The sequence below is a fragment of the Dipodomys spectabilis genome, unplaced genomic scaffold, assembly GCF_019054845.1.
Source record: "Dipodomys spectabilis isolate Male_0828 unplaced genomic scaffold, ASM1905484v1 ptg000259l, whole genome shotgun sequence".
Lineage (NCBI taxonomy): Eukaryota > Metazoa > Chordata > Mammalia > Rodentia > Heteromyidae > Dipodomys > Dipodomys spectabilis.
This window is the reverse complement of record NW_024870936.1, coordinates 1,251,760-1,323,848: the sequence shown is the minus strand read 5'-3', so window position 1 is coordinate 1,323,848 and position 72,089 is coordinate 1,251,760.

Below are 72,089 nucleotides of genomic sequence, written 5' to 3'. Positions count from 1 at the left end.
ATTTACCCAAAGCACAAAGAAAATGTATACAGAATTGAACTCACTGTTGGAAGAGTTTCCCACATACCACTGCAAGTATTTTGTCATTTGTCCCAATTGACAGAATAGCTTTCTAGTACATTTTATCTGCTGTCCATGACCTTTTCTATCCCCCTTATCACCACAGCCAGGCATGGCCTGGCTTCTTTGCCGCTCCCTGTGAATTTAACAGTTCCCTGTATACACAGTAGGCTCTCTTGTTCAGGCCCCTGTCACTCTGTGTTTTCCCCCCAACAGCACACGTATGCACGATGCTTCAGATTGTAGGCTTAAAAAGAAACATATTTAGGATTCATAAATATACAATATATCAAAAATATTGACATTTTAATAAAGTTTAAAAAATAAATATAATTAACAATCAGAACAAAAAGAGAAATGAAGATTTTTCCAGGAAGGGGGAATGGAACCTCTAAATCTAGATTGGCCTCTAAGTTGCCTTCAGGCAGAAATTCTGCCTCTGAGTCCTCGAAGGGATTTACTTCCTCATTAAAGACAGGGTTTTCTTCCTGAGTCCAGGGAGGGACAGATTCTAATTTCTTAATTGGAAATTGGATCCCCTGCAGGAGGATAGATTGGTCTGGGTATTCTGTGAGGAAAGATTCTCTTTCCTCAACTGAATCTAGATTTTGGACCTCTCTTATTGGTTTTCCTGAACATAGACTGGGGTCATTTTCCTTTAGCACACATTTACCCTGCACAGCAAGTCGAGTCTTTTTGACTGGTTTGGCGCCGATCTAGGTGGATTGTGAATATCAATGGGAGACATTCTGGATCATCTTCTTCCTTGGTTGTATGTGCAGGTGCACCTGCATCACATGTGGTGTTCAGAACCAGTGAGATGTCCACAAGACTCAAAACTTGCTGGGGCCTTTCTACAAATTAAAAAAAAGCCCTCTATGTTCACATGCTTTGTGGAGATTAGTGATGGCTTCCTATGTCTATCAGTCACCATAGATGACATCACTGATGGGTTCTTTATCTGGAGTTCTGCAGGAGTTGTTCTACAGTGATGCAAACCTGAGCATGGAAATAGTTTCAGGAGTCTTAGAACTATAGAAGTTAAGGTGTGACTAAACTTTCATGAAGATTTAATTGGGGAAGCTGTAGAACTTGAGTTTGGACTGAACACTGATGAGAAGGTAGGGTGTTTCTAATGAGCGATTACTTCCAAGTTCTTTTAAAAGGAGAACAGATATTACCTGGCAAAGAATAACAATAAAAGGACATTTTTTCAAGCTGGGGCGTACATAGCGTTCTTGGCCAATCAGGCACAGACCTAGAGACCCAGATTCCATCCGTACTCACCAGCTCTGAGGCATCTAAATAAGGACTTCTTCCTCTTTTTCTTGGTCTCAAGGATCATGCTTTCCTTCAGCTGCTTCAGAAGAATATGTGAGCAGAAGAGCAAGTCTGAAGAGGGCATGTTGAGCTTGACATACTGCGTAAGTTCTTTCATGGTGTCATGGTACTTGTTCTCATAGAAATCATCATGGTGGAAGTCCATCCACATAGGAAAGATAGAAAAAACCATGCTGTGGGCAGACAAGGAAAATGAGAGCCCGCCCTCCACATCCTGAGCCTATAGCGTTTTTCTGGCTGGACATGCATCTTGGGAGGTGGGAAGAGACTCCTGCAAGCAGGATGCTCCTCACAATTTCCCAAATACAATACTCTAAAATTCTCCCCATGATAGGGTAGAAATTTGTTTCCCCACTGAAACTGACTTGTTATACACAGACCTCCTTGTCATCCATGAGAGCCCAAAACAACAACCGCATCCACAATGTGTAATCTGCTATCCACTGAAGTGCTAAGCCTCAACCCCCTGGTGAAAATCACAACTAGTATGCAAAGAAGAATGTTGACTTTGAATCAAAAAGCTCAAAGATACCAATTTTTCAAGGCCAGAATTTCTCTTTGTCCCAACATACACTTTCTTCTTCATCTTGCTCATCTTCCTCTCAGTTACGGTAGAAGGATCTGTACCAATGGGAGGAGAGAATGAGAATAACTCTGTGCTTCTCCTTTTTCTGAACTAACAGGACACACATGGGACTGGTTAAATCCCACAGAGTAATGTAAACATGACAGACAAAAACTCGAGATATGTCTACACAATTTCAAGGAAATTCTGTGAGGATGTTAATATGCATCTATTCAAATAAATGCACAATGGCTCATGCCTCTAATCCTACTAAACAGGAGTGAGAGATCTGAGGATCATAGTTTGAAACAGTCTAATTTGTAAAATTCTAAAGATACTTCAATTAACTGGCCAAAGGCCAGACCTGGACGTGGGGCTCAAATGGCAGAGTGTTACGAACAGGACAGCACTCAGGCCCCAAATTCAAGCTCAAGTTGCATTCTTTCTTCTCTCTATATTCCTTCAAAGGCCTCCAAGTGGACCTTGGGTGCCACTGGCTCATTCCTTTAATCCTAGTCTCTCAGCAAGCAAACTGCTAAGGCTCCACTAGCTTCTGAGGCAAATGAAATGTTCTGGCAGACCAGTCCTAAGGAGTTAGCCAGGGAGTGAACTTCTTTGTCTCAAGACAAGCTCCTGTGATCAGACCCCAGTGAAACAGTCTCAGAGAGGTACCAAATATTCCAAAAATCTGCCAGGGTGTCTCATCAGCCCTGTTTGACAGAAGAACACTCACTTTTTAAACAATATCCAGCAACTGCTCCATTGTCTCCTACTCTATAATGGTGAAGGATGTTTCCAACATAGAAAAGATCACCTTTCTGGTAAGCAGGGACCCGGTCCCTTACCAGCATTTCCAACAACCCTGAGTCCAAGCTCCCTATATTATAAGGCACATTCAGGGTTTGGGCTGACTCACTGTCACACTGAGGTGGTAAAAACAATGGATTTTTGAACCATGGAATTAGGAGTATACTTCAAAATGAGTAATAGAGTGGATTGAAAAGTACACAGTAAATATTTTCTCAGTATACACATATAAAAGCACACAAGAAGAAGGTTGTACTGTGGGCTGTCATAGTAATACCTGGCCTAAGTTGCCTTGTGATTTCCTTGGTTTCTTCTTATAAAAAGGCCTGAGAATATGGATTCATGTTTTGGCACTGATCCAATGTCTGCAGCATTGAGTGAGGCACTCACACCTATCATGTCTAAGACCTGAGTCTCTTGAACTTTGAAAACAACACAGGAACATCTTTCTTGTTCCTGAGCTACAGGCCACTTGAGCTGGCATGAGCTGACTGTCAGTTACAGTCGCCTGGCTCTCAGAGTTCCATATTCTATTCCATTGTGAGGTAGAGTGTCATCTCTCAGCGCCCAATGATCTAAGCTGCTTGCTCAAATAAGACCATCCCAAAGACATATTGGAGATTGAAATCTCCCCTCCCACATCACTCTATACACATGTGAACATTGTCAAATCCCAACATCCTTAGCTAGGCCTGAGAATCAGCATGCTCTCAACCTCAAGGAACACTTACTAGGTCAGATCCATGCCTTATTTGTCACTATTTCTCTCATCCTGCAGAAATCATTTTGCCTCTCAGGGCCCTCTCAGCCGGCCATGTACTTCTTGCATCTATTTTTGACATCTACATCCTAGGACTTTGTTAGTTTTTTGTTTCCTAATCTTGTTTACCCTTGAAGCCACAATGTGCTGTCATCTGGAAAAAAGGTAAGTACTTAAAGGTGGGAAAATCATACAAGTACTGAAAAATAAACCTTACACATATTGTCAGACATTTTTAGAGATGTACATTCTTGTAAGATAAGAAAGTATTTTTGATACTTTTGTCATATTTTATGACAGAGGGGAGGGAGAGGGGGGAGAGATGCTACATTGTCTTCTGATAATTCAATGATTATTATAGAAAAATACTATAGTGGAAGGAATGTAAGCTTTAAATATAAAAACTGTGCTCCTGTTTTTTTTTTTATAAGCTAGTTGTTTATAAAGAATTCCTCACTAAAGTCTTGTCATCTTTGTCCCATGAACTATTCTCCTCCTTCAAAATAATCAGGAAAAAAACCTTCACAAATGAGTGGGTTGTTGCCCAATCTCTGCATAAGAATTTAAGATACAACATTGCCAGCGAATCTGTGTGTGTACATGTGTGTTGGTGTGTGTGTGTATGTGTGTGAGGGTATGTTGTACGTATCTATGTTTTAGGTATTGAAGTCAGGGGCTATATGACAAGCCTGAGTATCTTTCTGGTGACTGTAGTGATTTACCAATTGTGCCACAGTTCCACTGCAAGATTTCTGTAGTGAACTGGAGAGGAGAGACTCATAAAATTTCATGTTCAGGCTGTCAGAACTAAATCTCAGGTCTCAAACTCCTGATTAGTTAGAGTTATACTTATCAGCATCCATAACCTGGTGATAAAACAGTGTTTCTGGAGGCAGTGGGGTTGCAAGTTTCAATCTAGCTTCACAACATTCTATATCATAAAACAGCAACAGTAGAACCCTATATAAAATAAAATAAGATGTAATTAGAATATTATTTAATGATATTTTCTGTTAGCATTAATTTCAGGAAACCTTGATCTTAATGATTTAGCATCACAAATCCAATAAAATGAGGTAATTTCTGTAGACTCTACAAATTTTTAATTCCATCATATAATAATTTCAAATCATTATAATAAACAGGAAAACATGCATACTTATAATGTAAAAAGATGTAAAAAGATGAAGATGGCAGATTATAAAATGGGAAATTCTACAGTGAAGGAAAATTATTGTCATGGTGAATATATGATGGTATTGTCATGGTGAATATATGATAATATTCTTCAGAGGAGCAATAGATAAATATATATTTACTACACATAGTCTAACTTGTCTCTATCCCTATCAATTTCCAATATTCTGCACATTGTCAGTGTATTCATGTTTATGTAATATTCCAAAATAGCTAGCAGAGTCAGGAGGCTACCAAAATACATTAGCTTGAATGTTTTAGGAGATAAACCTGCTAATTATATTGACTACTTTAGATATTTAATATGTAATGTGTTATCATTGTACTCTCTAAGAATATACATAAGCTATTCAAAGTGAAATGGAATATAACATGGTTTTGCCAGTAAAGCTAGGTATTTGGGACATCAGTTCCAGACCAGTGTAGAGTTACCTGCAATGCTCCCCAACCCCTGGCTATGCGTGATGGAATACTTCTATCATCCCAGGCCCATGGGGAGCTGAGAACAGGAGGATTTCAATTCCTTGCCATTCTAGGAAAGATCGTCCACATGGCTCCATCTCAACCAAAGAAAGTTCAACACTGGCTAGCACTTATTACCCCCACCTAGGTGAAAATAAAAATAAGAGCATTGTAGTATAAGAAACAAAAATATTAAAAGATGGCAATACAAACCATCATGAACAACACTTACCGAGTGTTTGTTTCTCATAACTATAATCCTAACTATAGCTAGGATTATATATGTGAGCCAGAGGCACCAAGCAGTTCATTTTTAAAATGACTATTTGAAGCCAGGTGCTAGTCTCTCATGCCTGTAATCCCAGATAGTCATGAGGCTGATTTCTAAGGATCACAGTTCAAAGCCAGCCCAGGAAGAAAAGCCTCCATAAGACTCTTATCTCCAATTAACAACTCAAAAAACAGAAGTGACTCTGTGGCTCAATTGGTAGAATTCTAACTAACTTGAGCACAGAGTCTCAGGGACAGTGCCCAGGCCTTGAGACCAAGCCCCACAACTGTCAAAAAAAATAAATAAATATTTTAAAGTCTGAATTTCTTGTAAATTAAAATGACAGCTGTGGTATACAATTCTAAAGACTACTACAGATTTCATTGTATTTGTAGTTAGAAAAAGTAGCAGCAGTTGAATAAAGGACATTTTTTCATTAACTAGGGCAGATTGGTCTCTAATTCGAGGAAATTGCTGGACTCATACATAATATTTTTTGGTGGCTTTTTGTTTTGTTTTTAGAACAGGATGAGAAACCTTATTTCTAACAATGGCCATTTGGATGTGTCTAACATCATTCACAGGCCATGCAAAATTAACAGTAAAGACAGGACACAGTCAACTTGCAATAAATTTACTTGTCTTTGTGCCATGTTCCAAATGATTTGTTTAGCTTATATGTCCCTATGACCTATAGTTTCCTATTCCTGCCTTCCTCAAAATACAAGCATGTTCCACCAATTCAGATTTGAACCAGGCAATATGTAGTATTAGTGCCAAAAGTTGAGGAAAATTGTAACACAACCAGGGAAGAATGAAACCAACACGTTAGTAGCTGGACACAGGGGACTCAGGCCTGTAATCCTAGCTACTCAGGAGGCTAATGATCACAGTTCAAAGACAGCAGGAGTGAGAAAATCTGTAACTCTTTTCTCCAATTAACCACCAAATAGCCTTAAAGGGAGCTGGGACTCCAGATGTAGAGTAGCCTTGATTACAAAAACTCAGGTGCAGCAACCAATCCTGAGTTGAAGCTGATGGTTAGGTACAAAAACAAAAACAAACAGCAACAAAACAAACAGAAGCTGGGAGAAAAGTCAGGAAAGGATGGCATTGTCTACAAGGCAAATGTACGCATTACATGAATTGTGATATGGTAAACACACTCTACACACCTTAGTAACAATTACATTTAAAAAAGAATCTGAGAAATCCCAAAGCCATGGACCTTATGATGTGCATCTGCTTTCTAGTATTTCAAAGTCCCATCATCTGACCTGGTAGCACACAGGTTGTAGCCCAGGGTGAATAGAAAAAATGACGGCAGAGATCTTTTCAGATTATGCCACCAAATCTTTGATTACTTTAAGCTAAAACAAAATAAAGCAAAGCAAACAAAATATACTTTAAGGTTAATTAGGCTGTTATTAAAAATTCAGATGTTGGTAGTCTTTGTGGAGGGGAGGGGAAAAAACAAATTATGTAAATAGCGATACAGTTGGATCCATAGCAACAATGAGATGTACGACACATTATGTCAAAAAACGAACTTTACACCTTTGGAGGAGGAAGTGGGAGATGGGAAGGGATGAAAAGGGGAAAAAAAGGAGGAGGCACCAATGCTTAATAAGAGATGTACTTCTTATCTTGCAAATGCAATTGCAACTTCTCTGCACATTATTTTCAAAATTAAAAAATTGAAAAAAAATACTCCAGCCAGAATTATATTGTTAAATGATGAGCTAGTACATATGTTTTGTAGATACTGATCTCACATATGTCAGAAGAATATCCATTGATTCATAACTAGAAACTCTGAAGTGTAAGGTATATTAATTCGGTAAGTTTTATTAGGTAACCAATGAAGAGAACACCACATGGTATTCAGTCAGGTAAAGTAGTTTATTTACTGAACTGCTGCCCATGCCATATGTGGTGGAGAGGCATGTGAAAAAAAGGGGATTGACCCATCCTCGGGCCAGGACATATCTAGGCCAAGGACCGGATGACATATGGCCTGGTGGGGGAAAATTCTGGCCACACTGGATGTGACCTCAGGGTCTGGGAATCTCCTCTGGTCAAATGGAAAGTGTGACCAGAGGCTGACCAAGTTGTAACTTAGCAGGAGGGGGAGGTGTCTGCTTCCAGGCATGCCAGATACCTGGGTAACACATAAAGGATGGAAACTTAGCCAAGAAGATCGTAAGTGTCTGCATTGGGTCTGCATGGCTTGGGCAGAACTAATACCAAATACAGGTAACACCTCTGCCATGTAACTCTTGACTCCAAACCATTCATTCTTAATCATTATCTTACTTTTCTTTTCTTTTTTCTTTCTTTCTCTCTCTTTCTTTCTCTCTTTCTTTCTTTGTCTCTTTCTTTCTTTCTTTCTCTCTTTCTTTCTTTCTTTCTTTCTTTCTTTCTTCCTTCCTTCCTTCCTTCCTTTCCTTCCATCCTTCTTTCTTCTTTCCTACCTTCCTATCTTCCTTCCTTCCTTCCTTCCTTCCTTCCTTCCTTCCTTCCTTCCTTCCTTCCTTCCTTCCTTCCTTCCTTCCTTCCTTCCTTCCTTCCTCCTTCCTTCCTTCCTTCCTTCCTTCCTTCCTCCTTCCTTCCTTCCTTCCTTTCTTTCTCTTCTCTCTCCCTCTATCTATCTCTCCTCTCTTTCACTCACCCTCTCTCTCTCTCTCTTACCTCAGTATTCTCAACTCTCAAAAAATGGACAATTGGTGAGTTGAACTCACAGGTTGTGAAGAACAGCTCAATTGGCAAATGTGAAATTTAATTTACTGTTACCTTATACCTCTACTACAGGTCACTGGAATCAAATAATGAGCACTCAGCAGCATGGCATCTCAAACCATTTGGAGGAGGAAAGCAAGCACATTCACTGCATTCTGGAGGTCCACCCTGGGAAGGTGGGGGAGACTCCTCCCTCCTCTTGGCTAAATCTCAGCCCGGTTTCTGCATCAGGAGAGGTGACTGCCTCCAAGTGAGCCAGTTACCTAAGTGACACAGGTAATGGGCAGAGACTTAGCCTCTTGTGGTATTGAGACTAATGGCATGATTCAACATGATCCACTAGATTGTTGAGATTGAGACTTCCTAAATTTTTGGTTAGGCTATGTTCAAATTGTAATCTATTTATTTCTGAATGCTAACCATGATTATAGATGTGACCCAGCACATCAGACCATTCAAAGATCTTTACCATGCATGGAAGACATTAAGTTTATTTTCCCAAATGACATACAAGTTGACAGACAGCAATATAAGTCCTGAATTCTGGTCGAGGTGTTTTTTAATGTGAAGCAAAATTTACTTAGCAAATTATCTGACTACTGTGATTGTACTTTCAAACTTACCCTATATTTTAATATCAAATCACTTATATTAGCCAATGATTCACTCAAATTACCTGTAATCATTAATTCCTGTCATATCTTCTAGAGGTAGGCAGAACTGGAGCACACACTATTAACTAAAGTGGTAGAAATTTGAGAAGATCACAGTTCTGAATCAGCCTAGGAAGGAAAGTATCACCCATTTCAACCTACTAGGTAGGTATATTGGAATGAAATCATGGTCCCTGCTTTTGGGGCTGGGTGCAAAAATTGCTACTCTATGAGTAAAGTAACTTAAACAAGAAAGGATTGGTGGAGTGACTCCAGTGGTGGAATACCTGTCTGGCAAACACTACATCAAAACTGAAATCAATATCCTAAAGATAAAATAAGAAAAGGAAAGAAAGAACAACTCATACTGAACATGTGTTCAATGTAAAGATTTACACTAACTTATTGTAGTTATAATGCCATCATTTATTTCTAGGGCAAACACATTTTGTGTCAAGCCTAAATGAAAAAAATAACACACGATGTACAAAGCTTTGGTAAAACACAGGTCTGGCTTACAATTGCGAACACTTAAGTTTGCATGTGCAGTGGTGTTGCAGGGTTGTTAAGGTTTATGGAAATCCATCCCTTTGATGAACTTGACATGATGAAATTACCTAACCATGCAGTTCCCTGGACAGATATTGCTGATATATATATATATATATATATATATATATATATATATATATATATATATATATATATATGCATATAAATATGTATATGTATATATATTTTCACACTTGTATGTATTTATATATTAAGTGACATGTAAATAAAATAAAATTTACAATGAATAAATTTAGTGAACAGATACCTTTCCTAGATAATTATTTAATGAATAATTTCATGTCTTATAGTCTCCAATGCTATATCACAGTTAAATGGCTGCTGATCCCCTTCAGCTTTTTTATGATATTTTTTTCAGATGAAAAAGCCTGCCAATAAATATACTTGTATGACATTCTTTTTTTTATGAAAAGAAAAGAAGCTGTGTAATATGGCTCTTTATGTTTCATCAACATTTTTTTTTATAGTTTCAAGTACATATTGCCTTATACTTAGATTTCACTCATCTTCCAATAATACCTATGGGAAGGAGAAAATGAAGGATCATTCTGTTACTTTGGGAGCTTCTGTTATTAATGACTGCAATAAATATTATGAAAATGAAACTCTGAAATTTGGAGAGATGACTTGAAAGTTTCCTTTCTACACACTCATGGTACTCCCTCAACTAAATCATAGAACTTAAAATAAGTAACATTTTAGCTGGGAACCAGTTGTTCATGCCGGTAATCCTAGCTATGCAAGAGCTGAGATCTGAAGATGTTAGTTCAAAGTTAGCCCTTGCAGGAAGTCTGTCACATTCTTTCCTCCAATTAAACACCAGAAAACTGGAAGAGGCACTGTGGCTCAATATTTGGAAAGCTAGTGTTTGGACATGTTGTTGGAGTGACAATTGCTGCAGTTGGTTCAAGTGTAAGTAAAAGGGTACAGTTTTAGCACAATGATAGAAAACTTTCCGGGATCTGGTAGATTTTCCCACTGTCATCAATTTCCCTTTTTTCTGAGAACTAAAATGTCATTCAGTTATCAGATATTGAGTCTATAACATGTCTAAATAATAGAGAATAGGACCAGGTCTACATTGAGCACTCACAGTAGACAGGTTTCTGGACATTCTCAGGAAGAGCCTTCTGCAATTGTGGGATTGAGAGGGCTGCATAATTTACAAAACAGCCATCATAGATGGAAAGTATTCTGCTAATTTGACCCAGGAGATATTGGATGTTTTATCGGCATTGTATTGATTTTTATGAATCTGTTAATCAGATTCTTTATACTATATGATGTTACTAAATTGTGAAATGCATGTTTATTGCATTTCCTTTGTATAACATATAGTATGTTTTGAAATTTGGTATAAATCATTCAAGTTTATATTTTTTCCAATATGGATTACTCCTAGTTCTCAATAGTGGGGAAATGCTTTGTAACTTTGTAACTTGAAGTCATATGTTGCCATGTGTCATATCCTATTTTCCTTGTACAGAGTTGGTAATAAATTATATGTAATTTATTTTTTATTTTTATTTATTGTCAATTGCAGAGTTTGAACTTGGGTCCTGGGCACTGTTCCTCAGGTCTTTGGCTCAAGGTTATCTCTCTACCACATTGAGCCACAGTATCAATTTTAGTCTTGATTGATTAATTGGAAATAAGTGTCTCATGGCAACTTTTCTGCCCAAGATGGCTTTGAACTGTGATTCTCAGAAATCAGCCTCCAGATTAGCCAAGATTACAGGCATGAGCTACCAGCACCTAGTTATATGTAATTTCAACTGTAGTTTTCTTCAAGTATTTCATCCTGCACTGAAATTTATTTTTCTGACAAACTTTCTAACAATTACGCAATCTATTTAAATTTGAAAAGTACTGCTGTACCTCCTACTTATTTGTGGCATTTCTGAATTCCAAGTTCCTCTGTGTGCCAGGGTAGATACTTTGCTTGTAACAAGTATTGTTGTTGAACACATGACATATGGCTAGTAAGAGAACAAAGATGTGAAGCTACAGCAGCCAGATAAAGAACTCACAGGACAATTCAAGTGCAACTCATGTACTCTCTGTGTAGGTGCATAGGGAACATAGAAAGACATTCTTTTTTGAGGGGGTCCAGTCATGGGGCCTGAACTCTTGGCCTGGGTGCTGTCCCTAAGCTCTTCAACTCAAGGCTAGTGCTCTACCACTTGAGCCACTGCGCCACTTCTGGCTTTTTTCTTTTTGCTTATGTGGTGCTGAGGAATTGAACGCAGGGCCTCATGCATGCAAGGCAAGCTATATACCACTGAGCCATCTTCCCAGCCCGAAAAGAAATTCTTATACTTGAAAGTGATTGAGTGTGTGTGCACATAGATGTTGACTTAATTATCTGTTGCTATAGTTTTACACATTCAATAGTATAAAACAATATTTCATATATATATGTGCAGATCACAGTTTCCAGAATCCAGAGAACCACCTCCATGGGCACCACTTGCCTATGTTGCTCTTTGGGTAATAAGAATGAAACCTGGAATTGTGCAGTGGTAGAGAAATTACTCAGAGATTCAAGCATTTGTCTTTCAATATGTTACTTGTTCCTAACTCTAAAATTAGGAAGTCTGTTAATATATAATATATGTTATATTATAATATATTTCTTATACTATATAATGTATAATATATTGTACAATATATATATTACATATAATATCTGACAGAATTATATATTTATAAGGAAAAATGTAATAAACACGTCAATGTCCATACTTTCCTAGTCATGATTAAGTTCATCAGAGTTAGGTGCATTATATCTCAACAGAAAAGCTCTACTGAAGTTCTGATGACCTTGAACTAGATAAGAATTCCTGTTTTAAAAAAAACCCTCTCCTCAATTATGAGAAAAGATAAGTTTGGAAGTTTTTTTGTTTTGTTTTTTGGGTTTTATTTTGGCAGGGCATGGGGCCTGAACTCTGGGCCTGGGTCCTGTCCCACACCTCTTCACCTCAAGGCTAGTGCTCTACCACTCGAGCCATAGCAACACTTCTGCCTGAGGAATTGAACCCAGGGTGTCAAGCCTGAAAGGCAAGCACTCAACCAATGAGCCATGTTCTGAGCCCAGGTTTGGAAGTTTTAGGGAAGAGGAATTTGGCACTTGCTTTGCATCCTTGATTAGTAATAAATAGGTATCATTTTGCTCCAAATTTTGTCTCCTTTTATGTTCCCTAGACAGTTACACAGGATCATCATTCCATCGCATATCTTTAAGTTCTTCTTTTATTTCTTTATATCATTATTGTTTTTTGTTGTTGTTTTGATGATCCTGAAGCTTGAACTCAGGGCATAGGTAGTGTCACTGAGCTCCAGTCTAGTGCTCTACCACTTGATCCACAGCTCTACTTCTGGCTTTTTCTGCCTGGGCTTGCTTTGAATCATAATACTCAGATCTCACCCTCCTGGGTAGCTAGGATTACAGGTGTGAGCCAAGGGTACGCAGTTTGCAAGTCCCTCTCTTTTAGATATTATTCTAAAAGCCTATCCAAGGTCACTCCTCAGATAGTAAATGGACCTATGCCAACAATTCCTTCACACTTTCATCTTCTGTTATGGCTATTATGTGTCTTTTCATGTTATCTTGAACCTACTTCACTGTTTTCTTCCTAATCCATGATTGCATATGTGTTACTAATAATTACCTAAATCTAGTGGCTATACACCCTAAATTAATCAACTATTAATTTCATTTACTTTTTTTTTTTCAATATGATTGTTCTTCAGTACCAATCTGAGCTTATACTCACCTTCTCTACTTCTTGGCATGTGTGAAGCCTGGGTCTTTTCTAACTCCAATGCAAGTGGTTAGCCAAAGAATAGCCTACAATATTCCTGCTTAGGATTCAGGACAAGTAGTTTAGTGCCTGAAAGAGGCAATGCATTGTTGCCATGGGAAGAGGTAGGAGAGACAACAGCCTATAGAGTAAACTGGTAGACAGAACATTTAACAACTTCTTTGAGGAAACTGCCCTCCCGCACAGTGGCAGTGAGATAACTCACCTAGTGAATTTTCATATATAAAGGAAGTTGTCATGTCTCACTGCACAACTCACTTTTAGTCAAAGAGAGGATCATTCTTTTGTGTACTCCTTAGGCCCAGTCTCACTTTATCTCCATCGTAGACTTTGCCCAGACTCTGTTCCTCCCAGAAAGGTGCCTGATGAGGAGGAAAATGTGATCTCTTGGTTTCTGACTAGCCCTGTGAGAACTGAGGTCACTTTTAGTTTTGAACCTATTCCTCCTGACAAAGCTGTGGTAAGTGGTGGGAAAGCTCATTCTCTGAATTGTGCCCTAGTACCAAATCTCTTCAGAGAAAGTCAAGGAATGATAGATCCTGCCTGAGGGATTGAGTTTCTCTATTTCCAAAGAGGTCAATTAATATCTGATTCTGAGTTCCAGGTGCAGCTCTTTTACTAGATCCTCCAAGCTGGTGTGGATGTTCCTCAGATTCCAGACCATCCTCATATTTCTCAAGCTCTTTCCAATAAACCAAAAGGTCGCAGGAGTTGAGTTTAGAAACAAGGAGAAATGAGAATAGCAGAAGAATTATTGGCAGGGGATGGAATTAGAAATTTTGGGTTAAAAAGGGCCCAGAAAATCTAGGATCACTCACATCATTTGGGAATCATATCATAAGATTAGGGAATAAAAGTAATAAATTACTGCCTAAGTTAGTAACTCCACTGTTCTGACTACACTACAAGTGTTCTGTCAAAAGGTAGCTGTCCTAACTCAATGTTGATGAGCAAAATGGAACACATTTTTTCCTCACAAAGTTCTACTGAGTATCTTCATCTATGGCCCAGGTTGGTCTTACTCTCTAATTCTCTGTTACTTTCCTTTGCTGGATTCAATCAATGATACTTGAATGTGTTATCATCTTCAGACATGTAATCACATTTTCTTTTAATCCATTTGTTATAAATTAAAACAAATTATGGGGACACATATATCTATGGTACATTTTCTTCCATGGCATACTTATTTGATGTTATTAAGTATTATTTTAATTGTTTCATTTTTAAAACTTGAGGAAAATATTTTGTTAGTATTAGCACTAATCAGTTGCACACTTTTAAAAAATGTTCCATGTCTGTGTTTTTGTTATTAAGCTAACATTGTCTTGTCCCCCAACTGTTGCCTTCTTAAAATTGGATCAAATTACAAACTGTATATGATGGTCCTTTATGTGTTCATTGATATATTTAAATTTCTTCTAATATCCACATATTATAGGATATCTTCAACCTATTGTAACTCCTCTAAAAATGAATATGGAGGTCCCTTTTAAAGAAAAACACTAAGCCACAAAACCTGTGAAATTAGGATTAGGTATATATCCAAAAATATTTAGCAGTGATATTGTAGAAATTTACTTCTCTTATATAACAGAACATGTTTATAGTTATGAATAGCATATTTCCTTTATTCCTTCTTTTTTGTGCATCTAGGTTGATTACACAGCTTTCTTTCTTGCTGCCATGCACATGGATGTTGATGTTGATTTATATTCCTTCTTTATGTAGTAAGGTTGCAGTAAAGGTCATCAACACATGTGTCTTTTTGGTATTGTCTAAACTTCCATTATGATCTTTTATGGGTTGCACTAGTTTACAATATCACAAAACCAAATACAGTTCCTGATTTATTTCAACCTCCTAGATGTTTATTTATTCGAGTGGTGATAGCTATTCTGGTGTGTAGGATGGGATTTCAGTGACTTTCCTATTTATTTTCCTTTGTATTTCCTATGTGGATAAGAATCTCAAACATTTCATTTATTTATTAAACACTTACATTTGTACTGCATTCCTGATCAGTGTCTTTATTTTTCTTTTGGTATTCGATCAGTTTTTAAGTTCGATAATAATTGATTTTTTTCATATTCTAAATACTCACTTTAGTAAGAAGATTTTTTTCATTGCTGTGGTGCACAATTAACTAAAATCAATAAATTGTACATTTATACCACTGGAATTTTTTTTTGTTTTACAGCCAGGAAGTTGTTTCAATAAAGATGTTGAACTTTTCTCACTAGATAGACTGAAATGATAGTATCTCATATTAGCCTAAACTAATCTCAGAACTAACAGTCACAGCCTGGGCCACAACAGTCTGGGCTAAGTAAAACCACTAACACAGCACATGATCCATTTAAATAGAGCAAAGTGCTTCATAAAAGTAAGAAGAAAGGCACCCCCTTTATGAAGCAAATTCTGAAGTTCACAAGCAGATGTTAGGAATCTGAATATTAAGAAGATCTAAGGATAAAACTATATAGAAGAAGAAATTTAGAGTTCATCATTCAGGAGGAGGAAAAACCACTAGATACCAAAACTCAATGCTGAAGGGAAGAAGTGTTTTACACCAAACCTCAGCTGTGTTTGACTCTCTCACACCAAACACACACACACACACACACACACACACACACACACACACACACCTAGTGAGAGACCTTACCCAAAGTATAGCCATTCTGGACTTAGTCCATTTTGAAGGCCTATACTGAAAGTATCCATTGTGAAGGCATTTACTGAAAGTATCCATTGTAAAGACTTTTACTGAAAGTTAGGACTCAGGTTCCTGGAAAAACCATGAAATGTCCCAATAACATTCTTCCCGTAACTCTCCTAACAATAGCCATAAGCGGATGACAGGAAAGTACCTAAACCTACAGATGTTTCTTAAGATTCCATAGTTATCATAACTGCTTCTTACTGCTAAGCCTGCACATGTTAGCCAATAAGATTGTTACAATATTAACTCATTAAATGTCAACTAATCATGTAACTAACAAGCTATGAACCCACTTACCTCAGCCCTGTGCCTTATAAAAACCCTGTTAACTGAAGGTTCAGAGCTCTCAACTCTGACCCACTGCGATGCTGACAGTTGTGAGTCCAGGCTCGAGCTTGCAATAAATGACCCTCGTGTGCTCACATTGGATATGGCTTGGTGGTCTTTGGGGATCGTTATCTCAGCACAAGACTAGTGTACACAGAGAACTCCAAGGGCAGCTGTATCTGAGAAAATGAAGCTTTTCCCTCTCCCAAGCTGAAATGGGGGTACGCTTTGCCTGGAGGATGGCACCCTGTGAGCCCTGAATGCATGGTGAACCAGACGTGGGAAGCCCTGTGAGCATCTCCAGGATGGCCTCTTAGAGGCTGGAGAAGTTTACTCCTATAGTTTGACATGGCACGAGGCAGGAGGACAGTGGGAATGCAGAAGATGGGAGAGGCACAGGAGCAAATATGCCTATCCGTGGAGACTCCTTGGCCATGTTAAGGAATTTCCAAACCCACACATAGCAGCCACCATGCAAGTCCCCAGAGGCCACTTATCTGGGGGGCAGTCCCTGGTCTTGATCCAGAGCCAGAACTTCCCCAGTGGCCCTGTGCCTGGCTAGGGTGGAGCAGTGCCCACTAGCCATTCTTCCTCTGCCCTGCTGCACATAACCTCCCAGCAGCTGCCTGGTCCCCAACACACATGGCAAGCCAGCTCTGTGGGGCAGGCTGAGGCTGTGCCTGAGATTCCTGGTGCCTGCTTCAAGGCGAGAATGAGGCCTAGTGCACAGCAGAGCTGGTCCTCACTCACTTCAAGGGCTGCAGAGAGGTATGACCACCACTTGTTCAGCACTGCTGCCCTTCCCACCCCCAGAGTTTACCTACAAGTCCCTGCCTTTTTTCTTGAAATTCTTCAGCCACTGGTTGTCTCATTTCTCATTGCCTGTTTTGGTGGAATTTGAGACTCCTTCCTCTCCTCACCCATCCACGAGGCCCCAGGGGCCTAACTCCACACCTCACAGACACTCCCCAGAACCCAGCTGCCTTTGGGGCTGCTGCTTCCTGAGCCATTGGCCTACTGCCTCCTTCCTCCCTTCACCAGCCTCTGCCAGGGCCTCCCATACTCTCTCCACTACCCCCATCCCCAAAACCAGCTCGGCCTCCCCGTAGGCCTCCCTTCCTCTCCACACAGCTCCCAGTGCCAAGCCCAGCAGGGCCACTGCTCTGGGGAAGACAACTGTGGGCCTGGCCCAGCAGAATCAAAAGTTCCACAATGTGTAGTCGGCTTAGAAATGAAGGTAGCATAGGTCACTGATCAGTGTCTTTCACTTCGCTTATACAAGTATTAGTTGTATTAATTTGGTATTTAATTTTGGATTTTGTAACCTCTTATTAAGCTTTTGAAGAATAGCTGGGAGAAATACAGTTCCAAAATTCAGATTGTCTCTTGTTTAATTCTTTCGAGATTCAAAGATATTTACGTAGTTATAACCATCATGAACTCTCATCTATAGCAGAGTCTATTGAGAAAATAATTGCTTATGCATCTGTTATCAATTACTTACAAGACTTGAAACTTTTAAAGTTTCAAATATTACAGGAAGATCTTTGATTCATGTTGAGTGGAAATGAGTAGGTTGAGCTGTTGCATACATTCTTGTGTGTTCGTGTGTGTGTGTATGTGTGTGTGTGTGTGTGTGTGTGTGTGAGTGTGTGAGTGCATCTGTGTGTAGGGGGGTATATGTGTATCATTGAAATCAAGGATAAGGATGTTGAGCCTGGGTCTGTACTTGTTTCCTTTTTCTAAGATATACACTATGGCGTTTCTTTGTTGGTGGTATGCTCTGATTGCTTGCCTTTGCCTGATGTGCACATTCCAGCTCAATTTTTCAATTAAAGCTTCTTTTTTTTATAATTCATTATAAAGGGCTCTGATAGTGTTTTGTCTTTAGTCTGCCATCTAAGATCTTCTTTTCCTCTTCAAAAATTAACGTTCAATATAAATTTTACCTCCTGACTGATTTTCCCTTTAATTTGCATTTTGAAATAAGTGTTATAAGTCCTTTAATCTCTGTATTTATGAAGAAAATCATTTTGAATTCTCTGTTTAGTGTAATAACACCTGGACAGATTTGTTAGCACCAAGACCTTAAAATTACTTTTGTAGTTTTAGTTTAAAATACCTCCTCCATGTTTACAGCATGGGGAGACAAATAATTCCTAGTAACAATGATAACAGTTTTATTCATTAAAATATCAGATAATTCATAATTTTGATTATGTCTAGTGGTGAATGAATACATTTGCTCAATAAATTTGCTTGATAGACCCTTGCACAAAAATACCACATATGGGGGCTGAGAAGGTGGATCAGTGGTAGACAGCTTATCTTGAATGCATGAGACCCTAGGTTTGATTCCACAGCACCACCTAAGCAGAAATAGCTAGAAGAGGTACTTTGGCTCAAGTGGTAGAGCACTAGTCTTGAGCTGAAGAGCTGAAGGACAACGACAGTTCACCATCATCAGCAAATTAAATAAATAAAACTCATACTCAAGTACATGAATTTCAAAGGTTGATTACCATTTTAGTTAGGGTCAGGGTGCCAAGATACAGCAGAACTCTGTTGCAAAACTTTAAGAGGAATTTCAACACCTAACAAATATGAAAACCAGAAAGTAAAACATTAGCTCTGAAAACAACATATAGAACTGTTACTCAAAGAGAAACCAGTACTAAGAATGAACTACTTGTTATAACATTTCTTAAGAGATTATGGCTTTATATTAATTATCATATAAATTGACCTTCAAAAACTCCATTGGCGAGCCTGAGTCTTAAGGGCACCTACACAAACTGGAGTAGATAATCACCAATCTGGACTTTTAAAATTGTTATTGTATTTTTAAAATTGTTATACGGATAACAATTTTGTAAGTCAGGTAATGAGTTCATTTCCTGTTTGACAATCCCATCTCTCCTGTTCCTGTCCACAGTCGTATAGCTCGTTGTGAACGCAATAGCTACAGTGTACAAGTGCTGCATTTGTTTCCCTGTTCTCCTTGACTATCTCTGGCTCCCTCAATGCCCTAAAAGGATAACCTAAAACAGAAAAATCCCTATTGTTTCCAATTCCTGGAATACATTTCAATGTAAACATCAGTAATTTATGAGAGTGTCAGGCTCCGTACACACATCCCAAACACGTATACTTCCTATACCCAGTCATAATTCCCACCTGATTCTAAGGTCCACACAGTAATTCTTTTCACTTTGCACACAGGAAGTAACTGATATTCAGAAAGATTATGTAAGTCACTGGAAATACTGGACTGGGCATAGTGGCTCACTCTTATACCTTACCTACTCCAGAGAGTAAGATCTGAAGATCATAGTTTGAAACCAACCAGGTTGACATATCCATTACATGTTTATCTCCATTTAACCAGAAGAAAGCGAGAATTGTAAGTTTCACGTGGTAGACCTAGAACGCCACCAGACATGAGTGGGAAACCTAAAGAATATTGACAATATCAAGATTTTTAAGAACTAATGTTGTCCCGTAAATAATCTCAGACACCACACACACACACACACACACACACACAGACACACACACACACACACACACACACACATACACACACACACACACACACACACACACACACACACACACAACCACACTCCTTAAAACAGATATTAGTACTGAAATCCAAATAGTTTTTTTTATTTTATAAGTTTTATTTTTAGCTTTAGTGAGGTTTGACTTGATAGTTTCTACTGATGAGCCACAACTTACAAGTTTGTTATAATTATACCCATATCTGTATTCAGAAGAACATTCTCCTAGTTAAGTCTTCCTCCTTTTTCATCAATGATAAGTTTTCTTTTCTTGGTCCAGTTTCTTTTTGGGATCTCAGTCTCTTAGAATTTTCTGTTTCGCATGGTCTGTAAGTTCATTGATCCAGTAGATCTCAGCCATCGTAATAACCTGGACAGAACCTGCCTTGGGAAAAGTATTCCAAGCTCACCATTCAGTGGATGTTGTTAGTACTCACCCATAATCATGTTCTCTTCAGAATTGGAGACTTGTTAGGTCCAGGAATTCATGGAAAGCACTCACTGTGTGCTATTTCATGCTTTTTTTTTAAATGGCAGCTTCAACCTATTGTCTACTTTAAGCATGGTATGAAGAGAAGGATTGCCCGCTAAGAGACAGAAGCACTGTACTAACTGTGGCTCTCAAAACATAGAAGGAGGGAAAGAATTTCTGAAGGAAACATAGAGCTTAGAAACTGATTTCGTAAAAACTCAAACTTCCTTTTATCTTACCTTCAAAATAGAAAGTCAGAGACTGCAGTTACTTGTATGCTCCATTTATATTCCTGAACAAGGGGCTCCCTTCCTCTTTGCCCTTCTGACAATTTACATCAGGGGCAGGTGGGAAGATGTAACAAGAACACCTAGAATTTGGGCCTGAGATTAAAAACTCCTTTTTGTGATCATAAACATTCCACCACTTCCTGAATTGGATCTGAGGGGCAGAAGGAAAAAAGATTAGAAATTCAGAAACGTATGATTACTGCTAGGTTTGCTATCTAAACTCATGCCTTTCCACCCCTCAGAATCCTATTTCCCAACTATGTAGACACCCTTACACTCTGTTCTCCTTGAGCATTTGAGTGTGGAGCATCATCTCCTTCTTATGTGTACTGCTTTACAAATGGATATTTTTCTCCTAGGCTCAAAATGATTTCATTGATTGGGGCATTGTGCAATATGCTAAAAAGAGAGTGATTTGGAAGGAAGGTCCTAGAAGGCAAAACATCTACTAGGACAATGGAAACCCATGGTTTGGCATGCTTAATATTTTAACTTGTGCACTGAACTAACAGGAGAAAATGACACACGTAGAAATCTGCCAATTATGCCAAATAAAGAGATATGATGAAGGTCAGAGAAAGGACATTGATTTCATGGTGGTCATGACAAGACAACACCTTACCACACTTTCAAAATATTAATCCATACTCACCTACTTTTTTATTCACCCATGTCATTAGGTCTGAGTTATATGTAGGAGTCCTCAGGGCCTTCAGAACAGGACGATCTCAGGGAGAGATTAATCCTACAAATATGTGCATTTATCCTACTACACTTGGTAAGTATCCCCTCACTATATTATCTTTGGTTTCATCACTTGCTGACATAGCAGCTGTCTGGTAGCTCCATTGTGAATTCACTTTATTCTGCTGAACCAGAAATGGAGAAGGAGAGACTGACCAGAACACATTTGCATCTTTCTCAATGAGCAGTGAATGGCAGGGAAATATTTAAGAAGCTCCCCATGTTCTCAGTTAGCTAGTACCATCTTGGATTCCGGCTCAAATCTTGATAAACAGATACAGAAATTAGCTTGTTGTACCAGATTCACAGTTAGAGAGGTAGATGAGAAAATGAAAGGGCTTGGTGTGAAAGCCACGGGTTGATATGAAGCACAATTCAAAAGATGTGGAGATGAAGCGATCTACCTGGAAGGAAATGGAGAGGCAGCTGAAACAGGAGAGCACCTAGAGAGAGAAGATAGAGCAAGTTTGATGCTACCTGGACATCAAAGTAGTCCACCTGAGGTACAACAATCTGGTTGTGCAGAGCCACAGAGAGAAGTTGGAAGAACATCAGCAAGTGCTCTTGCCCATTTCTAGGGAGCTCCCCAATTGCGATGGTAAGAATTGATAGCTTCTCAGAGCACTGCTGCTGAGCACATCTCAGATCCCTTGCTACCATGATAATTGACACTGGAGAGGAGCAGCAAGAGTTGTATGAGGTGATTGCAGCTCACTATTTGGAGCCTGTTCTGTAGCATTGTGGAGTGTGGACTGTCAGGATTCTTAGAGCAAAGATCCTATAGCTGGTGTCAAAGAATGCAATCTACTTGGAGTACACATTTATAGATGGCACGTGCCTGAACACAACAAGTGGATAATGCGCTGCAAGAGGTAGTTTTCCTAAAGATCTAACAGCTCAAACTGGACAGGCAAACCCAGAGCTATGCCCCACATCAGGCCACCATGCCAATTTCTTCTCCCATAGTACTGGCTACCCACTTTGCACACCCATGACCTTGTTACCCTGATTGTGTACCACAATCCCTCACAACTTTTACTCTTTCACTTTGTCTATGCTTCCTTGTCCCTGCTAAACAGTTCTGGATACCTGTGTTAGCTACCCCAACCCCTGCAAAGCTGTTGCTTCTAACCAATTTCCTTACACTGGAACTCAGCAATTACAGTCACAGTGAACCTTTACCTGGTATCCTACTCTCTACTACTCTTTTCTGCTACCCATAATTCATAACACCATGGTTCCAGCCACCTGAACCCTAACACCTCTGTCTCCCCTGTCTCTGTTACCCCATTCCCCCCAAAAAAGCAAGGGAAATGTGGGCACAGACAGTTGACTTGGATACTCCTCTTGCAGACATATTGGGACAAGTTATTCCTCAGGTATTTAACGCGAGGGACTAACTGGTGGTGGAAAGAAAACAGCTTACTCAAAGTTGACTAAAATCCAAGGACATGACTTTTAACTTTTTGCTAAGAAAAGAAGGCCCTGCAGTGAAAGTTACTGAGAATGAAAATTTTACAAATAGTATTGAGAACGATGCAAAAGGTTGAGCTTATTCTCTTCTACCAGTTGTCTGAATTATCTTATGACATATGACATGTAACTACATTGCATTTTAAAAATTATATGAAGATGCACATATATGTGGCATTTATATTAATTGATGGAATAGTAGCACAGGATCACGTTAATGATATTCAATAGTTTATGCTCTATGATATGCCCATGAATCTGCCTTTGGCAATATGTATTGACCTCTCTAACAACAAATGGAATTTCATTGTCAAATACTACAAGGAGATTATTCATGCTAGTAACAAAATGAAAGCAGGAACAAGAAAACTGAATAAAGCTACAAGTTTGAAGGGAGGGGGTCAATGGTAAGGGTTATGATAAAAGAGAAGTTCTTCACCATGGAATCTTGGAAGAATAGAATGTGTTTATTGAATTACTAGCTTTTAAAACATTGTTAGAAAGCAAAACATTGTTTTTTATTCTTGCTATTTAGAACCTCTTTAATGAATAGTTTAACAAAAAATTATCAATACAACTTTGAAAATACAATGATGTGAATTATCAGATTAACATTATACTCAAAGTTGGTTTGAGATGCAGGCAGGCTGCATTCCTTTTCCATTAAATTAATGGAATAAGCTTCCTTTTGAATGGTTGGACAGTCCATGACATTTGTTTCAAAACAAGAAAATATACTGGAGAGAAAAAAAAGGAGGAGTAGTTCCAGGAAGATGGCAGAGGAGATTCTGGAGGCTAAACAAGCTCCCACCTAAAAAGCAGTTTTAGTGTAACAGTGAACAGTTCTAGGCGGGAGAATTACACCAAGTGTGCCATCCCAGTACAAAGACTTTTGCCAGAAAGGGAAAATCCAGGCAAGGAAACAGATCTGAGCACTTGCCGGTAGCTGTGGCTGTGGTGGCGGCGGCGGTAGCACTGGCCGTTGCTGCCATACCTACAACACAGATTCCTGGACAAATGTGCCAGACACAGCGAGTGATCGGATTATACTCAACACCAGCAAGAACTGACAAGGTGCAGGTATCTTCATCCTGCAGATCACAGACCAGAGACAAACCAGGAAACAAGACATAATAACACCTTCTCAGGGAGCAGAGGAGGCAAGGTCACCTCTCCCCCTCCCCTCCCCACTGTGCCACTACCTTAGATCTCCATCTTTGATACTGGCAAAGGCCCGGCTGAGAATAGAGCTCTAACCCAGGACTTGGAGGAAAACAAAAGAGTCATTTAGCAGGTCACAAACCTGACCTGACTTGCCAGGCTCAGCTCCACCCAAGAGAAAGTCACCCAGACTAGGCAGTGAAAACTCAGCCACCAGAGTAATGTCTTTCTTCACTGTGTCAACAGAGCCAGAGGCTTCCCCTCCTTATAGCAGTCTAGACAATCAATTGAAATTCAGTAAACATAAACCCTGAAAATGGCTCCATGCTGGGCTCTGTGAGTGTTTCAGAAGCAAGTCCCTCAGGGAAAAGCTAATGTTTGCTGAAAGGCCTCAACTCTACCCAGAAACTAGCCTCATCACAGCATCTCCAAACAAGAGGAAACTGCCAACTCCCTCTTTTGTGAGAAACAAAGCAGATCTCCCTCCCACTGAACTAGCATGGGAGGAGGATCACAAAATTCTGGTTAAAGCAGACCATTTTTCTGCCTGCCAAACAAACTAACTTAAGAAACCACAGGAAAACCAAACACCACAAGCAGACTAGAGACTCCACCAAGAGACTAGTTATGGACACAAGGGAGATACAGGATCTTCCCATTCACCGCCCCCCCAAAGATCCCTTTCTTTTTACCTTTTCATTAACTTGTAATTTTTTTTTTAAAAAAATGTTTTCTATTAATCCTTTTTTTCCTCTTATAATTTTTATTTTAGGTGTATATGTGTGTGCACTTTTGTATTTTTATTTTATCTTTACTGAATTTTGATCTTTTTCCTTTCTTTCTTTCTCATTCTTTTCACTTTTTCTTCTCTTCATTCTTTTTTAGGTGATTTAATTGCTGTTCTGCTCATCCTCAGATATTGATTGATTCATTGATTATTAGTCCTTATTCCACATTGTTTACACACTTAATCCAGAAATTTATTACTTATTCCAAAAAACTCTTAGGCTTAAATTCCTTAATAACCATATTATCTCATAATACCTATATAATATTATAATTATTTTTTATTTTTTAATTTTACTATAAGTATTTTTAGTTCTTCACATCTCCTTTCTACTCCTCCCCTCCTCTCATCCTATTCCTGTTCTTCTCTCAATATTTCTTCTTTAAACTTGCATCATTTTTGTGTTTCACTTTTTAAATTTAAATTTTTGTTTTTCCATTTATTCTTTCCTCTTTTATTTTCTCTTCTCTTTCTCCTATCATTTTGTCCAATCCATTTTCCCTTTGAGATTAGGACTTGGTTACTTTCACTGTCCTTTTACTTTTCCACATCTCTCTAATCCTATTTTTCCCCACTTTTCTCCCTAAAACTAATAATTTCTGGTTTGCCAAATTCTACTTTGCTGTTCTTAGCCCATTAATATATTGTTGTTTTACATTGAATAGATAGTACCTGTTGAAATAGATTGTATCTGTCGACTTTTGATTGTGCAACTACAGGACTTTGGTTGATGCTTGCCTTAAAATAGTGTTCTAGCACAAAACTGGTGTTACTTTCATACCAAATAGAGGCATTCATGGAATCCATTAAAAGACAGCTGAAAGAAGTCAGGGAGACCCAAAAGGGAATGTTGAATGGAGCCCAACAGAAAGAATGAGAGTCCAAGGAAACCATAACCAATCAACTAAGTGATTTGAGAATAAACACTGAACACGAAATTAAGGAAGTAAACAAATCCATAAAAGATCTAAAACAAAGCTCCAACAAAGAATTTGAAGCCATCAAAGCCAAGCAATTAGAAGGAAAAGAAATTAAAAAAAAAACAAATTAGAAATTCTTTTTTTATTTATTTTTTCGTTGCAGTCTTGGTGCCTGAACTCTGGGCCTCGGCGCTGTCCCTCAGCTCTTCAGCTCAAGGCTAGCGCTCTACCACTTGAGCCACAGCGTCACTTCCGGCTTTTTTATTTTGCTTGTGTAATGCTGAGGAATTGAACCTAGGGCCTCATACATGCAAGGCAAGCACTCTACCACTGAGCCACCTTCCCAGCCCTCAAAGTAGAAATTCTTGACAGTAGGTTAGACCATGCAGAAGACTGAAACTCGGAGATTGAAGACAGCCTATATATTATAGAGGAAGAACATACAACTATCTAAGACAAGTCCAAGAAATATGATAGATCTATTCAACATTTGGAAGACACCATCAGAAAGCCTAATCTGAAGATAATAGGTGTAGAGGAGCACCTAGAAACAGAAGGTCTAGGAAATTTGTTTCACAGGATCCTAGCAGAAAACTTCCCAAACATGCAAAAAGATAGGCCTATTCAATATAAGAAGCTTTTAGAAACCCAAATAGACCCAGAGAACAAGACGTCATATCAACACCTTATAATCCCCACAGGATCAATTCAGACCAAGGAAAACATCCTCAAAGTTGTCAAGGAGAAAAGATCAATCACCTATAAGGGAAAACAATTAGAATCACCTCAGATTTCTCAGCAGAGAAAATTAAAGCCAGAAGAGCATGGAATGATGTAGGCCATGCCCTAAAGACAAACAACTATCAACCAAGAAAACTGTACCCAGTTATACTCTCCTTCATGACTGAAGGGCAAATAAAAATTTTCCATACCAAAGAAAAAGTGAAACAATATATCTTTACCAAACCAGCCCTACAAAAGTTACTTAAAGATGTCCTACACAGAGAAAACCAACAGGACCACAATAAAGGGTAAGAAACTGCACCCAAATTGAGAATCCAAGAATGGTTGGAAGAACCCAGTTGGCGCAGCCCTCAAAAAGGTGCATAAAATGGCAGAAACTCCCAAATATCTCTCAGTACTATCTTCCAACATTAAAAACTTAACAATACAATTAAGCAACATAGATTGTCTAGTTGGATGAAAAAAAAGATCCTTCTGTGTGCTGCATTCAGGAGTCATAACTTGCTCATAAAAACAAACACATGTTGAAAGTGAAAGGCTGGAACAAAATCTAACAAGCAAACGGCCTCATAAACAGGAAGGAGTTGCAATCCTAATATCAGATAAAATAGATTTCAAATTAAAATTAATGAGAAGAGATAAAGAAGGTCGCTACATACTACTTAAGGGATCTCTCCTTCAGGAGGATATTACAATTCTAAATATCTATTCGGCACACAACGGAGCACCCAAATTTATCAAAGAAACTATACTTTTTCTCACATTTCCCATAGATGCAAAGATATTAATTGTTGGGGACTTTAACACACTCTCCCCACTAGATATATCAACTCGGCAAAAAAATCAACAGAGAAACCACGGATATAAAAAACTGCATAGATCACCTAGATTTAACAGACACCTACCGAATATTTCACCCAACAGCATCAGAATGCACGTTTTTCTCAGCACACAGAAACTTTTTCCAAGAGAGACCACATTTAGGTCACAAATTAAACTTATCCAAATCCAAAAACATTGAAGTTATACCTTGCATTCTCTCAGGCCACAAGGGAATAAAATTAAGACTCAACAGCAAAAGCCACTAATGAAAGTCCTGTAACACATGGAGGCAGAGCAACACACTGTTGAATCACAACTGGGTCATGGAAGAGATCAGAAACGAAATTCAAATGTTTATAATATTCAACAAAAATGAACACTCAAATTACCAGCTCCTCTGGGACAGAGCAAATGCAGTACTCAGAGGCAAGTTTATAGCTCTGAGTTCCTACATCAACAAATTGGAATGACCTGAAACCAACAATTTAATGAGACATCTGAGCCTCCTTGAAAAAGAGCAGCAGGATAAACCCCAATCCAGTAGATGGGAAGAAATAATTAAAATTAAATCAAAACTAAATGAATTAGAATCCAAAAAATCATAGAAAGAATCAACAAAACAGAGTTGGTTCTTTGAAAAATTAACAAATTGACAGACCCTTAACAAATCTTATTAGAAGAACAAGAGAACACACTCAAATAAATAAACTCAGAGATGAGAATGGAAACATCACCACAGACTCAACCAAGATTCAGTACATTATAAGGAATACTTCTCAAACCTTTATGCTAATAAGTTTGAGAACTTGTCAGAAATGTACCGTTTCCTTGTAAATATAGACATGCCAAAACTAAACCAAGATGAGTTAAACCATCTTAACTGGCCCATAGTAAGCAATGAAATAGAAATAGCAATAAGAGACCTCCCATCTAAGAAAAGCCCGGGACTAGACAGTTTTACAGCAGAAATCTACAAGGCCTTCAAAACAGAGATCACGTCAATACTTCTCCAAGTCTTCAATGAAATTGAAAGAGAAAGTTCACTACCGAACTCATTCTATGAAGCCATCATAAACCTCATCCCCAAACCAAGCAGAGACTCATCAAAGAAAGAGAACTATAGATCCATTTCTTTGATGAACATTGATGCAAAACTTCTCAACAAAATTTTGGTCAATCGACTTTCACAATTCATCCAAAAAATCATACATCATGATCAAACAGGATTCATTTCAGGGATATGAAGCTGTATCAATATATGCAAATCAATTAAAACAATAACTCAAATCAACAAGAGCAAGGATAAGAACCACATGGCTACCTCAATAGATGCAGAAAAAGGATCTGACAAGATCCAACAACCCATTATGATGAAGGTTCTGGAAAAATTAGGAATTCAGGGTACATTCTTTAATACAATAAAGGATGTATATGACAAACCTACATTCATTTTACTTAATGGTAAAAAAATAAAGGTATTTCCTCTTAACTAAGGAATGGGATAAGGATGTCTACTCACTTCACTTCTCTTCAAACTAGTATTAGAATGGCTAGGTACAGCAATAAGATAAGATTCAAATATAAAAGTGAATCCATATAGGGAAAGAAGAAGCTCTCCCTCTTTGCAGATGACATGAACTTGGATTTAAAGAATCCCACGGACTCCACTCCCAAATTATTCAAGCTGATTCAAAACTTTGACAAAGTAGCAGGGTATAAAATTAACCCTCAAAAAACAATGGCTTTTCTGTATGTCAAAAATGAGAAAAGTATGGCTGAAATCAGGAAAGTAACACCATTCATAATAGCCCCACAAAAAATAAAATACCTAGGACTTAACAAACAAAAGAAGGACCTCTATGATGACAACTTTAAAAACCTGAAAAAGGAAATCAAAATAAAACTTATAAAGTGGCAAAAACTCCCATGCTCCTGGATTGGAAAGATCAACATCGTGTAAATGGCAATACTTCCCAAGGCTATCTACAAATTCAATATGATACCTATCAATATTCCAGCCTCGTTCTTTTAGTAAAAAGAAGAGGCAATCCAAAAATTCATATGGAACAATAAAAGACCCTGAATAGCAAAAACGATATTTAACGGAAACATCAGAGCTGGAGGAATATCAATACCAAATTTCAAACTCTTCTACAAAGCCATAGTAATTAAAACAGCTTGGTACTGTCACAAGAATAGACCATAGGACCAATGGAATAGAACTGAAAACCCAGAAATGAACCTATATACCTGTAGACATCTAATGTTCAATAAGGGAGCTAAAAAATTAGAATGGAAGAAACACAACCTCTTCAGTAAATGGTGCTGGCAAAATTGGTTAACTACTTGTCGAAAACTATAGCTAGATCTTTGTATATCATCCTGCACCAGAATGAACTACAAATGGATCAAAGACGTCGGAGTCAAACAGACACTCTGAAAACATTAAAGAATGGAAGAGGAGAAACAGTAGGTCTCTTTTGCACAGGCTGAAATTTTCTTAGTAGAGACCCAGAATTACAACAAATCAAAGAAATGTTGGACAAATTGGATTGCATGAAATTGCAGAGCTTCTGCATGGCAAATGACATAGCTAGCAAGATCAATTGAAAACCCATTGATTGGGAGAAGCTCTTCATTACCATACAACAGACAAGAGTCTCATATCTAAAATATACCTGGAACTCAAAAAAATTAAATCCCCAAACAACAAATCCTCAATAAAACAACTGCCCAATAAATAAGTGGGCTAAAGACTTAAAGAGAAACTTCTCTGAAAATGAAAGAAGGATGGCCAATGAACACATGAAGAAATGCTCAACCTCTCTAGCCATAACACAAATGCAAATCAAAACAGCATTGAGATACCACCTCACCCCAGTTAGAATGGCTATAATCAAGAACTCTAATAACAACAGATGCTAGAGGGGATGTGGGCATAAGGGAAATTTATTGCATTGTTGGTGGGCATGTGAACTTGTTCAACCATTTTGGAAAGTAGTATGGAGTTCCCTCAAAAGATTCCACATAGAGCTCCCCTATGACCCAGCAATCTGAGTTTTGGGCCTTTACCCAAATGGTCACAAACAAGACCATATTAAAGCTACCAGCACAATTATGTTTATTGAACCATTATTTACTATAAGTAAGATATGGAACCAACCCAGATTCCCCTCAGTAGATGCATGGATCAATAAAATTTGGTATATATATATATATATATATATATATATATATATATACATACATACATACACACACACACACACACACACACACACACACACACACACAAGAGAATTCTATGCCTCCATCAGAAAAAATGACATTGCCCCACTTGTTAGGAAATGGAAAGACTTGGAAAAATTTATATTAAGTGAAGTAAACCAGTCCCAAAGAAACATAGGTCCCATGGTTTCCCTTATTTGCAATATCTAAATATATGTCTGAGACAAGCAGAAAAGGTCACTCAAGTTGATGTTAGGTGAAATGAACCACAAGATAAGGATTCAGTGGTTTTTTTTTTCTTGCGATTGTTTCTTACATATTTATAAGATGACTTCTATATTGCTTTGTATGTCCCTCCCCCACAGTATAGCCTCTGCTTTCATGGTATTTGGTGTTGGTATAATTTGTGGAGGGGAAGGGAAAAAAACTAATCTTTTAACTAGGGATACAGGTGGACCCATTGCAACAATGAGATATACAAGTCCTTAGGTCGAAAAACGAACTTAACAACTTTGATGGGTGGTGGGGGGAAGATCGGGTGGGGAGAGGGTGTAGTATGGAAAGGTATGGGAAGGGGAAACAAAGAGGCTGCAACAATGCTTGATAAGAAATGTACTCACTATCTTGCCTATGTAATTGTAACTCTTCTGTTTGGTATTCTCACTATAAAAAAAATAAACAAATAAAAAATATAAGGAAAATGAACTTTACAACTTGGCCGGCGAGGGTGGGGGGTGGGCAAAGGGGTGTCTGGAGAGCACGGCAGGGGGCAGATGAGAACAGATGGGAAGGGGAAACAAAGGAGGAGGCAACAGTGCTTGATGAATAATGTACTTATTATCTTGCCCTTTTAATTATTACCCCTCTGTATGGTATTTTCATAAATAAATAAATAAATACGAAGGAGACTCAAAGCTGCTGAAATAAGCATATTTCCCACTTGGACTTTAATGGGATTTTTCTACAAACAACAAGATTTTCATCTTAACATAGAAATTTCAAAATGTATTGCTACAGAATAGATTGTAAATGTAATATTTAATACTATTGGAATAATTGAAGACAAAGTTTTACAGAAAAATTTAATTTCAGATAAACTGCAATATTCCAATAAATACATAGAAGAAATATAATTTAAAAATTCACTGATCAAAGCAAACTCTAGCAGGAATGTCTGAAAGATGCTTATCTGAAAACAGGAATTGGCACTGTGGCTCAAGTGATAAAGGGCTCCACTTGAGCAGAAGAACTCAGGGATATGTTAACACCCTGAGATTAAACCCCAGGACCGACAAAAATAAAATTTAAAGAATTGAAGCATTAAGGCTGGGAAGGAGACTCAGTGGTAGAGTGCGTTTCCTGAATGCATGAGGTCCTGGGTTCAATTCCTCAGCACCACATAAGCAGAAAAGTGTGGAAATGGCTCTGTGGCTCAAGTGGTAGAACACTAGCCTTGAGCTGAAAAGCTCATCAGGTACAGCAACCAGACCCAGAGTTCAGGCCCTCCTACCACCACCACCAACAACAAATTAAAACATCAAACAACCTGAAGTTGTTGTCCAGAATAATGAGTGCGGCATTATCCGTTTACATGACTTAGTGACTTTAAACCTAGTTTTAAAGTGGAGGTGGTGGGCAATTTGTGTGTTTGCCAAAACCTGCAAAATTATTTTGTACTTTCCCAAGGAAGAAGAAAGGAGGAAATGGGGGGAAGAGTGGAGGTGTTTGGTTACCTTGCCTTGTGGTTCAATGTTTGTTTTCTGGAGTTAAATTCAGAGAAATTCTGCTTGCAATCCTAGTTGCATGGAGGGGGGGGGGGGGGGGGGGAATGAAGAAGCCATGCCCTGGAATTGGTTTTGTCCTGTCCTTGGCCTAGCTCCAACCATCACTGGATAATCCAAGTGCCACTTCAGGACCAAGAAGCATTGAAGACTACTGATCCACTAGGCAGATGGACCTAACCACAGCCAGAAAAGGCAAAAAATGCAATGCTGAGGACAGCACTGGAAATCTATACCAGAAAGAGAGTTTTATATTGTTTATTATAAAAATACTATACAGAGTGTTTACAGTTACATGAGTAGGGTAATGAGTACATTTCCTATTGAGCATTGTTACCTTCTCCTTTGTTTTTCCCCTACTATCCTTTCCCTCTCCAACTCTCCAACTCCTCCCTCCTTTACCCCTACCCAACATTTTAAATTCATTTTCGACAAACTGTCCTGTACATCTCATCATCCCAATGGGTCAACCTGCAACCCCATTTCAGCATTCTGCTGTAACCTTTCCACTCCCCAAATTACAAAAATGTATATAAAAATGCAGAACACTGGAATAAAATACACTGAAAACAGAAATTATACCATGGGGGGATGAACCTACAAAAGAATCACATAGTGCATTATAAGTATACTAAAAACAAAACAAGAAAGAAAAAATCACTTGTGTGTCTGACTTGGGGTACCTTTCACTTAATTTCATCTTATATGGTTATATGCCCATAGCCTTTGATCTTCTCTGCTTGTCCTAGACATGTCCTAGTCCTTGGAAACCAGGGAAACCATGGAACATATGTTTCTTTGGGTCTGGCTTACTTCACTTAATATAATATTTACCAAGTCTTTCCATTTCCTAACAAATGTGACAATTTCATTCTTTCTAATGGAGGAATAGAATTCCAGTGTGTGTGTGTGCGTGTGTGTGTGTGTGTGTGTGTGTGTCACATTTTCTTGATCCATTCATGAACTGAGGAGCATCGAGGTTGGTTCCATATCTTAGCTCTTAGCTATGGTGAATAATGCTGCAATAAATATGGCTGCACAGGCAACTTTGGTATGACCTTGGTTGTGATCATTTGGGTAAATGCCTAAATGCCCAAAAATGGGATTGCTAGGACATAGGGGAACTTTACATGGAGTCTTTTGACGAACTTCCATACTGCTTTCCAAAGTGGTTAAACAAGGTTACACTACCCATCATCAATGAAATAGCATTCCATTTTAGCCACACCCCCTCCAACATGTTATTAAATTTCTTGATTATAGCCATTCTAACTAGAGTAAGGTGCAATCGCAATGTTGTCTTGATTTGCATTTCTTTTGTGGCTAGAATAGTTGAGCATTTCTTCATGTGTCTAATGGACATTTTTATTTCCTCTTCAGAGAAGTCTCTCTTTAAGATTTTAGCCCACTTAATTATCGAGCAGTTGTTTCTTTGAAGATTTGCTATTGGGGGATTTAATTTTTTGAGTCCTAAGTACATTTTAGATATAAGACCTTGTCCTTTTTATACCTCGTGAAGATCTTCTCATAGAACGTATGCTTTCTATTGATATTGCTATCTATGACCCTTGCAGAAGCTCTCATGTTTCATGCAATCCCACTTGTCCAACCTTTCTTTGATTTCTTTCTATTGACTATTGTAATATGTTTATTAAATACAGACTGTATCAGCACTTGGAATTTATAATTCCATCTCATCTTGTAATAGTAAATTACTTGTTTCATAAAGAGATGAATTAAGGAATGAATTTCTTAACTGATTTTTCTTTACTCTTTGTTTCTGGCTCTATTAAGAAAATTTCAGTATGTGTTAAAAAGCCCTAGTTTATCCTATTCCTTCATATAATGTTTTAATGTTGCCCTCTTTTATTATGACGTCTTTCATCCATTTGGAGTTGATTATTGTGTAGGGTGTTATATATGGATCCAGCTTTAGTGCAACAGGTGTTTAACCAATTTTGCCCATACCATTTACTCAAAAGGCTGTCTTTCTTCCATTCTCTTTTTTTTTTTTGCTCCCTTGACAAAGATTAGGTGGCTATCTGTCAGGGGGTTCATTTCTGAGTCTTCAGTCCTACTCCATTGGTCCTCAAGTCTGTTCTTGTGCCAGAACCAAGCTGTTCTTATTACTATGGCTTTTTAGTAGCGTTTGAAATTTGGAACTGATATTGCTCTAGTGCTGTTCTTTCTGCTAAGAATGGACAAACCTACAGACAGCATTATACTTAATGGTGAGAAGTTGAACCCTTTTCTTATAAATTCAGGAATGAGATAAGGATGTCTGCTTTCTCCACTCCTTTTCAACTTAGTATTAGAATGCTAGCTGGGGCAATAAGATAAGTTGCAATCTTAAAGGGATCCAAATAGCAAAAGATGAAGTAAAACTCTCCTTCTTTGCAGATGACATGGTCTTGTATATAATGAAACCCATGGACTCCATTCCCAAGTTACTTGAGCTGATCAGAAACTTTGTCAAACTAGCAGAGTATAAAATTAACCCTAAGAAAATAAAGGCTTTCCTGTATTCCAATAACGATAACCAAACCTGAACCCGAACCCTAACCGAACCTGAACCCGAACCCTAAACTGAACCCTAACCCGAATCCTAACCTGAACCCGAACCCAAACCCTAACCCTAACCCGAACCCGTCCCTGAACCCGAACCCCAACCCGAACACAACCCAAACCCTAACCCGAACCCGAACATGAACACCAACGCAAAACCGAACCCGAACCAAACCCTAACTGAACTTGATCCAGAACCCAACCGGAACCTGAACCGGAACCCGAACCCAACCCAAACACGAACACGAACTCGAACCTGAACCCGAACACGAACGCGAAACTGAACCGAAACCGAACCCTAACCTGAACCTGAACCCAACCCGAACCCTAACCCCAAACCCAACCCTAACCCGAACCCGAAACCCTATCTGAACTAGAACCCGAACCCTAACCCGAACCCTAACCCAAACCCTAACCCGAACGATAATCCTAAGCCTAACCCTAACATTAATCTGAACCCGAAACCGAACCCGAACCCGAACCCGAAACCGAACCCAAACTCGAACCCGAACCCTAACCTGTGCCGAACCTGAACCCTAAGACGAACCCAACCCAAAACCCAAACCCGAACCCAAACCCGAACCCGAACCCTATCCTGAACCCGAACCCTAACCCGAACCCGAACTCGAATCCGAAACCTAACCCAAACCCCAACCTGAACCCGAACCCTAAGCCTAACCCTAACATTAACCCGAACTCGAACCCGAACCCTAACCTGTCCCGAACCCGAACCCTAAGACGAACCCAACCCAAAACCCAAACCCGAACCCGAACCCAAACCCGAACCCTATCCTGAACCCGAACCCGAACCCAAACCCGAACCTGAACCCGAACCCGAACCCAAACCCGAACCCTAACCCAAACCCGAACTCGAATCCGAACCCTAACCCAAACCCCAACCTGAACACGAACCCTAAGCCTAACCCTAACATTAACCCGAACCCGAACCCAAACCCAACCCCGAACGCAAAACTGAACCCAAACCCGATCACGGACCCAAACCCGAAACCGAACCAGAACCCTAACCCAAACCCTAACCCTATCCCGAACCCGACCCTGAACCCGAACCCGAAACCTAACCCGAATAAGAAACCAAACCCGAATCTGAAACTGAACCCGAACCCGAACCTGAACGCGAACTTGAACCCGAAATGGAATCCGAACCTGAATCCGAACCTGAACCCTAACCCGAACCCGAACCCGATCCTGATCTCGAACCCAAACCCGAACCTGAACCCCAAGCAAAACCCGAACCCGAAACCGAACCCGAACCCAACCCGAAACCGAACTCGAACTCGAACCATAACCGGACCAGAACCCGAACCCTAAGACGAACCCGACCAAAAACCCACACCCGAACCCGAACTGAAATTAAGAAAGCAACCTATTTTTACTAGCCACACAAAAAATAAAATACCTAGGAGTTAACTTAAGAGGTGAAGGTCCTCTAGGATGGGAAGTTTAAAAACCTGAAAAAGAAAATTAAAGCAGAGCTATGGAAGTGGGAAGCTTCCCATTCTCCTGGATTGGGAGGATTAACATCATGACAATGGCAATACTGCCAAAGGCTATATCCAAATTCAATGTGATACCTACCAATATCCCAATGTCACTCTTCAATAATGTAGAAGAAGCAATCCAAAAATTCGAACAATAAATGACCCAGAATAGCAAAGAAGTTTATTGTGACAATCATTTTGTATTGCCACCTTGATTCTACAAAGTCATTTATGAATTTTAAATTTCTTCCCTCCCTTTGGATAAAGCTCACAAACACCCTGCCTCTAGCTCCCAGACACTTAACTCTTAGCTCTGGACAATTGTTCCTAGATAATGTGTTACTTAATTGTATTTTGAGTGCATAAAATATGCATATAAAACTAGCATATTTTGATCTTATGAGAAAGCAGCCTTTTTTTCCCCTCTCAAATTTATTTCCTGATAGGCATTTTTATAGAGAATCTGTTTTCTTTTTTAAATGAAAGACTGGTAGGAAATTATGTTCATAATCTGGCTCCTTCTCTCGCACCTCAACACCTAAAACACAAATTTCACAAAGCATTTACAAGAAACAATGCAAAAACCAAACATTGGGAATGCTCAGATGCAGAAAGTTTTATAAAACCCAGAATAACTCTGCTGTCTGAGGGAGGGGCTGTCTGTATAAATTAACAAACAAACCCAAAAGAGCAGCCAGGAGTACCAGACGTGAGTGTCCCTGGCTGCTACTCCATGGACAAGGAGCATGGAAGGGCTTCCTGAGCCTGCTGGAGAGGGCATGGAGGAGTTTCCTTGCCAGCTTGAGTACAAAAAGATGGCTTCACCTGCCTGGATCTGTCTTTCTTGTTTTCTCCCCACAGCAGAGCAGAATTGTCCCCTGCTCTAAGAAGTATAAATATTGTACCAGCCAATCTGCAGAGTGGTTTCTGTTTTGTCTGCACACCTTCTTAGGTAGGCGCCCTCTGCCGCGCGGTGTGTGTGTGCTCCCAGGGGCTGATCCTCAGGGCCCAAGCCCACGGGGCGGGCATGTGTTAGATGTGAGTCAGTGACACTGTCATTCACACAGCAGCTGCCGTGTTGTTGCCCTAGCTGAACAGCAGTTGCACCCTGATCTTCTCCCACAGTCCCAGGCGAGGTGCCCGCAATGGCCCGATATGGGCAGGCTGCCACTAGGATCCTACTTCACCAGACAGACATGCATGCCAGATGAAGTGGCTGCCACCTGAATTATTAATTATTTTATGGAGCAGTATTAAACAAAGTGATACACATTACTATATGATATGTAATGCTATATCCTTGAGTCTCTAGTCCAAAATTATTGAACTTTATACTAGCAAGAATGGATTTTATTGTTTGTATTCATAAGGCCATAATGGAAAACTGAAATAAAAGTACAACAAAACTCTTATCCATAAACACCTGATTAAATCTCAGAATTTGAAAAAAAATTGTTTGTAAGTAGTGCAAATGAAATTATACTAGAATAGTTAAATACACACAAAATACATTACATTAGTTACGTTCAAATGTAAAATAAGTAATTACAGACACAATTCCTACTGGATAAAAAAATATTACAGTAGTTTAAAACGTTGAAGTGATATAGGTTATATATTTTGCTTTTATAAAACTTATTTAAATCTCGAAGCTCTGTTTATCTCAGTGAAGGAAAATGTTAGAAAGTAGAAATTATTTGCGGCACCTCTTGCTTGCAGTACCACGAAGGGGAGTGGCACGTCTTAATGGGAGTCCTGAGATGAAAACCACACCCCGCCCAAGTAGACCCATCAGAGGTCCATGTGGTGACCCTAAGGGGGTCCAGGACACCGCATAGCTGCTGCAGCAGCTGCAGGACCTTTCCGGTGGGCTGTAGCCAACAAGGTTCCATTAGTGACCAAACCAAGCAACCCAGACTCAGGTGCCAAAGCCAGGGGGGAAGGCAGGGCAGACGCCAAGTCCTGGCTACCATCTGTGCAGCCTACACTTCAAAGGCCAAGCCCTTTCTCCTGCTTTGGAGAGCAACAAGGGTAGGGGGTGACCCCATTGCCTCCAAATGGAGTATCCCTAGAATGGCACCCAGAGCTGGACCCATGTGGGCCAGAATGGCGACAGAGGTGGCTACACAGCAAAGCAAGAGGGGATTCATTCCCCCGGTGCTGCAGCTGGTGTGCTGCAAGTCCAGGATTCTCTGGCACTGATTGGCATATGAAGGATTGGCCCTGTATCGAGTCGACAAGGACCAGAAAGTGGATGTCCACAGAGATGCTGAAGGGGCTCCAGGTTGTTGAGCTGCTGCAGCTGGCACAAGCAAGCTGACAGAGGGGCCAACACATGGCTCCAGTACCCAGACCCCCTTAAAGACTGATGAGGTGAACCAAGGCTGGGCTGCCTGGCCCCAAAGGGGCAGGCTTCATGACTAGCCTTCCTTTACCCATGGACTGTGCAGTATACAAACATGGTGTCCCCCACCCCGCACTCGTGGGGGCAGGCAGTGACCCCAGAACAGAGTCTCCGTAGGATGGGCCATGCACTCAGGAGCACAGAAGACCAGTACCACCAGCAGAGCTGGAGGAGGAGATGGCAGCAGTGTCCTCAACTACAGACCCATGGCTGCCAGTTCCTGGGTGAAATGGAGCAACTGAGACTGGGAAGTTAGGTGGGAAGGGTGGGCGGGACTCATCTGGCAATGCTGGGGAGCATGCACACACATCCACTCACTGCACATCCACCGTAAAGGAGTTGGCCACACATCTCAACGGGTTACCTGAGGGGGCACCCACACCCACAGGGACTACAGAAATGGAGTTTCACGTGGTGACTTGGAAAGGGCTCCAGGGCACAGCCTTGGAGCAATGAACAACTGGCAAAAACAAAAACAAAAGAAAAAGAAAAACGAAAAACGTCCAGTAAAACTTTTCAGCAATGATAACCGATTATACCTTAAAAACAGTTTTACTTTCTTCTTGTCCTGTATTTTTGCATGGGGCCCTCTGAATTAACCAGAAATCTTCAGGATTTGCTCATGCATAGTAATACAAATAAATATAGCTTCTATTCTTTTTTAATTAAGGGAAGTTGCATTTAGTTCTTTCCATTGTTTGATTCATGAAAAAGAATTCCTGAAGTATATCTGTAAAACACCGAACTCAGCATTTCTTCTGAACTCCTCACTGAAGAAAGAGAATAAAATGACTGAGCAACAGGTAACACCCATATTGTCACTGTGCTAGCTGTCTCTCTGATTAGAAAATAATCCTGCCATGCATATGCAGATCGCTTATGCAAAATGTTTTCCAACAACTCTTGGTGTTATATTGCATTTATTTTCCTCTTCCTGCCTTCTTTTCTGCTCCTCTTCTCGAGTCCTGTTTCCCTCTTCCTTCTCTCCTACCTCTACTTTCTCCCTGTCTGATCCTCTTCTCCCTCCTGCTATGCCCTTCCTCCTTTCTTACCCCTTCCTCCTCCTTTCCTTTCCTCTTTCTCTTCTACTTCTTTATGGTCCTGGGGGTTGGACACACACTAAGCAGATGCTCTCCTGCTCGCTACAGGCCTCCAGTCTGGACTTCATTTCAATGACACTCTATTTCTTTGGTGCAAAACCAACAAAGTCTTTTGATTCAGGATTTAATTCATTGTACATATTCTAAACCATGAATATGTGCTACTTCATACAGTGTGGCTAATAGGTTTGGATTATGCTATGGGCTTCAGTTAAACTCATCAGAAATAATGTGTTTTGAAGGCAATCTAATGTGATCCTGTTACTCCCACATTAATGAACTGGTTACTTCATATATTGCACGAGTACTTCCATATTGCTCCCAGTTTAATGAACTGTCATTTTGTGGTAGCACCCACAGTAACACTAACCCAAGGATTGCTGGAGATAAGAAGATTAAGTCCAGACAGGAAAATCCATGAGATATGTATCTCAAAATAACTACTAAAAAGCCAGAAGAAAGCCTGTGGCTATGTGGTTTAGTGCCATACTTCCACAGAATAAGCTAACGACAGGGCCCAGGCCTCATTTGGAGAAGTGTGGTGGGTGCATACACACACACACACACACACACACACACACACACACACACACACACACACACAATTTCCCAGCAAGAGCAAGTATCTGTTTTCCCAATAACATATCTGAGTTCCAATTTATGTGTTTGGATATTTTTGAAAGTTTTATCATCAACTTACCTAATTTTAATGAATGATACCCTGTTCACTATTATTTAATCCTGGTTGGAAAATATTTTAGGGCACATTTTCATGTACAAAATTGTTTTTTCCCCAAATTGTGACTGTCTTTGTTTGTAAGAATGAAAGAATTGTGCCTTTAATTAATTAGTTCATTAATTAGAAAAGTAACCCTAACCCTAGAACCAATTGCCTTTGTATTCTAAAAGCCACAAAAGTACATTAAATTTATACATCCTGTCTTTGATTCAACTCATCTTTCTTAAAATAGTTTCTAGTTTTACTCAATATCGTGCCATTTTTCTAACCCAACATTCAGGCTAACCCTCACATTAATCATACCCTAATTCTCATATTATTAGCAGTTTCCTATTTATATTCATCCTAATTCGATCTTGACTTGTTATTCAAAGATTTACTTTCCGTTTGACCCTAAATTTTCCATTTCCCTAATGCTAACACTAAGCCCAGCTGGAACTGAAACCTAATTCTCAAACCTACTAATAGTCCAAAATTAATATTAAAAATACTCTAGTTTTTATACATTGTAATGAATATTCCAGTTTGCACTCTTTAAATGAGTTTCAATTTGCCCTAATTCCAACAAATTTCCTGACTCTACCTCTGAAGTGATCTTGTTCCCTAACATGAACCATTATATTACTGGTCCTCAAATTCTCTTACCAGGAAAAATACTGTAGTTTCCATTAATCCTACCTTTTCCTGAACCACTGTATCCTAAAACAATTTCAGATTTACATATCACCTAGTCCTTTACTTAACGCTAACTCTCAACCTAAACCTGGCTGGAAAACTCTCATTAATCATTACAAGAATGATCACTGAGAAATAAATACAATGATAATGCTCTAGTTATTATTCACGTTCACATTTTTGCTTCTATTTGTTAGTGAAAACTCAATTTTATAGTAAAACTTTCCTATTCATAACACTGATCATAATCAGAACAAAATACTGACCCTGATTTTAATCCAAGTTATATGTCAATACTAACACTAACTAGTTAGTGTTACACTAGTTTTCATTCATCCTAACTTGATTCAAATAAGCCTTCCAAACATAGGTTTCAATTTTTTTCCAATATCTTAGTCATTTTCTAACCCTAAACATAATCTTAACTGGTATATTGAATATTGCAAGTAGATTCTAATATTAATAGCAATACTCTAGTTCACATTCAATCTAATTCTTACCAGGCTTATATTAAAATTTACCTTCAATTTGACCCTGATTTTTTTTCTCCTTCACTCTAACCCTAACCATGGCTGGAATCCTAACCATATCCTTGCCTTTAATCGTATCCCAATTCTAAAATTTATGAAAAATGTTCGTTTTGTGCAATCCTAACTGAAATTTCACTGCTTCGAAATAAATTGCAGGTTTTCCTAAACCCTACAGATTTTCTCACTCTTATCTCTGAACCTATCTTGTTCCATAAGAGGAATCATTATACCCATTGATCTCAAATCCTGATTTTATGAAATACACTGTACTTCCATTATCCCAGATTTTCCTGAATTCCTAGAACCTAAAAAAGTTCAGCTTTACTTAACATTTAACACATTATTTTTTTCTTTTTGTCGGTCGTGGAGCTTGAACTCTGGGCCTGGGCACTATCCCTGAGTTCTTTAGCTCAAGATGTGAGCTTGTACCACTTGAGCCACAGCACCACTTTCTGGTTTCCTGGTAGTTAATTGGAGATAAAATTCTCACAGACATTCCTGCCTGGGCTGGCTTTGAACTGCGGTCCTCAGAAATCTGCTTCCTGAGTAGGTAATGAGGCTGACAGAGGGATTACATTTAAATGTGTAAGGTAATGAGTACATTTCTTGTTTATCATTGTTACTACCTTCTTTGTTGTTGTCCAACTATCCCTTCCCTCTCCCATCTCCATCACTCTTCTCCCCCCAAGCTGTAAAGTTCATTTTCAGTACAGTGTGCTGTGAGTATTATTGTTGCAATAAGTCATCCTGGGTTGAACCCAAATTTGCTATTTCTCTAACCCTAATTCTAATTCTGTCTGGTATCCTAACCCTAACCATAATAATAATAATAGTTCAATTCAGAAGTTAACAAAAAATACTCGTTTTTGTTCATCCTGTTAATCCTCTGTACATCTTTAATTAAGTTGCAGTTTAACTTAAATCTTCCAAATGAGTTTATATGTGCATATATAAAGATATAATTTTATGTAAAAAACAAGATTTTTGGAGGAAGGAGTAACAAAAAGGAAATAGAGGGAGTATATTAGGGAAAGAGAATAACCAAACAGCCACTTCTGAAAATTAATAACCATTAATAAAATAACTAAAAATAAATGAATGACACACTGCCTTCCAGTGTTCTTGAAGAGAACCATGATATGTCTTGTGAAAGGAATACTTGTTCTAAACTTTGTTCATGCATAATTTATATTGGTATTGGCCAATTATTTAACTTACTGAATAAAAATTTATCAAATAAGATTCCATTACAAAAAATATAAAACAGTTACTTAGTAATTGTTTGAAGTTTAGAAAACATAATAGGCATGAAAAACAATGAACTGTACATCTTGTGTCTTGGATGAGTGATATATTAAACATTGTCTTTTATTCAAATGAATACTTAGCTTTACTTTTCAAAATAAATGCAATTTTATCTCCTTCCAGAACAAGTACTTATCCTGCAATTAAATGTATTAGTATATTCAGATATTCAAAAGCTAAATTTTCTATGTTTGTTATGTAGCTCTACATATTCAGAATGACATGATTTTTCTATTCGTAAATGTCTAAACTCTAGGATTTTTGCTTCATCAATATAAATTATCCCATGAGGTTTTTGTGAAGGCTCCAGTAACCAGTGTGGGATTTTTGCTTCATCAATATAAATTATCTCATGAGGTTTTTGTGAAGGCTCCAGTAAGCAGTGTGGTCAAAAACATTTCCTGAATTCTAAATTTTAAATCTAATCATTTTTAGCCTTTGATTATATCAGTTATTGTCTCTTCAGAGCTACTAAAATAAATACTACTTTTTAAACATTTCACTCAAATTGTAAATAATATTAACATAGGTCAAACAGAGATTAATCATTTCAAATTCACCATATTTGATGATCTCAGTTTGAAGAATGTACAGAGTATAAGAATCTTATACTCAATAATATTTTTGGTTAAATTAAATTAAATTTTCTATCTAGATTTCTAAATTGGAGATAAATCACATTTTCTTCTTAATTTTTTTATTGTGAAAATATCGTACAGAGGGGTTACAATTATATGGGCAAAGTAATAAGTACATTTCTTATCAAGCATTGTTTCCTCTTCTTTTGTTTCCCCTTCTCATCCTTACCCATCTCCACACCCTCGCCAGCCAAAGTTGTAAAGTTCTTCTTTCGACATAACGTCTTGTCCATCTCATTATTACAATGGGTCCAACGATATCCCTAAAATTATGAAGCAAAAATATTTCCAGGAAATATATTTTTCAATAAAATGTTTCAATCCTTAGGTAAAGTGCATTATACTTTAATATAAATTTTATCTCAAAATAGAAATTCTGCATCTAATCTAATGTACTTTTTCATACACAAAATTCTGTGACTTCTAGTCTTATTACGTGATTTTAATTATAATTTTATTGTGAAATGATCCCTACTTATATTTATTACAAACTTCTGTAATTATACAAATCATGCCTGTACATGCTAATTTACATAATTTAATACTCAAACAAAATTATCTTTTTTCTTGTCTCCCACAGGGAAGGATGAAGTGCTGAAATGTATTAAATGGAAGCACTCTAACAGAGAGTCTATAGGGAATGGAAATTTGCAACTTGAGGATGGGAACATGAGCACTTTCTACTTGGCTGAACAAGAATTCTTGTTTCTACAGTACTTTCTTGCCATTTAATCACACAGGGAAAACCACAAAATTTGAAGTTCATATGAAGGAATTACATTCCTAAAAGTTGTGGCAACCCTGCTCAAAGGCTCAATCTTATCACAAATTCTTTGGGCTTGCTGGCTGATCTATTTCTCTAAGACATGTTTCATATTATTAAGCATATTAGTAATTCAACAAGAAGTACATGGCAGGAGACTCCTGAAATTACATCTATTTCAGTGTAATATTTAGAAGAGAGGAAAAATATTATATTGATCTCCAATTCCTCCCTTTGGCCTTCAGTATACTAATTAATTGTCAAAACAATCATGTAAGATGTTAGTTTATTTTCCCAATTTAATTGGAGATTAAGCAAGAGTTTTTTTGCAGTAAAGTGATGACAGTAGTATCATAGCTCTGATATGAGCACCTCCTCCCTAACAAGTAATGCTCTATGTACTGTAAATATGGGAGCCACACTAAATTCTATCTCTGTCTGTCTCTCTTTCTCTCTCTCTCTACTGACACACACACACACACACACACACACACACACACACACACACACACACAAACAGATAGAGCTGCCACTCAGACACATCAGAGATCAGTTCCATTCATTTGTAAGTATAGTTGATTGATGTTTGTGCTCCCTTGCTTTTCTTTGCTTCAAGATCTTGCCTGGACCTGTATGTTTCCCTGAATTCAAGTGCCTTGTTCTTAGTATACTGTGTATCTTTATATACTTCAGGCCAATTAAGAGTACCCTGAATACAATATCTTCAAACTTGACATTCAAGTCAAACTCCATGAATTCATACTACTGTTCCAAGATACTAGAATGTATTGCATCTAGAGACAAAAAAAAGCCCACCTTTTTATTTTAGAAGGAATTGAAATCATGAAATAGAAGAATATCGATCAGGAACTGACCTAAGTGAATGGGAGTATGTGGGAAAATGTAGAATGCTGTATGTGTGTTATAGATACAGAATAATAGGCTCATTTATTGAAAACTTGTCATCCTATATTGAAAGCTGAATTTAAGCATACTTTTTTTCAGTTACTTTGCTTACCTATCACTTCTGATCACAAATTCTCTTATGAGTATGTATAATATCTTTGAATAAATCACACGATTTTTTGGTACTTAACATCTTACGGAAAGAGAGTCTGCTTCTACATTTTTCATTCTATGTGACAAACCCTTATTTTTTTCCCCTTTTTCTGAATAAATGTATTCCTGGAAACAGGATATTGACAGCAAATCTGAGTGTAATTTTCATTTTGTAAACTTCAAATGTAATATAAACTTTGTATTGACTAGTCATTTTTTAAAATTAGTGATATTCATGAAAACAATATTTTGATGCCTTTAAGTTAATAGAGAATTGCTATGGTAGTTCTTGTGCCTAATTGACTTAACCATTATATTACTCATGCATAAACATTACATTGCACTTTTTTATTTTTATATATAAAATAATCCCCAAGGGTTTACTTTAAAGTGATAATAGGGGAGTTGTCTTCATGTTCCAAACTTTATATTTACTTCAGTCAAAGTACTAGAAACACATGATGTTTACTGGAGCAATTTAAAAGCTGAGAAGGCATATCTAAAGAGAATGGATTTATTGATTAAAACATAGAATAGAGTAAAAAAGTCAGGTTTCTTGCTTGAGACTGCATAAATTTCGTATGAATGTAACTCAAGATGTGACTCACAGATAAATTCATATTTATATTATTGAGATTTACAACACAATATAAGCAATATAGGTATTTAAGGAATTAGTCATTCAAAACCCTAGATACATAATGGATGAAGAATGGAATTGAAAATAGCAAAGGGAAAACAATTCAACATGCAGCTTTTATGATTTTATAATACTAATATGGAAGTAATGGAGCTTTTCTCTTTCTGAAGAAGAACGTTTAGCCAGTAATTTCAATGTAAGTCATCAATTGTAATGAGTCTAAAGTCTTTTCCTCCAAGAAATCCAAGAGTACTATACTCATCCTCTGAAGAGTAAATAAGTAATTATTTTCAATAGCTTTGCTTAATATTAATTTACTTGTAGTAAATAGGTTTAAATTTCTTCTCTTCCTCTCTATTTAATTACATACATTTCTGTCTTTTTCTGTTTCTTCTTACAAGGCTGAAATCACTATTTCAAAGTAGTCTAAGCAGGAAAACAAAATAACCTGATACAACAATCACAAATCCTAAATTATTTGAAAAAATCCAAAATATAAACAATAAATCTGAGGGAGAGGAAAAACAATGACAGAATAACAACAGAAAATTATCCTAGCAATCTCTAATGAAACAGAGATTTAGAGTCCTAGCAGGTACTCCACATCTAGAGGGTCACATCAAATCAGCTATAATTATAGATATGCAGCTATAAATATAGACATAATTATAGACATACATTTCATAAGAAGATTTTATTCTGTCTTCACAAGAAAACAGAAATCTATGAAAAGGTGCCAGCCAGTAACACATTGGGCAGCACATTCAAAACCACATGTGCAGTGTGGAAATAAAAGGGCAACATGGAAAAAAGCAGGAACAGAAGTATACACCAGAGAGAGCCACATCCATACACATAGACAATTCACCATACCACTGAACAGTCCATATGGTCACTGGAACCACAAATATTAACATCACAACATCTCAACACAACTGATTTCTATTCCTTAATGGACTCGACAAAAATGCAATTCCAGAAAAACAAATCACAAGAGGCAACCAAACCAAGACCCTGAAAATCAACCAAGAACATAGATAGTCACCTATTAATATCATAGATTCCCCCAAAAGAAACCCTCCAAATGGACAGAACAAATAAGAAAAATACAAGAAAAGTGATGTCAAAGTAGTATAATTCACACAGTAAATAACCAGGCATTAGAACAGACAATCAAAGATGTAGAAAATAGTTATCAAAATGTATTACAGACACTGCAGAAAAATGTGATTAATGGAAAGATAGAAAACTTCTATAAGGAAATTGTGAACAAGATGAGACCAACCAGTCATGAGCAAAATAATTCATGGAGACTTCAAACAGAAAGATAAATAAATTCTGAGAAGGCAAGGGAGTCCAAGAAAAAATGGATGCCTAGCTAAAAGATATGAGAGAAGACACAGCCAAGAAAACAAGCCTTACATCTCCCCCAACCAAAGAAAAAATATACAGAAAGCCCATACAAGACCTAAAACAAAGCTTTAATAAAGAGACAGAATCCCTAAAAAAATGACCAATTAGAAGACAGGGAAATCAAAAACAAAGTAGAAAGTCTCCACAGCAAATTGATGACATAGAAGATAATCTCAGGGTCAAAGACAGAATAGATATAATAGGAAAGAGGAAATAATCATTTAGAACAAATCCAAGAAATAAGAAATGATCTTGCCAGAACTTCAAGACTCAGTTAAAGGATCATAGTTCGGGGAGATAGGTATCAAGGAGGAGATGAGCAAGAAACTAAATGGATGGGAAGAATATTGCAGAATTCTAGCAGAGAACATTTCAAACATCCAGCGAGATAGGCTCATTCAGAAAAGAGAAGCCTGTAGAAACCAAACAGAATTCTAGAACTGAACAATCCTCAATGACATCATAATCCATTAGAGGATTATTAAAGATTGACGAAAGGATTCTTAAAGATGCCATAGAGAAAAGATTGATTATTTATAAAGAATATACAGTCAGAATAAATACAGGTTTCTTAGCTGATATGGTAAACATTATGATGATATGACAAACATTAAAGGTAAACAACTACCAACCATGAATATAGTCCCCAGCCAAACTCTCCTTTACATTTAAAGGATATATAAACATATTTCATGACAAAGAAAACTTGACACAACGAATGTCCATCAAATTATCAGGATAGAATATAATCAAATATATCCTACATACAGAAGATCAAGAAGAAGAGGAACTGGTTATATAATATGCTCCCTACCAGAGAACAAGGTAAATATGTTAAGAGTAGACGAGGCACAGCTCCTAACAACAGGTGTATAACATAACAGAACTTATCAGATATTTTTGTCTGAACTCTCAATATCAATGGACTTAAATTTGCAAATAGAAGACATAGATTAGATAGTAGTATCAAAAACCAAGATGCATGCATCTAGTTCTATGAGAGACACATTATCAAACACATTCTATGAAGCTAGAATTAGACTCCTCCTCAAATCACATAAAGACTCACAAAGAAAGAGAACTATGAACTCAACTCTTTGATAAGCATTAATGCAGAACTTCTTAATAAAATTCTCACTAACCAATTTCAGCAACTAACAAAAAAATCATATGGTATGATCAAATAGGATTCAACTTGGATAAAAGTGGATTTAATATTCTTGTGAATAAACATAATACAAATTATCAGCAGAAGCGGGGACAAGAAACACATGATCGTCTATAGGGATGTGGAAATAGCTTTTAACAAGCTCCAATACCGCTTTATGATTAAAAGGTCTGAGAAGCTAGGAATGCATGAAACATTCCTCAATATAATACTGAGTATATATATGACACAGATAATTAACATTTACCTCACGGTGGAAACCTGAAGACATTAACATCAGGAATGAAACAAGAATGTCCTCTCTCTCTACTACTCTTCATTATGGTAGTCAAATTTCTTGCAAGAACAATAGACAAGAGAAAAACATAAAGCAGATCCAAATATGGAAGAAGTAAAACTATCCCTTTTTACAGATGAAATGACCCTGTATTTAAAGACCCTGTGGCTTCCTCTCTCAAGTTAGTACAGGTGATGCTAAGCTTCAGCAATGTAGCAGTGTATAAAAACCACAAGAATCAGTAGTTTTTCTGTTACCAACAATGGGAAGATCCACGCTGAAATCCAAAATACAACCTCATATGTATTAGCCTCAGAAAAAAATCAAATCTAAACAAAACAAAACAACAAAACTAGGAATTAATTAATTTAACTAAAATTGTGAAGGACCTATATGTGAAAACTTTAAAAATATAAAAAGGGAAATTGAAGGAGATTCAAGGAAATAGAATGTCTTTCAATGTTCCTTGCTAGAAGAATTAATATTTTTAAAATTGCAATACTTCCCCCAAACAATTGGCAGTGCAATACTCATCAAAATCCCAACAAAATTCTTCAGTGCAGTAGAGAAAGCAGTCCAACTTTAATATGGAATTACAAAATTACAGATGATGCAGAATGCTTAGAAATGAATTCATGGGCCTATAGTCATCTTACACACACACACACACACACACACACACACACACACACACACACAATGGGATTATATTCACCTATCAGAAAGATGACTTTTCACCAGTGGTAAGGAAAATGAAAGGTTTGGGAAAATTATATTAAGAGAAAAAAGAAAGGAATGCAGACACAGAGCAATATAGGTTTCAGGGATTCATTCATTTATTGAAACTAGAAGGTGCATACAAATCTATAAATAAACCTCGTCCCAGTTAATATGGCCATTACCAAGAAAACTAACAATAGCAAGTGCTGGCCAATGGGGAACTCTATTACACTGTTGGTGGGAAATTAAAGTGGTTCAACTATTGTGGAATGCAGTATGGAGTTTCCTGAAAAGACTAAACCTATATCTCCTTTAAGACCCAGTAATTTCTCACATGGGCAGTAATCCAATCAATACCAAACAGTCTCACATGAAAGCTATCAGTATATCCACGTTCAGGGCCCAGGCCCAGAATTGAAGGACTGGAAAAAATTTACCACTGCTGGTATTTGTTTCTGCAAATATGAACCGTTTGATATAAGATACCAAATCAATCTATTTCCAGGAGCTAGTTTAGGACTTAAAGGTAGTAGGTGATAAAATGGCTCTTCGTTGAATGTTAGGAGAAGATGTGGGCAGTCCATGAAATGGGGATTTGTTGTTGTTGTGCGAGGTGCTTGAAGTCTGGACTTGGGCACTGTCCCTGAGCTCTTCAACTCAAGGTGAGTGCTCTACCTCTTGAGAGACAGTGCCTCTTCTGGTTTTCTGGGGGTTAAATAGAAATAATAGTCTCATGGACTTTCTTGCCCAGGCTGTCTTTGAATTGAAGTCCTCAGATCTCAGCTTCCTGAGTAGCTAGGATTACAGCTGTGAGCCACTGGCACCAGGAAAAAATGAAGGATTTTTAGAAAAGAAAATCGCCCTGCCCTTTTCACCTGTGTCTAAACCTCAGATATTACTATTAGAACACTTCACCTTTAACGCATTTCATCAGACATTTGTAAATTTTCTCTTTCCTTCATGTGGGAATACTGCAGTCAATATCAACTCAGCTGGGGGACTGGATCAATTGTATGGTAATTGCTAGCACCTAATTTAAGAACTTTTACATCAAAATAAATAAAACCCTCATTTGGAATTATTGTGTTTTCTTTTTATTACAAGTCTGTGCTGGATTACTTCCTAATGTGATATTGGACCTCCTAAGAGAATGATGACATTTTCTTTCTCTTCAGCCTTCTCCCACATATGTTCAAATATTTAAGAATTCAAAGATTTGCATTGATAATTGATTAAGCTGACTTCTAAGAAAATGTGCATTTCTGGAATTTGGTCGGCTGTCTTGTTCTTACATGCAAAGGGTTTCTATGATTTATTTGTTCTACAAGGAATTCTACTTTCCAATCTTTGTGTGACCAATTTTAGTGTCTCTGATCAGTTTTTCTGACTCTCTCTCTGGAGTCTCATTTGAGTTTGCCTCATAAAAAATATTTTAGTTATCAGCTAAATGACTCTCAGCTTCTGCTTTTTGCCTGACTTCATTTAGGCTGTGGTGGCAACCTTGCCTGGCTGTGCTTACTGGAGTGTTTTTTCTGTGTTTGTTAGTGTGTGTGTGTGTGTGTTTATGTATGTGTGTGTGTTGTTTAGAGGTCTAGGATTACTATTCAAGGTAGTAGTTTCTCTTGGCCCCTGTGATCCCCTGGCCTAGAGTCAATGGGTTTTTCTAAAGATACAAAGAACAGTTTACTAAATTCCTGTTTTAATATTCCCACAATGAGGGAATCAGGCATCCTTGCAAAGCCATCAATAATGCTTTGTAACCACTTACAGAAGTTGTCTATCAAGATGGCTTTCCAAGGTTGACTGTGAAAATTGTTCATTTCCAAGTAGACACCATAAAGCACATCAAATTCCTAGGATCAAACCTTTGGAAGGAAGGTTCCCCTTCCTTCCTTCTCTTATGATAGATCAAACCATAATATTATTCAGTTGTGGAGCCTGGAGCACATTTTCTCAAGAATATTCTGTAGTGTAAAAAAGGACCAACTTTCAAAATAAAGGTGAAAATACTTGTCTACAACAGATTGATTTATCTTGCTTATATCTGTTGTTATTTTCATTACTTCAAACACATGGATATTTTATATTGGTATTAGACAAGTGGCAAAGGATTAATGGAATAAGCATTCAGTTTACTTTCATATATCCACTTAGCCTGTCATGGAAAATTAACTACAAGTATAGAAAAAAATGTCAAGAATATAAAATATGCCTCAGGTTAAGGTCAGGAAGTTGGCGGAAGAGGAGCTGGAGGCTAAACAAGCTCTAGCATAAAAAGCAGTTTTAGTGTTCCAGTGAACAGTACTAGGCCAGAGAATTACATCAAGTGTGCCCTCACAGGACAGAGAGTTTGGCCAGAGAAGGAAAATCAAGGCAAAGAGACAGATATGAGCACTTGCCAGGAACTGTGGCAGCGGCAGCAGCGGTGGCGCCCGTAGACATCATACCTGCAACACAGAGGGTCTGGGACAAAGGCACCAGATGCAGCGGGCAAGCTGTTTCTACTCAACACCAGCAAGAACTGACAAGGAGCAGATATCTTCACACTGCAGATCCGCAGACCAGAGACGACCCAGGAACCAAGACTCCGGCAGCATGAGTAGAAGCCTGACAGCCTCACTCCTTCTCAGGGATCAGAGGAGGGAAGGCATTCATCCCCCACCCCACTACTGGAGATCTCCATCTTTGATACTGACAAAGGATTGGCTGAACTGCCAGTTCCAATTCAGGCTTTGGGAGAAAACAAGACAGCTATTTGGCAGGTCACAGGAACCTGCCCAGATCTGCCAGGTTCAACTCCACCCAAGAAAAAGTCACCCACCCCAGGCAGTGGAAATCTGCCCCCTGGGAGTGGCTTTCTTCACTGGGTAAACAGAGCCAGAGGCTGCCCCTCCCTATAGCAGCCTAGACAGTCAATTGAAATTCAGTAAACATAAACTCTGAGAAAGGCTCCAGGCTGTGCTCTGAGAGTGTCTCAGAAACTAGCCCCTCAGGAAAAAGCTACTGTTTGCTGAAAGGCCTCAGCTCAACCCAGAACCTAGCCTCATCAAAGCATCTCCAAACAAGAGAAAACAGACATCTCCCTCTTTTGAGGTACTCAAAACAGATCCCTCTCCCACTGAACTAGCCTGAGAGGATGATCACAAAATCCTGGGAAAAGCAGAGCATTTTTCGGCTTTGCCAAACAAACTGCCTTAAGTAACCAATCAAGCCACAGGAAAAGCAAAAACCACAAGCAGACCAGGGACTCCACCAAGAGGCTGGTTACAGACACAAGGGAAATACAGAATCTTCCCATCTCCCAGCTGACAAAAAAAAAAAAAATCAAAGAACTTCCTTTTTGTTTTTGTACCTTATTTTTATTATTTTTTAAATTTTTGTTTTTATCGTTTATTGTTTTCTTTCTCATATAATTTTTATTTTAGGTGAATATGTGTGTGTGCTTATTTTTTAATCTCTACTGAACTTTTTGATCCTCTTCTTTCTTTCTTCCTTCCTTCCTTTCTTTCTTTCTTCCTTTCTTTCTTTCGTTCTTTCTTTCTTTCTTTCTTTCTTTCTTTCTTTCTTTCTTTCTTTCTTTCTTTCTTTCTTTCTTTCTTTCTTTCTTTCTCTTTCTTTCTTTCTTTCTTTCTTTCTTTCTTTCTTTCTATCTTCCTTTCTTTCTTTTCTCATTCTTTTCACTTCTTCTCTTTTATTCTTTTCTGGATGACTTAATTGCTGTTCTGCTCAACATCAAATATACCCGTCGGCGATTATTAGATCTTATTCTCCATTGTGTACACACTTAATTCAGAAATTTATTACTCAATTCAAAACTTCTTAGAGTTAAATTCTTTAATAGCAGTATTACCTCTTTATACCCATATATTTTAAAACATTTTATTTTTCTAGTTTTTCATCTCTCTTTCTATGCCTCCCCTCCTTTCATCCCATACCCATTCTTCTCTGAATACTACTTCTTCAAACTTGCAGTTTTTAAGGGTTCCATTTTTTAATATTAAATTTTTGTTTTTCCATTTTTTCTTGTGTCTTTTTTTCTTTCTTCTTTTTTTCTTAGTCTTTTTTCTCTTGCTGCTATCATTCTGTCCAATCAATTTCCCTCTTTGAGATGAGGACATGGTTAATTCCGCTCTCCCTCACCTTCCCACATCCCTCTAATTCTATTGTTCCCCACATTTTCCCTAAACCTAATAATTTCTGGTTGCCAAATTCTCCTTTGCTGTTCTTAGGCCATTAAGACATAGTTGTTTGATGTTCAATAGATTGTATCTCTTGAACCAGATTGTATCTGCAGAATTTTGACTGTGCAACTACGGACTTTGGTTGATGCTTACCTTAAAATAGTGTTCCTGCACAAAACTGGTGTTATTCTCATCCCAAATGCGCAGAACAAGCCGGAAAAACACAAGAAAAATGGCAAGCCCGGGGTTCTCAACTCCCATTCGTGACAATCAGAGGAGAGAAGAGATAATGAATAAAGCAGAGGAGAGTTCCCATAAAGCTCTACAAATACTACAGGTAAACAGGGTAAATGAAAAGATTTAAAACCTGCAAAAATCTCAGTGTGAGCATGATAGGGAGAGAGAGGAGGCAAACCAAAGATCAATACAGGAGACTCATTAGCTTGAGGAAGCTACTTAAAGATTGATACAGGAATTTCGTGAGCAGATTGAGAACACTCAAAGAGAAATAAAGGAATTGTGTGAGCAGATTCAGATCAGTCAAAGATAGACAGGAATTGTGTGAGCAGGTTGAGGTCAGTCAAACAGATAGATAGCAATTACGTGAGCTGGGTGAGAATAGACAAAGAGAAAGTCAGGAATGTCATGAACAGGCTGAGAACACTCAAAGAGAAATTCAGGAAATGTGTAAACGTGGGGAGGCTAATCAAAGAGAAACACAGGAACTGAGAGATTGGGATGATAAAGGACAGAAATCAATGGAGGCATTCATGGAATACAGAAACAGAGAGCAGAAAGAAATCAGGGAGACAGCAAAGGGAATGCTCAGTGGAGAACAACAGAAGGAATGGGAGTCCTAGGAAACCATAACCAATCAACTAAGTGATTTGAGAATAAACACTGAACACCAAATTAAGGAAGTAAAGAAGTTCTTACAAGATCTAGAACAAAGTTCCAACAAAGAATTTGAAGTCATCAAAGTCGACCAATTAGAAATAAAAAACAAAGTAGAAAGACTTGACAGTAGGTTAGACCATGCAGAAGATTGAACCTCAGGGATTGAATACAGCCTAGATATTATAGAAAAAGAACTTAAAACCATCCAAGACAAATCCAAGAAATATGATATATCTATTCAATTCTATTTGGAAAACACCATCAGAAGGCCTAATCTGAGGATAATGGGTGTAGAGGAAGACCTGGAGACGGAAGTTAATGGTCTAGGAAATTTGTTTAACAAGATCCTAGCAGAGAACTTCCCAAACATGCAAAAAGACAGTGCTATTCAAATACAAGAAGCTTTTAGAACTACAAATAGACCAGACCAGAACAGGACATCCTACTGTCAAATTATTATCCTCACAGGATCAAATCAGAACAAGAAAAAAATCTTTAAGCTGTCAAGGAGAAAAGATCAATAACCTATAAAGGGAAACCAATTAGAATCACCTCAGATTTCTCAGAAGAGACAATTAAAGCAAGAAAAGCCTGGAATGATGTATGCCATGCCCTAAAGACAAGCAACTACCAACCAAGAATACTGTACCCAGATAAACTCTCCTTCATAACCGAAGGTGAAATTAAAAACTTCCATAGCAAAGAAAAATTGAAACAATATATCTCCACCAAACCAGCTCTACAAAGATACCTAAAGATGTTCTACACATAGAAAACCTACAAGACCACAATAAACACCAAGAAACCACACCCAAACTGAGAATCCAAGAACCATAGGAAGAACCCAGTTGTGGCAGCCCCAAAGAAAGTGAATAAAATTGCAGGAACTCCCAAATACCTCTAAGTTCTATCTCTTAACATTAATGGGCTTAACTCTCCAATTAAGCGACATAGACTGTCTAGTTGGATTAAAAAGGAACATCCTTCTACCTATTCCCTTCAGGAATCCCACCTTGTCCATAAAAACAACACATTTTGAATGTGAAAGGCTGGAACAAAATCTATCAAGCAAACAGCCCCCATAAACAGGCAGAAGTTGCAGTACTAATATCAGATAAAATAGACTTCAAATTAAAATTAGTTAGAAGAGATAAAGAAGGTCTCTCAATACTAATTAAGGGATCTCTACTTCAGGAGGTTATTACAATTCTGAATCTCTATTCGTGAAACAATGGAGCATCCAAATTTATCCAAGAAACACTACTTTCTCTCAAATCTCATATAGATCCAAATACATTAATTGTTGGGGGCTTTAATACACCACTATACCCACTAGATAGATCAACTTGGCAAAAACTCAACAGAAAGACCGCAGATATAAACAACTGCAGAGATCAACAAGATTTAACAGACACCTACCGAATATTTCACACAGCAGCATCAGAATACATGTTTTTCTCAGTAGCACATGGAACATTTTCCAAAATAGACTACATTTTAGGTCACAAAGCAAACTTTTCCAAATTCAGGAACACTGAAGTAAAACCTTGCATTCTCTCAGATCACAAGGGAAAAAAATCAGAACTCAACACCAAAAGCCACCAAAGAAAGTCCTGTAACATATGGAGGCTGAACAACACACTGTTGAACCACTAGTTGGTCATCGAAGAGATTAGAAACAAAATTCATGTGTTCAAGGTATTCAACAAAAATGAGCACACAAAATACTAGCTCCTCTGGGACACAGCAAAGGCAGTACTCAGAGGTAAGTTTATATCTTTGAGTTCTTACATCAACAAATTGGATAGATCTGAAACTAACAATTTAATGAGACAGCTGAGCCTTCTTGAAAAATAGCAAGATAAACCCCAATACAGTAGATGGAAGGAAATAATTAAAATTAAATCAGAATTAAATGAATTACAATAAAAAAATAGAAAGAATCAACAAAACAGAGTTGGTTCTTCGAAAATAATAACAAAATAGACAGACCCCCCAGCAAATTTTATCAGAAAAAGAAGAGAACACAGCAAGGGCAGTACTCAGAGGCAAGTTTATATCTTTTGAGTTCTTCCATCAACAAATTCGATAGATCTGAAACTAAATATTTAATGAGACAGCTGAGCCTCCTTGAAAGAGCAGCAAGATAAACCCAAATCTAGTAGATGGAAAGAAATAATTAAAATTAAATCAGAATTAAATGAATTAGAATAAAAAAATAGAAAGAATCAACAAAACAAAGAGTTGATTCTTCAAAAAAATCAACAAAATAGAGAGACCCCCACAGCAAATCTTATCAGAAAAAGAAGACAACACACCCAACTAAATGAACTCAGAGATGAGAATGGCAATATCACCACAGAAACAAACAAAATTCAGAACATTATAAGGGCATACTTCTCAAACCTTTATGTTAATATGTTGATAACTTGGCAGAAATGGACCTTTTCCTAGCAAATATCGACATGCCAAAACTAAATCAAGACTAGTTAAAACATCTTAACAAGCACATATCAAGCGTTGAAATAGAAACAGCAATAAGAAACCTCCCAGCTAAGAAAAGCCCAGGAGCAGATGGTTTTACAACAGAGTTCTACAAGGCCTTCAAAGCCGAAATCACACCAATGCTCCTTCAAATTTTTCATGGAATTGAAAGAGAAAATTCACTACCAAATTCATCCTATGAAGCTATAATAACCCTCATCCCAAAATCAGGCAGGGACTCATCAAAGAAAGAGAATTATAGACCCATTTATTTGATAAACATTGATGCAAAACTTCTCAAAAAAATTTTGGCCTATCGACTTCAACAATTCATCAAAAAAAATCATACGCCACAATCTAACAGGATTCATTTCAGGGATGCAATGCTGGTTCAATATACGCAAATCAAATAAAATAATTCTTCACATCAACAGGAGCAAGAATAAGAAACACATGGTTATCTCAATAGATGTAGAGAAAACATTTGACAAGATCCAACACCCCTTTAGGATGAAGGTTCTGCAAAGACTAGGAATCCAGGGAACCTTCCTCAATACAATAAAGGCTGTATATTAAAACCTCAAGCCAGTATTATGCTCAATGTTGAAAAATTAAAGCCATGTCCTCTAAACTCAGGAACGAGACAAGGATGCCCACTCACTCCATTGCTCTTCAATCTAGTATTGGAATGCCTAACTACAGCAATAATAACAGGTGTGAACATCAAGGGGTTCCAAATAGGGAAAGAGGAAGTAAATCTTTCCCTCTTTGCAGATGACATGATCTTGAATTTAAAGAATCCTGTGGACTCTGCTCCGAAATTCTTCAAGGTGATTCAAAACTTTGGCAAAGTAGCAGGGTATAAAATTAACCCCCAAAATCAATGGCTTTTCTGTATGCCAACACTGAGAAAAGTGTGGCTGAAATCAGGAAAGCAACTCCATTCGTAATAGCTCCACAAAAAATAAAATACCTAGGAATTATCTTAACCAAAGAAGTGAAGGACCTCTATGATGAAAACTTTAAAAACTTGAAAAAGGAAATCAAAACAGAACTTAGAAAATGGGAAAAACTCCCATGCTCCTGGATTGGAAAAATCAACATCGTGAAAATGGCAAAACTTCCCAAGGCTATCTACAAATTCAGTGGGATACCTATCAATATTCCAATCTCATTCTTCATGGAAATAGAAGACTAAATCCAAAAATTCATATAGAACAATAAAAGATGCCGAATAACAAAAACAATCTTTAACAGAAAGAACAGTGCTGCAGGAATATCAATACCAAATTTTAAACTCTACTACAAAGCCATAGTAATCAAAATAGCTTTGTACTGGCACAAGAACATACCCCAGGACCAATTGAATAGACTTGAAAACCCAGAAATGAACCTAAAGACCTGTAGCCATCTAATCTTCCATAAGGGAGCTAAAAAAAATAGAACGGAAGAAAGACAACCTCTTCAGTAAATGGTGCTGGTAAAATTGGTTAACTACTTGTGGAAAACTAAAGCTAGATCCTTATATATCACCTTTCACCAGAATGAACTCCAAATGGATCAAAGACCTCGGAGTCAAAGCAGACACTCTGAAAACATTACATAATGGAGTAGGAGAAACCCTAGGTCTCCTTGGCACAGGCTGAAATTTTCTTAATAGAAACCCAGAAACAGAACAAATCAAAGAAAGGTTGGACAAATGGGATTGCATGAAATTGCAGAGCTTCTACATGACAAAGGACATAGCTCGCAAGATTAATAGAAAGTCCACGAATTGCGAGAAGATTTTCACTAGCCATACAACAGACAAAGGTCTCATATCTAAAATATACCTTGAACCTAAAAAATTAAATTCCCCCAAAACAAATCTTCAAACAATTGCCCAATAAATAACTGTGCTAAAGTCTTAAAGAGAAACTTCTCTGAAGAGGAAAGAAGGATGGCCAATAGACACATGAAAAAATGCTCAAGCTCTCTAGCCATAAAAGAAATGCAAATCAAAACAACAATGATGTACCACCTTATTACAGTTAGAATGGTTATAATCAAGAATTATAATAACAACAGCTGCTGGAACGCATACGGACAAAAGGGGACCTTACTGCATTGTTGGTGGGAGTGTAAACTTGTTCAGCCACTTTGAAAAGCAGTATGGAGTTTCCTCAAAAGACTCCACATAGAGTTTCCTTATGACCCGGCAATCCCACTTTTGGGCATTTACCCAAATGATCACAAACAAGACCAAACTAAAGCTACCAGCACGACTATATTTATTGCAGCATTATGTACCATAGGTAAGTTATGGAACCAACCCAGATGCCCCTCAGTAGATGAATGGATCAAGACAATGTGGTATATATACCCAATTGAATTCTATTCCTCCATCAGAAAGAATGACATTGCCCCATTTGTTAGGAATTGGAAAGACTTGGAAAAATTATATTAAGTGAAGTAAACTAGGCCTAAAGAAAGATAGGTCCCATGTTTTCCCTTATTTGTAATAACTAGTATATGTCTGAGTCAAGCAGAAAAGTTCTGATAAGTTGATGTTAGTGGAATGAACTCCAAGATAAGTATTCAAATGTTTTTTGTGTGTGTTTTTTTCCTTTTATGCAATTGTTTCTATCATATTTATAAGATGATGTTTGTCTTGAGCCTCCCTCCCTTTTTCATGTTCTTTGTTTTGTTGAATGTTGCAGATCTGACGGGAGTATTCTTATGCTGGTGTTCTTGTAGTAGTTCTTGTCCTAAGCTTTCTCATGGAATCTTGTTTTAGACATCTGAGAGCTGTGATGGGAAAGATGGGCTGGCCACATTCCCAGGCTCTGGGAAATCCTCCCTTCTCTCACTCAGTGACTAAGAGGTCAATATCCTAACCTACTCCGAAGTTGCCTCGAATCTCTTGCTCACCACTCAGCCACCTCTACTTTCCTCAATGGCCGGTAGTGGTGTCAACCAACAGAGGGAATTGAGGTGCTACAGGGCAGCACGGAATTTGGGCGTATCCAGCATTCTTGAATCCCATTGGTCAGAAAGAACCATGAAAGAATGGGGTTGTGGCCGGAATCCTGTGATGCAGGCAAAATGGGTGGAGTAAAGATGACAGTGGCTTCACCAGACCCTTTCCCAGGGAACTCTGTCCAATTCATTTGGGGACAAAAGGTTGACCTGCTTTACTTGGCTGGCTGCACAAATTGTTGTGTATGTCTGTTTGTTGCCAGTCTCGGACCTTGAACTCAGGATCTGGGCACAGTCCTTGAGCTGCATTTGATCAAGGCTAGCGTGAGACACACGTCTCTTCTTGTGGCTTTGTTGCCACTTAAGTTGGACAGTGGTCTCAAGGACTTTCCTGCCTAGGGTGACTTTGAACATGACCCTCTTTTCACAGCCTTGTAAATATCAAGGAGGACTGCTGACAGTGGTGCCTAGCTAATCATTGGTCTTGCTGATGTTCTTAGACAGACCGGTGAGTTCCCTATCCTCAGGTTTAAGTGGTGGGAGCTGGAGCCCACAGTTTGAATCCTGGTCCTGCCATTTGCAAATGGCAGGAGATCCTAAGAAACTCATTTTATCCATATGAATACCAATGGAATGTGATGTATGTCATGATTGAATGGGCAGTTCTTGAATGATTCCAGTATAAAATTATACACAATTATATTGTAGGACACTGATCGATTTTAGTTAATACTTTATTAATCATTTAAACAATCACATTCATTAAATGGAGGAAGAATGAAATACCTAAGAATTGGGTGTCATATAGCATAGAGATTCCATTTTTCTGCCAGGACTAGGATTTGAACTCATGGTCTTGGTAACTCTGTTGCACTGTGTGGGAAGGGGAGACTTGCCTCCTTGAAGTCAAGAAATTCAAGTCCGTTCCTTAGGCCTGAAATCGATCCTCTGTGCTAGATAAAATCCTATTCATATACATTTTAAATATATGATTTATATTTACAGACATATGTATGTACATATTGAGTTCAGTATATTTATTCATTTTATTTTTGTTTTGTTCACGTATTGACTGTTTATTTTATTGTCTATAATAGCATATAGAACATTGATTACATTGATTACATAGGATATGGGTGTGCATATGTATCCTACTTCATATATGACACCCAGGACTTTCACAGAAAAGCAAAACATGTGTCACCATCAGGTTTTTACTCCACGATTCATTGTTTGGGAGTTCTGGCATCTGAACTCATGGCCTACAGGGACAAATTCATGAATGGGTCAGTGTCAGCATGCCCTCCTGTGGCAAATTGAGCTGACAGAAAGTTCCCAGGACCTGAGATAGAGCCCCAGTGGTTGACAAAATAAGAACAGATTGACACTCAGATGGTAGTACGCTAATAAATATATATCTTTATAGAGTGCCAGAGATGTCTATCCATTACCTACCAATTCTTGGGTATTATTATTCCTCCATGTAATTAATGTTGTTGTTTTCATCCTCAATGAGATGTACAAGTCGTTATGTTGAAAACTAATTTTACAACTTTGGTGCGGGAGTGGGGTGGTGAAGGTGGGGTGGGGAGGATTGGGTGAGGAGGCGGGGGGAAAGATGGGAATGGATGGGAAGGGGAAACAAAAGAGGAGGCTACAATGCTTGATCAGAAATGTACTCATTATCTTGCCCATGTAATTGTCACCCCTCTGTGCAGTATTTTCGCAATAAAAAAATAAATAACTAAACTCTTAAGTAAATTGGTGTCCTGAAATCATTGAATCCCTGTAAGAAAGAGTATTCTTTTAATGTTTCATATTATATAAAATCAACCAGCCGACTGAAACCATGATGTCTAATTTTATACGAGTATCATTCACGAGCAACTCATTCAACCATGATATTTATAAAATTCCATCGTCATTCTTATAGATTGGAATGAGTCTCTTAGGATCTCCCATCATCCAGAAGTGACATGACTGGGATTTGACTCTAGCCCTATATTGCCCTGCAGGACTATGGCTCAATAGCCCAGTAGCCCACCAGCCTTCAGTAATGCAAGTTGAAGTACCCTTTGGAGCTGTGTCATTCAGACCCAGATGGTCATGGTGCAAAATCTAAAAAGGCCATCCCACCACTTATTTTCTGTGCATTCCCCCCACCCCTGCAAGGCCTGGAGGTCTAGGATCCCAGGATCGTCTGTGGTTCCAGTGGCTGCACCCCAGCCTACGGTGATGGAAGCTGAGGCAGAGTTGCCATGACCTGATTTCAAGACCTTGCTTGGCCAAAAAAAAAACTCCCTGGCTTGCAATTGGTGCCGTTTTATCTGCCAGGCTTTGGATTTGAACTTAGGGTCTGAGTAACTCTGTAGCATTGTGGATGAAAGGGAAGCTCACCATGCTTGAGGACAAGAAAGTCAAACCTGCACGCTAGGCCTGAATTCATGCCCCAGGCCTGGGAAACACACTAATTATACACATTGAAAAGATAGGATTTGTACCTACCTATAGATGTTCAGTCCCTCTCCTGTTTGTTGTGGTTATTTATTGTATTTCTGTTTTATTCATTTATTTACCACTTATTTTATTGACTGTGATAACACACATTCCATTTATTATATTGATGACATCCTATCACATATATCTATATTTGTAGACATGTTCTTCTTCATGTCTGACACCCAGGACACTCAGAAAAAAGGAAAACAGGTGTTAAACTCCACTTCTTACTCCATGATCCAATTGTTGGCAGTGCTAGGACTTGAACTCAGGGACTAGCAGACCCAATTCATGAATGGGTGTGTCAACACGGCAACCTCTAGCCCAGGAAGCTGCCAGGCAGTTCCCAGACCCTGAGATCGAGCCACAGGGTGGACAAAATAGCCATACATGGATAGGCAGGTGGTAGTATACCAATAAATATATATTTGTATAGAGTGCCAGAGACATCTGCCTAGGATTCAAGTATATCAACTACGTTCCTACCAACTCTTAGGTAGTTATTATGCCACCATTGAAGGAATAGGATTCTTTTCATGCTGAATAGACTATTCATTAAGATAAATCAGCATTCTAGGATCATTGCATCTAATTTTAGACTAGACTGATTGATGCAGTCAGAAACTTATCATTCAATCATGAGTTTGCTCACATCCCATCGGTATTTCGAAACGTAAGAACGAGTGTCTTGGGAATTCCACATATTGGTAGGTATCAGGACCAGGACTGGAACTCAGGGCCTACATTGATTCATGGGCCTATGGCTTCCCCGATAGCCTGCTATCCTTCACAAACGCAAGGTGAAGTACTCTTTGTAAGCATATCATTAAGACCCAGGATGGTCACCTTGGAAAGGAACAAAATGTAAAAATCAATCCTGCGGCTTTCCTCTCTCTCTCTCTCCCTTTCCCTCTCTCTCTCTATCTTACTCTCTTTGTGTGTGTGTGTGTGTGTGTGTGTGTGTGTGTGTGTGTGTGTGTGTGTTTTCCTGCAAGACTTCAGGGCCTAGTATCCCAGGATCGGCTATGGGCCCATGGCAGCCCACCACCCTGAGGTGATTGAAGCTGAGGCAGAGTTACCACAAACTGAGTTCAAATCCTTTCCTTGGCAATAATAATAATAATAATAATGCAACCTGGCTCAGAACTCGCACCATTTTTCTGCCACAGCTGGGATTCCAACTCAGGTCTGGGTAAATCTATAACACTCTGGGGGAAAGGGAAGCTCATCATCCTTGAAGACTACAATATCAGGCCAGGTCACAGGTCTTGAATTGAAGCCCCCGCACTGGAAAAAATAATGTACCCACCTATTTTACACATAGGATCTCTATTTACATATATGTATGGAATGCATCTTGAGTTCAGTGTAGTTACTCTTTTTATTGTGTGTCTTAGTCATGGATGCATTTGTGTTTTATTGAGTATGATGACAGACATAACTGTGCCGATGCGAATGACAACTTATTCCTATGGTTATAGAGTTTCCTATATAGAATTCTCCATCCTCCCTGAGACCCAGGACTTTCACAGGACAGGAAAACAGGTGGACCGATGGGCTTCTCACATTAGGATTCATCTTTTGGCAGTATTGGGATTTGAGCTCAGAGCTTAGCAGGCCCAATTGGCGAAAGGGTCTAGGTGAGGATACCAACCTGTGAGCAACTAAGGAGCTAGGGTGTTCCTGAGACCTGAGATTGAGCACCGGGGTGGGGGTGGGGCACAATATTCATCCATTCATAAGCTGAAGCTAGTATGCTAATAAATACCTATTTGGATAGAGTAGGAGATGTGGCTAGCTGTGTTGGAATCCCATCTACCATGTTGTCGGGTCTTCGTTCATCCCACAAAAGACGGTCAGGGTCCGAGGAAAGGTAAGTGCGGCCACTCATCTGTTCCCCAGCCTCCCTCATCCCAGGAGACAATCAGATGCAGCAGGGAGTCAACTCAAGCAGGAAAACTCGTTTATTAACACAGAGCAAGCTGTTTTTAAAGCAAAAAAGAGCGGGTGGCATGGGAAGGGAGGAAGAGGAACCAATCACTGTCAAGGTCACACCCTATCATGCACCTAAGCTTCCACGGTCTGCCTACATACTGTAAAGCAAATCGGGCTCTGCCCACTCAACTCCCTATCAGCACCAGCTTTGCTGCCCATGTGCTCTATAGAGTACCTCTTTTTTGTTTTAATGGCAGACCCATCTCAAAGTTAGTTATCTTTTTCCCTCCTCTGTAAAGGTTATTTAAAAAGGATTCCATTGGTAAGGATAGCATTGGCCATGCAGGGGGTTTGAGGCAAGTCTGGGTGGTGAGATTCGCCAGACAAGGATAGGGAGGGCCCTTGTGCATGATCCAAGAGCCCATCCCAGTTACCTCACATCCCCACCTAGCACAATAATAAACATCAGTCCCACCACAGTTAGAAATGTCCAAAGCAGTTCAATTAATTCCTGGGCATATATAAAAGTCAGTATCTCATAAGGTCATCCTCTTCAGGACCTGGGAGCAGCCTGGGTATTGGGAGTTCCACACATGCAACATGGTGCATCCTCGTGGGCCCCCACACTCAGGCCATTCTACTATAGTACAGAAAAACAAGGAAAATTTAAAACAAACTGCAGACATAGCAGAGCAATCCTGGGCACCTGGTGTCTTTTAAGTAAGCCAGTTCCTTGTACGTGCCTTTAAGCGAGCACAGGGGTCAAGATGACTTTGAGCTTTACTTTAAGCTCCAAATGGCTCCCAACATCTCCCCTGTCTTTGTTTAAGGAAGCGAACCCACCTATCTTAGGTTGGGTGGATCACCTTGTGTGCCTGACCCGTCATCAAGAACTTCAGAGCGAAGCTGAAGGCCTGTCTTAAGTTGGCCAGACTGACACCCCCTCTTACCCATCTCTGGCTGCGATTCCTCTCTGGGGAAATTTATTCACTTGGAGCTTGATCTTATGTAACAGGCTGGCTAAGCTCATAACAGTTTTGCAGTGCACGTATAGTGCAAGTAAGGCATAGAAAAGCAATCAGCAAAAGCATTCCCAGGCCAAGCAATGTCATTAGCAGCCCTTTAGCATTAGTCAGGGGGGATAGCAGTCTTTGCCACTTCAGAGTCCAGAGGTGGGGGTTGTTCTGGAGCAGATTTTAGACTAGTTCACAGGAAAGCATAACAAAAGGTGGTTGTATAAGCAAGTAGTAAAAGAACAGTTAGAGCAGGTAACATTAAAATAAGTTGCTCCTACAGAAATATTAGATGGTCCATACATAATGACAAAGGGTGGTGATCAAAATGAAGGTCAGGCCTCCAGGTCAAAGGTACAGCTTCTCTTGTGGTCTATTGATGATTTCTGCATTGTCAGCGCCGATCACTGTCCAGATCACCTGTTGAGGTTGATCATCAGAGAGAGGGACTTGCAAGAGAGACACTTTAAGAAGGACTGCTTACAACAATCCCCCTGCCAAACGGCTGGGGGGGAAATTGCACCCTACACCCTTCAAACCCCTCTCCCCGATGATCTTGGGGTTCCTTGGCCCTGGGCTGCCAGCGCCTGGGTAATAGCCTCAGTCATTGCAGATGTCTGAGCCTGTAAAGCTAAAGCTAGTGATTGGGACTGGTGCTGTTGCATTCTCACATCTTGCGGAAGCAGCCCAAATTCAAGGGACATCTAATGGCCCATTGGTGGCCAGGGAAGAGACCCATGTTATGCTTATCCCAAACAATAAATTGTTTTCAAGGGGAAGAAACGCCTACAACAAAGATTTGTTCTTCCAGTCCTGTGGCTTGAACTCAGGGCCTGACTACACTCTCTGAGCTCTTTTTGATCAAAGCTGACATTCTACCCGTTGAGCCCCACCTCCCCTTCCAGGTTTTTCTGTGTGGAATTGAACCCAGGTTGTCAGGCATGCTAGACAACCACTCTACCACTGAGCCACATTCTCAGCTAGGATGATTATCCCCCCTCCCAAACACATATGGCCATTCCTCAGATAAATAGGAAGTAGAGACTAGGATGAATATGAAACACAAGTATGGTTCACAGAGAAATACTCCCCTGCCCCCTCTTTGACCCCCTTAGTTGAAGTTTCTCTTCTACCATTTAGGGATGAGAGAGGGAGAGGGAGTCCCGAGAGAGGAGTACCAAGAAGAATAGTCCCCTGAGCCCCACAGCCTAACCTACACAAGTGGTCCTCTAGATTCCAATATTACCTGATTCAATGTGGAGTCTACAATATCTCCCTATCACTTCAATGCTCAGGATGAAATAAAGGTCAGCTTTGTCCTGAGCCCACACACAGGGTAGAAGCTCCTAGTCCCAGACCGACTTCCACCTCTGACTGCCCCGAGTTAGGCTGGACCCACCACTCACCACAATGGTGGCGGTGATGACCTCATGCATAGATTCCAGAAAGAAGGTCTAGGGCAAAGGGCAAAAGCAGCAGGGTGAGCAGGGGAAAGGAGCTGGGGCAATTGTTCTGGGATCTTCCTCCTTGGAGCCCTCCCATCAAGCCAAAGCCATGCTGACCCAAAGCAGGGCGAAGGCCAGAGTGTGAGAAAAGATGGAAGAGCATGGTACTAAAGGAGGTACTGCTTTGTCTTGGAGCACTTGAAAATTCCAATTATATTTGGCCCATGCTAATCCCAAAGCCAACATGCAATGCCTCTCCTTGTTGTTGTTGTCCCTGAGCGCTGTCCCTGAGCTCTTTCTCTCAAGTCTGGCATCGAGGATAATAGTTTCACACACTTTCCTGCCCAGGCTGTCTTGGCACCATGATCCTCCAGATCTCAGCTTCCTGAGTATCTCAGATGACAGGTATGAGCCACCAGTGCCCAGCATTTGATGCCTTTTGAAGGCATCTTGGCAAGTCTGTAAAAGGAGCCAAAAGGGGCTTGGGTAGACCATGACCCAATCAAGGAGCTGGGATGGGGGAAGACTGACCTTCTAGCCATCCTGTTCCCCAAAATTAAAGATGCCAGATGGTGTTGGATGCATCAAACGCCTAGGCCAACAGCCATGACTTAGTGGGGAAAAGGTAGAGAATATCCTAAGATAGCAGTGTCAAAATTTCTGATTTTGCATGCATGCGGTGCGTGTGTGTGTGTGTGTGTGTGTGTGTGTGTGTGTGTGTGCGTGTGTGTGTGTGTGTACTCAGGGCCTAGGCTCTATCCCTGAGTTTTCTTGCTCAAGGTAGTGCTCTGCCACTTGAGCCACAGCCTCACTTGCTTTTTGGTTAACTTGATGGTTAATTGTAGGTAAGACTCTTAAGGACTTTCCTGTCCAGGATGTCTTTGAAGCAAGATGGTGGCCCCAGGGAAGCAAGAGTAACACAACTCACAGGGACAATCCCTATGGAGAGAGACTCCTGCTCTCTGGTGGCCAGATGGGGGACATGCGGCCCCTTGCCATAATCTTCTAGAGTTCAATTGGGGGAAGTGACCATGGCTAAGCTGACTCTTGCTCACTCTGAGTGCTGATGCCAGAGCAGATCTGTTCCACCCTAGGCCAAGAGCGGGTATTACCTGGTGTGACATGTTGCAGCTCTTGCCCCTCCTGGCCCAGAACCATGGTCTGAGACGTCGATTTACTACTGCTCATATCTACATTGCACCCATGACATGCCATTGTAATGTTCTCCATGCCCCAAGACTTGACCCTTCTCTAGTACTGTGGCCCGTTCTGTAGGCAATGGCCTCCAAACAGACTGCTCTCAAGACTTGTACAACACCTAGACATTGGGAGACCCTCAGGGGCCCACTGGAAAGTACTCTGCCTAGAGCCACAGAGGGAGGTCCAAGCAGGTCAAGGGTTGGTCATGGGGCTTGAACTCTAGGCCTGAACGCTGTCTCCCAGCTCTTCAGCTTACCACTTGAGCTACAGAGCCCTTCTGGTTTTCTGGAGGTTCCTTGGAGGTCAGAGTCTCCAAGACTTTCCTCCCCAGGCTGGCTTGGAACCGCAATCCTCACATCTCAGCCTCCTGAGGAACTAGGAAGACAGTCATAAGTCACCAGTGCCCCGCTGACCTGGCCTTTCACCACAGTGTACTAGGAGCTCCTGAAAGCTTTTCTTTATTTTTTCGTGCCAGTATTGGGGCCTGAACTCAGAGTCTGGGCTCTGGTATCAACTATTTCCCTCAAAGTTAGCACTCTACCACTTGACCCACAGTTCCATTTCTGGCTTTTGGTAGTTAATCAGCAAGAAGAGTTTCACTAACTTTCCTCCCCTGAGCTGGCTTGACCCATGATCTCTGACTTCAGTTTCCTGAGTAGCTAGGATTTACAGGGGTTGAGCCACTGCTGGCATTGGGCTAGAGCCTTTTTTAAGCAAGGGTCCTTCCCTGCATTTGCCCTGACTCCTCCATGCAAAGGAGGTCTAAGGGTCAGGAGCTGTGGCTTCCAGCCACAGGAAATGGCTGGGGTCCATGGTGAATAGTCAAGTTGATCTTCCCCCTGGGCCTAATTCTGGGACCCCACCCTCTGCCCTGTGACTCAAGTACAAACGTTGACCCAGCATTGAACGTCCTGCCAGACTTTTCTCTAGCCACAGAACCTTCATTCCACCGATACTACCTGTTCTACAGCATACCTCAGGACCTTTGCCCATGCTGTAACTTCTTCCTGAGGTTCTCTGTCCTGTATCCACATCTTAGAAGTCCTGTGGAATTTTAGCCCTGGTTATATCACCTCCTGGAGCAAGTCTTTCCTTCCCTTCTCCCTCTTCTTAAATATTGAGTTGCTAGAAATGGAAGTTGTGCAGGCTGACTGGCGAATTCTCTATCATGGTGTGTGTGTGTGTGTGTGTGTGTGTGTGTGTGTGTGAGTACCAGTCCTGGGGTTTGAATTCATGGCCTGGATGCTATCCTATCCCTGAACTTTTGTGCTCAAGTCTAGCCTTCTACTACTTGAACCACTGCTCTACTTCTGGCTTCTTAGGTTTTGAATTGGAGAACAGTGTCTCATATAGACTTTCCTGCTTACAATGGGGATCCTCAGATCTCAGCCTCCTGAGTAGCTTACAGGGGTGAGCCACCAGCACCTGCCCTCTACCCTACTGCTTACCTATATCCTCGGCCCTCCTCTGAGTCCCAGAAAAATATGTCTCACCAGGCTCATTTTTTTGACAGTCTTGGGGCTTGAACTCAGGTTCTCTGCATGTTCTGAGCTTATTTGCTCAAGGCTAGCACTCTATCAATTAAGCCACATTGCCACTTTTAGCTTTTTCTCCTTCTGTGGTACTGAGGAATGGAACCCAGGACTTAGTGCATACTAGGTAAGCACTATACCACTAAGCCACATTCGCAGCCCAAATCCCATTTCTATGAGAGTGGGATTTATTGGCATACCTCTTTTGGCATAGAAATAGCTTACTATTTCATATCTTTGCCAAGATTTGGGACCAGCCTATGACTTAGCAATGAGGAATGATTAATTAGTGACAGCCACCAGGCCCCAGAGGTCTAGGCTCACATCCTACAGAGGGATAGAGAATATGGAGCTAGAACCTTCGACAACTCCTACAATCTACGAACTGTGGTCCCCTTGGAGGCAGTGTCTGTCTGCTATGTGTCCCGATGGGACACCTCAGCCAGAATATAAGACTTCAATTATTAAATGGCAGAGAAGAATGCTTTGTTCATGCTGCTGGCTCAGACTTAGTAGTCTCTGAGGGTTTTTCCCTGCTTGCCCAGGTTGGGGGACGGGGCATGGGCAATCTGCTGAATATCCATCATCCATCCATCATCATCCATACACAGAAACATGGAGTTATTGCCTCCTTTTGGGGGAAGGGGCAGTTCTGCGTTTGTACTATGAGCTAAGGTCCTGTCCCTGAGCTCCTTTTGCTCAAGTGTAGTGCTCTGCCCTTGAGTCACAGCCCTATTCATGTTTTCCTTTCCTGTGATCTCTTAGAAATAAGAGTGTCGCAGACTTTCCTGCCTTGGCTGAATTCAAATTTGTATTCTCTACATCTCAGCCTCCTGAGGAGCTAGGATTACAGGCAAGAGCCCCTGGCTCCTGGATTTCATTTCTTCTTGTTCTTTTTTGTAATTGTAACAATCTGAAATCTTCACGGTGTCAATCCAATGGTTTGCATCCGAAGTAAACTACCCTGGCCTGGAGTTCGAATGCCAGGACTGCCACCCACAAATGGAAGGAGATTCTGACAAATTCATTCCTATTCATGTGAATGCTAATGGAATGTTATTTATACAAGTAACAAATAAATTTTCAGTTAATTCATGATTCTATTTTAGAATGGCACACAAAAATTATTGGATTTATATCTTCTATTCTAGCTCCATGGTATGATTCCCCTAATGGAAGGATATTGACTAATTTTTAATTAATGCTTTTCTAAGTATTACATGGAGGTATAATTTAATAACTAATAATTGGTATTATATATATATATATATATATATATATATATATACAATTTAATATCCGCACATTCCCTGTTTCTCTATGCATGTATATACTATTGGGAACACCTGTGGATTGATCACAGGTACTCAAAACTTCCTGGCAGCTCAGTTTGCCAGAAGCTGGTGTGCTAAGATTGTGACCCATTTTTGGATTGGCAATTGTAGGCCATGAGTTGAAATCCCAGCATGGCCAAAAATTTATTCCTGGAGTCAGAAGCCAATGTTGACACATTTTTTTTCCTTCTCTGTGAAAGTCCTCTCAATATGATGTATAATCCATATGCAAATATATCCTATGTGATATGATGTAATAAAAGAAACATGTATATGTAATAATACTAAATATATAAGAGTAATAAACAACATATGCAGTATACCTATGTATGTAAATATATCTTATATATTAATATTACTTTTTCCAGAGCTGGGGCTTCATTTCAAACCCTAGGAACTGATCTGAATTTCTTGTATTCAAGGACGGTGATCTTTTCCACTTCACCCACAGTGCCACAGAGTTATCCAGACCCTGAGTTCAAATACAAGGCTTCCTGAAAAATGGTGCAAATTCCAAACCAGGGCCTTATTATTATTATTATTATTAGCCGAGCACAGGGCTTGCACTCAGGTCTTGGCATCTTTGCCACAGCCCACCCTTATATCCCAGGACCCGAGTTCAATTCTTGGGACTGGGAAAAAAATAAAAAGTACAAGCATAAAACTGAGAAGTTCAAGAAGGTGGTTTTACTTTTATTTTCCTTTGTATTGTGACCTTCCTGAATGCAAACGACAAGGCCCAGAAAGTGAATATAACCTAGCATTGCTGATGTTTGGCGGGCTATTAAGGAAGCCATAGCCAAAACTGGCAACTTAGGTATGGAGGT